This window comes from Pongo pygmaeus, chromosome 12 (assembly GCF_028885625.2).
Source record: "Pongo pygmaeus isolate AG05252 chromosome 12, NHGRI_mPonPyg2-v2.0_pri, whole genome shotgun sequence".
Classification (NCBI taxonomy): domain Eukaryota; kingdom Metazoa; phylum Chordata; class Mammalia; order Primates; family Hominidae; genus Pongo; species Pongo pygmaeus.
The window spans coordinates 41,788,443-41,844,215 of NC_072385.2; the positions used below are offsets into that span (position 1 = coordinate 41,788,443).

A 55,773-nucleotide genomic window follows, 5' to 3' on the forward strand; every position below is an offset into this window, starting at 1 on the left:
TGGGCAACACGATGGCTGATAAAGGTAGGAGGAAGCAATTCACTCTGTCCTGAATTGTGCATAACCTGGGATTTGTTTTCATTGTAATACTAAGGGAACAAGGGAAGGAGGGATGGAGGAAGGAAGGTCAGTCCAGGCTAGAAGGCCCTTCCAGCTCTGAAAGTCAACAAATGCCAAGTTGTCTGCTATAATTTTAGAGATGGTTAATTAATGATCTATATAGCTTATAAGAAAGACTTTAAGATCTGAGATTTTTCTTTGGTACTTTTAAAAAATAAACAGGCTTAGGATTTGTATTTCGTAGAGAGCAGTGAAGAACAGATACAATAAAGGACAGGCAAGCTTTATTCATAAAAACTTGAAGTCCCTTGGAAATGTTAGGGAAGTGTGTGTGTGTGTGTGTGTGGGTGTGGGTGTGTGTGTGTGTTTACACAGACACCAAACTTCAAATTTGGAAAATAGCTGTCTTGGCCCTTTTTTGGCTTAAACAGGTCAGTGTTTAAAAAGTGATTTCTAGAGAATGCTCATGTCTGAATTATTCTCACAAATGCTTGCATCCCAGAAGCAGCCCAATCAGCCTGCTACATAGGGACCTTATGGGGTTGTATATTTTGTTGAAATATTTATAACAACTAAGTCACATGGAAATATTCTTTGGGATTTATTTTTAACAAACATTTACATAAACAATGAAAAAAATCAAGGTTTAAAGTGAGCAGATTCATATTTACAGTGTGATTTTTAAGGACTGTCTATATCCAAATTTTATTTTCGTGAACGCTTACATTCTAAGAGCAGTACAATTAGCCTATTACGTAGGGCCCTAATCTTGTTAGTATAGTGTTGTTGAAATACTTTCTTCAGCTTTTGCCTTAACAAATCCAAAGATGGAAGATGATGACAATCTGGAATATTCAACATAACGTGAAAAAATTCATTCCACATATCCAAATGAGGAAGCCTGAAAAAGGCAAAGCATAAATAATGGCTAAAATGTAGCCTTCAATATGCAGGATAACCCCACCCCTGCATCTGACTTCCACAAGCTTGGACAGTTTAGTATAACAACTCTCACCTAAACACAATACAATGCAGCAAGTATGGAAACACTGTATCTATTATACATGAGAGAGATTAAAGACCCAATTAACTGTCTTATACATCTTGTTCCAAAAAATAAGATAAGTAATCTTTTAGCAATACTGCAAGTCAAAAAATTTTCTCTCTCTCCCTTTAAATAAACTATCTGCTTCTGGCTAGCTGTACATATAATACTGCCAGAATTGGATAATCTGGACAATTGCTTCTGTCAAGCCTAATTGCATATGCACCAGGACCAGGTAGACAGGCTGGACTGCCCAGGAGAGAGCTCAGAGTTCAGAGTTCCAACTACTATAATTGTTAAAATTAACCGCAGAAACTCCAGTACATGGAGATAAGGCATTGGAGAGAAAGTAGAACGCAAAGGAATTGTGCTCCAGAGAGGAAATGCCATCAGGCCTGCTGAGGGTTAACTTCCAGCTCTTCTTCACACTGGTGGTCAGAGATCAAACTATCTGGTCCTTCAATTTTGAGCCAAAGATGGAATAAAGTATTTACTAAACATGAGGGCTCATTATGCAGAATAAAGAATAGTTGTTATAAGCTTTCCTCCAGGGCCTGAACCTAACCTTACTTATGTACAGTATATGACATTTCATAAAATTATTGCCATTTCTCTTTTTTTTTGTGGGGGCTAGGGGAGATGAGGTTCACAGATGAGGTTCTTACTCTACATTTTCTCAAGAAGATATAAACATATGTAAAAGTCCATTAGGCTGTACACTTAAGATGAGTGTACTTTTCTGCATATGTTTATGCCTCAAAAAAGAAAGTATAAGTGATATAATGAATATGCAGGTACCAAATACTCAGCTTCAACAAAGCATTCCAACAGTTTGTTCACACATTGTGTTTTGAGAGCCATCCATGTTGACAGGAAGAGCTCTTGCCTAATCATGAATTTTCACTGTGATTTATAGATTAAAAAAAAAAAAATCTTTGAGAAGCTCAAGTAACACAGGGCTAGGACTGTCCTGTGAGAGAGAGCTACTCATATTACTTTATAATTTATGAAGCACTGTCACATATACTATTTCCTTCACTTCTTACAAATATCTGACAAAAATAGGATCAATATTTCCACAGACCAAAAAAAAGAAAAAACAAGTGAAAACCTGAGGGCCAGTGACATTAGGTGATTAGGGGTGGAAACATTTGCGTGTGTATAGGATGTCAACCATTTGGCCAGGAGCTTTCAGTGAGGACATCAGCTGCCCCAGTGAGGAGAGAGAAGTGGTAAAGCTATGCAGCTTGCTCCCTGTGCCCAGTGCCCAGGACTGTCCTGTCACCATACTGCCCAAGGCATAGGATTTCCATGCGGTGGCAGAGATCTTTTTTTTTTTTTTTTTTGTCAGATGGAACCCAACATTCTACTATAGTTATTCTCTTTTCACTACAGCACCAACGCTAATACCCACCTTCTAAAAAGACCTTCAGGCTTACACTCTCCTCCTTCATTTTTCACTTTCATGTAAGTGCCAAAGAGCATGCAATATACTGTTGCAGCAACCCCAAAGTAATCGATCTATGAAGATAGAGGTATATATTACTTAAATAGTAATTTACACATGACTGTATCAAGATGCCTAACTTAGGCAGCAAGTTAAATACTCACAGGATTTTACTTTTAAAACATTTTGGAAGGCATTTGTTCAATCGCCGCACTAACATGTCTTACTGAATATCTAGGCTTTGCCACAGGCTTCCACGGACAGCAGACTACCCTCCACCTCCTACAGTAGTCTCTTGAAAAACTCTGCCCTCCTGAGCTACCATGTCCCTCTCAAGTCCTTCATTCTGTCACACAGAAGACAAACACAACACTCTAAGCCCTCTTCCACATAGACAGCTTGGAAGTCCTCCCAGCTCACTCCCCTGGGACTCTGGTTGTAGTTCTCTAAATCGCCCCCATGGCCTCTTGTTGTGTGATATGTTCATAACTGAAAAGAACACTCCAGCCCCATCCACATCCACAGGATAGACGATGACCATCTCCTGAGGCCTCACTAGCAGTGACAACATACTAGAAACAAGACCCCTCCCCACCCCCACCAAATCTTTGCCCCTTTTACCATGGGCTCCTGGAAAGACATAGCTCTCACCAGGGAACTTAGCAGCTGGTTTTGTTAACCCAGGTTCAAAACTTTTCATTTATCCCAATTAGCATTCTCCTCCCTGGTCATCTAATATTATAGTTGGTTGAAAATTCAGCAATCTTCCATCAGAATAATAATGATCCATTTCTTGATCTGGCCAGTTGGGAATCTGGCTGTACCATCTATTACAGTCAAACCCACCATCCTGCCTGAGAGCATCCCAGGTATATCCAACATGTGCTCAACTGCCTGGAGTGGGCATGTGGGTCTCCCTGTTATCCCTGATTTAGGAAATCGGGCTGGCCTACCTTGATCTCAATAAACCAAGCTGTCTCTTTGCTGCATGACTTCCTTTCTGAAGGGTTCACTAATCATTAAATACTCTTCCCTATGATCAAACTCACAGAATATACCTGCTCCTCTTTCCTGATAACAGGATCTATAATGGACTAATAAGAAAGCAGAATATTTTTCAGGAATAGAATTCTATCCCTGCCATGTTGGCCTTAGGCTCATCTCTCCTTCAACTGCTCCTCAAAAGACCACCTCAAACTACCTAGATCCCCAAATTCATTTTGAAAATCTGATAAGCGCAACACAGAAAAATATTTCCAAGTCCCTCACTTTAGTTTTATACCTGGTAGTTCCATGGTTTGTTGCTGAGCATCTCAACACACTGAAAACCAGATGTTTCACACTTTGCTGTGAATACAGTTCCTTTTGGAAAAAGTTTCATATCTATACTCTGACCCAGGTCAATCAGTGCCAAGCCAGCAGATAAATCATCTTCATCATCCTGTTCCAAAAATCTATATTAAACACAAACAAGGCCAGGCTGCATGAGCACAAATGATGAAAGGCTGCTATGGAAATAGGAAGAGAAGAACCCTGTTAAAAGCATAACACTTGCCCGTTTCCAAGTATGAAATTGTCTGGCTTAATGTCTCCATGAATGATTTCACAGTCATGCACTTGCTCAATCATGTAAAGCATTCTCATAGCAAAAGAGATGACGAGACCTTGAGGCATCACTTTTTCAGGGGTATTTTTATAGAGGTTAATGGCATTCTAGGAACAATGGAAAGTGGAATCCTGAGTTAGTTGCACAAGATTAATAAAATTTCAAATTGAGAGCTTTGCCCCTGCCCACCACTCCACAAAAGCCCCAACCACAAAAGTACATGCAAGGTACAAGCCAAAAACGCATTTTAAATTCATGTGCTCATCATAAAAATGAATACTTACTAATAATGTTCCATAGCTGTAGAGCTCTCCTACTAATACACTGCCATTCTGGAATAAGTGGGCAGAATAGAACTTCATAAACATGTGCTGCATAGATGGCTTTAGTCTTTCCATCAACTGGGTCCCAATGTAGAATTCCCAGGGGTTGGCAGGCTTCTGGACCTGCAAATCAGGTATGTGAAATTCATATCCAGTCTCATATTCTGAAAAATGATAGCAATAAAGCAACCTCTATCCCAATAAAAGATGTGGTGTTGACAGTGATGACAAGCTATGAACTGTTGCTGCAATGTGGGGCTTGCTGCAAGACAATTTTAGTGGGAAAAAAATTCTAAATCCTCTGTAGTTTTTGTTTTTTTATTGCCAACTATAGACAAATAAAAACACCACTATCTTAAAGAAAAAAAATTTATTGGCAAACTCAAGTTCTAAAATTCATTTCTATATCATACAAAAGACAACTCAGGTCATTTACCTTTAAAACAAATTTCTGTTTATTTTTAGCATCATTCAGATCTCCCTGGGTAGCTTCGTACACCTGGGCAAAGGCTCCTTCTCCAAGAAGGTGATGGACATAGACCAGCTTAGAACCTTAGAAGATAATTGAAAATTTTAATTTATGTAAGCCTTTTATTTTAAATAGTTTTCAATTTACAAAGAAGTTACAAAGACATAGAGTTTTCTGTATACTTCGCATCCACTGTCTGCAATTGTTAACTCTTATATAACCATGGTATATTTATCACAAATAATCAATCAACCAAAGTAGTATGCTCCTATTAACTAAGCTCTACATCTTACTCACATTTCACTAGTTTTTGCATATGTTCTAGGATACTTTATGTTTAGTCATCATGTCCACTTAGCCTCTTCTGGGCTGTGACAGTTTCTCAAATGTTCCTTGTTTTTGATGACCTTGACAGTTCCAAAGAGTACTAGTCAGGTATGTTGTAGGATGGCCCTCAAATTGGGTTTGTTTGATACGTTTCTTGTGGTTACTTTGGAGTTATTGGATTTTGAGGGAAAGACCACAGAGGTGAAGTTGTAGTAGTTTTTTGTTTATTCTTTAGAGACAGGGTCTTGCTGTTGCCCAGTCTGGGTTGCTGTGGCAAGGTCAAGCTCACTCCAGCTGTGACCTCCTGGGCCCAAGTGATCCTCCCACCTCGGCTCCTGAGAAGCCAGGACCACAGGCGTGCACCACCATGCCCAGCTAATTCTTAAATTTTTTGTAGAGATGGGGTCTCAGCATGTTGCCCAGGCTTGTCTCAAATTCCTGGCTTCAAGTGATCCTCCTGCCTTGGCCTCCCAAAGTGTTGGGATTACAGGAGTGAGCTAACACACCTAGACTGTACTCGCAGATTTTTAAATTAAATTAAAAACAAGAATTCACATGTTCAAAATCAGATGTAAAGTAGTAGATTTCTTGTTCCTGGTCCAGCATATGAGGAGCTTGAAGTCATCACTCCACCCTTACAGTAAGCCAAATGGCTGAAAATCAACAACACTTCTGAGATCCATTAGAGAACTGAGGTCAAAGGACAATCTGCTTCCTCCAAAATTAGACAGACAAGTGGACACAGAGAATCGCAGCTTGCCAAAGTAGAAGCCCAGGAACAGAAACCACTGCTGGAACCAGTACTGGGGGAGTTATAATGTAAAGAACTGCACATCTCAGACCTTATTTAAAAAGTCCCTAGGGAAACCCAAAGACAACAGGGGAAATAAAAATAAGGACACAAAGGGCAATTATAGCCTCTTATGTAGTGACAGCAAACAGTAAACACAGCCTAACCCATAGGCAGATTAAGCATGAAAGCTCACACTAAAGGTCTATTTAATCCCATTTCCTTTTAGCTCATATATTAGGTCTGGCTCTTAACAAAAACTCACAAGGCATAGTAAAAGACAAAAATCACAGCCTGAAGAGCCAGAGTAAACATCAGAAACAGACACACATGTGGCAGAGATTTTAGAATTATCAGACTAGGATTTTGTTGTTTGTGTTTTTAGAGATAGGTTCTCACTCTGTCACCCAGGCTAGAGTGCAGTAGCATGAACATAGCTCACTACAGCCTCAAACTCCTGGGCTCAGGTGATCTTCCTGCCTCAGCCTCCCATGTAGCTAGGACTATAGGTGCACACCATCAAGCCTTGCTAATCTTTTAACTTTTTGCAGAGACAGAGTCTCACTATGTTGCCCAGGCTAGTCTTGAACTCCTGGCCTCAAGTGATCATCCTACCTCAGCCTCCCAAAGTGGTGGGATTACAGGAATGAGCTACCATGCCAGGCCCACACTAGAAATTTTTTTTTTTTTAATTCTAATCGACATGCTAAGGGTTCTAATGAAAAAAGTAGACAGTGTGCAAGAAGAAATGGGTAATACAGGCAGAGAGAAACAGAAGCAAAAAAGGTGCTAGAAATAAAAACCCACTGTAATAGAAATAAAGAATGCCTTTGATTGACTCACCAATAGACTATACATGGCAGGGAAAAGAATCAGTGAGCTTGAAGATAGGCCAATAAAAACTTCCAAAACTGAAATGCAAAAAAAAAAAAAAAAAAAAAAAGAAAGAAATAGATAGAATATTTAAGGAATGTGGGACAACTACAAAATGTATAACAGATGTAGAATGGGAATACCAGAAGGAAGAAGGGAGAAAGGAACAGACAAAAATATCTGAGGCCGGGCGCAGTGGCTCACGCCTGTAATCCCAGCACTTTGGGAGGCCATGATGGGCGGATCACTTGAGATCAGGAGTTCAAGGCCAACATGATGAAACCCCATCTCTACTAAAAATACAAAAAATTAGCCGGGTATGATGGCAGGCATCTGTGGTCCCAGCTACTCGGGAGGCTGAGGCAGTAGAATTGCTTAAACCACAGAGGTGGAGGTTGCAGTGCACTGAGATTGTGCCACTGCACTGTAGCCTGGGCAAAAAGAGCGAAACTCCGTCTCAAAAAAAAAAAAAAAAAAAAAAAATTGAAGTAATAATAGCACAGAATTTTCCAAAATTAATGACAGACACCAAACCACAGATCCAGGAAGCTTAGAGAGCACCAAGCAGGATAAATACTGAAAAATCAACATCTAGGCATATCATATTCAAACTGCAGAAAAAGACACAGAGAAAATATTGAAAGAAGCAAGACAAATAAAACCATCTTACCTATAGAGGAGCAAAGATAAGAATTACACAGGACTTCTCAGAAACCATGCAAGCAAGAAGAGAGTGGAGTGAAATATCTAAAGTACTTAGAAATTTGGAATCCACCAATCTAGAATTCTGTATCCAGTAAAATTATCCTTCAAATGTGAAGAATAAAAATTTTCTTACAGAAGCAAAAAAGATTAGTTGTGATGTATATTGCAAACACTAAGGTAACCACTTAAAAAAATTTTCAAAGAAGTATAATTAATACACTGAGAGAGGAGACAAAATGGAATTATGAAATAACTCAAAATCAGAGAAGAGAGTAGCAGACAAAGAAAGAACAAGGGCAAGGAATAGAAAACAAATATAGTGACAATCCAATTATATCAACAATCACTTTAAATATCAGTGGTTTAAATATACCAATCAAAACAAAGACATACTTTAAATACCAAGACAGATGAAAAGTAAAGGGATAAGGCCAGGCGTGGTGGCTCACATTTGTAATCTCAGCACTTTGGGAGGCCAAGGAAGGTGGATCACCTGAGGTCAGGAGTTTGAGACCAGCCTGACCAATATGGGGAAACCCTGTCTCTAAAAAAAATACAAAAATTAGCTGGGCGTGGTGGTGTGTGCCTGTAGTCCCAGCTACTCAGGAGGCTGAGACAGAAGAATCACTTGAACCCGGGAGACAGAGGTTGCAGTGAGCCAAGATCACAGTACTACGGCACTACACTCCAGCCTGGGTGATAGAGCGAGACTCCTTCTCAAAAAAAAAAAAAAAAAAAAAAAAAGTAAAGGGATAGAAAAAGATATACCATGCTAACACTAATAAAAGAAAATGTAATAATAGCTGTATTCATTTCTGACAGAGCAGACTTCAGAGCAAAACAATTATCAGCATAGAAAATGGCGTTGTGTGTGTGTGTGTATGTGTGTGTGTGTGTGTAAGACAAGGTCTTGCTATGTTCCCTGGCTAATCTGAACTCCTGTGCATAAGTGATCCTCTAGCCTCAGTCTCCCAAGTAGCTGGGACTTATAGGCACGTGTTGCCGTGCCTGGTTAATTTAAAAAAATATATATTTGTAGAGACAAGGCCTCACTGCATTGTCCAGACTTGTCTCAAACTCCTGGCCTCAGCTGATCCTATTGCCTTGGCCTCCCAAAGTGCTGGATTACAGGTGTGAGTAACTGTGCCTGGCCTGCATTATATAATGTTAAAGGGATTAATTCTCCAAGAAGACATAATGTGTATAAGCCTAACAAGAGAGTGTCAAAATGTGAGTCAAAAGTTACCAAAAACTAATAGAACTACAAGGAGAAAAAGATGAATTCACTATTATAGTTGGAGACTTCAACACCCTTCCATCAGAAATGGAAAAGATCAACTGGGTGTGGTGGCTCACACCTGTAATCCCAGCACTTTGGGAGGCCAAGACAGAAAGATTGATTGAGGTCAGAAGTTCGAGACCTGGGCAACATAGCGAGAACCCTATCTCTACCAAAAAAAAAAAAGCTGCATGTTGTGGTACATGATTGTTGTCCTAACTACTCAGGAAGCTGGGGCCAAAGGATTGCTTGAATCCAGGATTTTGAGGTTGCAGTGAGCCAAGATTGTGCCACTGCACCCCAGTCTGGATGACAGAGTGATACCCTATTTCAACAAAGAAAGAAAAGAAGGGGAGGGGAGGGGAGGGGCGGGACAGGGAGGGACGGGAAGGGGCAGATAAAGCAGGTAGGAAATCAGCAGTAAAAACATGGTTGAACTGAATGGTAGCATCAATCAATTGGATCTAATTGACATTTATGGAATACTTCATCGAATAACAGCAGAATATACATTCTTCTCAAGCTCACATGGAATATTCACCAAAATAGACAACATTCTGGGCCATAAAACATTTTACCAAATTTAAAAGAACAGAAATCATATACAGTATGAAAGGTAGTTGTAAAGTCCCCCAGATACTTGGAGATTAAACATACTTCTGAATACCACATTGGTCAAAGAAGTCTCAAGAGAAATTTTAAAATATTTTGAACCAAATGAAAATGGAAATACAATTTACCAAAATTTGTGGGTCACAGTAAAGGAAAATTTGTAGCACTAAATACATATATTAGAAAAGAAGATCTAAAAATCAATGAGATTCTACCTTAAGAAACTAGAAAAAAGAGCAAATTAAAACTAAAGTAAGCAGAATAAAAGAAATAAACATTACAGTAGAAATCAATAGTGGAATGCCGTATCCACAAATGAGAATTGAGATGAAATGAACAAATTCCTTGAAAGACGCAATCTACCAAAGCCCACAAAAGAGAAATAGATAATCTGAACAGTCCTATATCTGTTAAAGAAATGGAATCAGTAATTGATAACCTTCCAAAACGGGAAGCACTAGGCTCAGATGGGTTCACTAGTGAATTCTATCAAACATTTGAGGAACAAATTATATCCATTCTCAACAATCTTTCGCAGATGAAAGAAGCAGAGGGAATACTTCCTATCTCATTCTAAGGGGCTCTAAGGGGCCCTGACACCAAGACCAGATAAAGATATTACAAGAAAGGAATACTATAGACCAGTACCTCTCATGAACATGGATACAAACATCTTCAGCAAAATATTGGTAAATCTAATCCAACAATGTGTAAAAAGAATTATAAGTAAATCCAATCCAACAATGTATAAAAAGAATTATACACTATAACAACCAAGTGCAATTTATCCCAGGTATACAAGGCTAGTTCAACACTTAATTAATTTCAATTAATGAAATCCATCACATCAACAAAGAATCATATAATCATATCAATAAATGCAGAAAATATTGAACGGAGCACGATAAATAAAATCCAACACCCACTTATGATTAAAAAAAACCCTCAGCAAACTAGGAATAGAGAGATACTTTCTTAACTTGACAAAGAACATTTACAAAAAACCTACAGCTAAAATCATACTTATAGGTAATAAACTATGTAGATGCTTTCCCCCTAAGATCAGGAACAAGGCAATGATAAGAAACCAACCAACCAATTAGAAAATGGACAAAAGATCCGGATACACATCTCACTGAAGATATACTGATGGCAAATAAGCATATGAAAAAATATTCAACGCCATACGTTTTCAGGGAATTGAAACTTAAAACAAGATTGAGATATCACTGTTCACCTATCAGTAGCCAAACCCAAAACGCTGACAACCACCTAATGAGGGCAAGACTGGGGAACAGGAGCCCTCATTCACTGTTGGTGGGAATGCTAAATGGTACAGCTACTTTGGAAGTTTCTTACAAAAGTAACCATACTCTCATCATATAACCCTGCAATTACACTCCTTGGTATCTACCCAAATTATGAGTTGAAAACTTATGTCCACACAAAAACTTGCATACAGATGTTTACAGCAACTTCATTCATAATTGCCAAAACTTGGAAGTAACCAAGATCTCTTTCATTAGATGAGTGGAAAGGTTTAACTGTGTGGTACATTCATGCACTAAACATTATTCAGTGATAAAAAAAAAAAAAGCTATCGAATCATGAAATGACACAAGGGAACCTTAAATGCATATTGCTAAGTAAAAGATGCCAGTTGAAAAGGCTATATACTATATGACTCCAACTATATGACATTATGGAAAAGGCAAAACTACACAGACAGCAAAACAATCAGTGGTTGCCAGGGGTTGGGGGACAAGGAGGAAGGGATGAATAGGTGAGGCACAGGGGATTTTTAGGGTGAGGAAAGGATTCTGTATGATACTGTAATGACGGATACATGTCATTGTACTACATTCGTCAAACCCCGCAGAATATACAACCCAAAGAGTGAACCCTAATGTAAACTAGCACTTCAATTAATAATGCATCAACATTGGCTTAATTTTAACAAATGTACCACACTCATGCAAGATGTTAGTAACAGGAAAATCTGTGTGTGTATATATGGGGAGGTAGGAATATGTACTTTATGCTGAATTTTTCTGTAAGCTTAAAACTTCTCTTAAAAATAAAGTCTATTCATTAAAAAACTTAAAAGGGAATATTGTGAAGTCTTGCTCCCATTGTTTCCCACTCCCACCTACAGCTAACTGTTTTAATTGTGGCATATAATACATACGGCTCTGCCCTTTTCATTTAACAGTATGGTATGTTTTGCAGCTCATTCCCTATCAGTACAGAGTGAGCTTTCTTGTTCTGTTGCCAATGTTACTATAGTATTTTACTATAGAAGTATATAATAATATCTATAGGAAATCCTTAAAAGTGGATAGCTGGGTTTAAAAGTAAATGCATTTTTAATTTTAATAGATATTGGCAAATTACCCTCTATGAGTTATAGGAGTTATAGTCCCAACAGCAAGCACAATCCTACAATCATGGCTTAACAAAATGTTCAGTTTAGTATTACAGATACAACTCCCTATTGGAGGTTAGGGGGCAAATAGGAGAATCTCACACACACACACACACACACGTTACCATCAACTTCTCATAGAGAAACAAGAATTTAAAGTTATATTATCCAAATAATTCTTACCCAATTGAAATTCAGTCTTGGGCTTGATGGCTGGAAGTTTACATTGCCATTCAAAAATATTTGGATAGGAACTCACGGGTTTAGAAAGCCCAGATAAAAGTTTGAAGATCAGCTTATCATCCCATGGGTTCTCAACAATGAAGTCTTAAAGGAATGAGAAAAAAAAAAAAAAAAAAAAAGGAACATGAATTGGGTACTCAAGAACTTTACCAAATAAATTATAGACAAAGTGAGTAGAGATATTTACTAAATAAGCTTTCAAACCCTTATACTTTTAAGAGCATTAATTCAAAATAAAAAAGAACTATTTTTAAAAGTCAAAATTGGTAGGTCTGCACAGTTTATTATTTGCCATTTTAGATCTACAAATTTGGATCAATATTTAGTTGTGACAAAGGGAATCAACTCTAGGTGCGTTTGCTCCACTCAACTGGAATGGCTAGATTCTATCTTTAACACAATTAGGGATACATGTCTTAAGGGCAGATGTGGACATTAGTTACTTCTAATGTGCTCAGATAGACACATATTATTTAATTGCTTTTCCACTTATATCCACAAAACTTATACTACCTATGTGCAATTTGCGTATATGAGATATACCTCGGGTCCACAAAAGAGAAATAATTTCTAAAAGAAAAAGCTTTCTCTCCAACCTGGAATGTTACAAAAATTATATTAGTGGCAGTTATCAAATACTAATCCAACATGGTTAACACTCACTCAGCGCTAAGCACATGCAGAACACTGTTCTCAGTGCTTTATTAATTTACTTGGTTCTTACGATAAGCCTCTAAGGTAGGTACTAGCATCAGCTCAACTACAGAAAAGAGGGATACGGAAAATTGAAATGATCTTGGTCAAGATCACGTGACTACTTAGGTGAGGGAGCTAGGATTAGAACACAGTCAGTCCATCTCCAGGCTCTGTGCTCTTAACCACTATGCCAGACTGTTTATGTGTAACAAGGGGGTGGGGGGGGGGCATGTCTCTTTAACCTTGAGCCTCAGTTTACTTCTGTAAAATGTAAAATATAATAGTATTAGATTAAATGCCTGGCACGTAGTAGGCTGTCAAATTCTAATTCCCTCTTCCAACAGTAGTTATTTTGATACCCTCTAAAATTAAAATTGATTTGCCCTTCAAGTATGCTACTGTTACTCCATTGTGATGCATTATACAAGTTTTGTCTGAACTCACTGACATCTGTTCTACTCAGTGACATTCAAGTCTCATTGTGGGTTTCCTTCAAGGGACAGCTTTCCCCATGCTCCTGTCCTGATTCAAGGGCATAACAAAGAGTGAGTGTTCGTACTTGGAGCATCAACATTCCCAAGTGAACTCATCTGCATCCATTCTGCTTGGAGCCCAGCAATAGCATCTGGTGGATCTTCTGCAATGGCAGCATCAGTGTCTGTGAGTCTGCAAGCCTCAACGCCCAACTCTGCCTCACAGGTAAGTACCCCACCTGCAGCAGGCTGGCTCAGACGAAGTAAGGATGCTGAATACATGTGAGACGAGAAGGCCTGTTCTGGGCTTTTCTCTTGAATTGGACTGGACGTGTGAAAGGAATAAAGAAACCAAAACACCGCATGATTAGAAATCTGTTGGATTCAGTCACATGAAAGTCCCTTCTCATTCTAGAAATGACATTTCACAATAGCCTCACAGACTAAAAGTTGATTAAAGCATTTTTAGACAAACAAATCTATGAAAATATACAGCTAGTACAATATGAACAGAAATAATAAAATCAAGATATGGTTATATTAGATAAATAGGTGAGGTAATACATGGGATATTCTTTAGTAGGAAATGTCAGGAGTGGGTTTATTTCTCCAAGCTGCATCTATGCGACACTACTATCATCAAGACTGAATATTTAACTTTATTCCAAAAATGGCTGCTTTTATAACATTGAAACAAACAGAAAAATGTCAATCACAATACAACACTCCAGTACACTTCCATATATATAGTCATGTGCTGCATAACAACAACTCAGAGAACAGCATATGCAATGGTGGCCCCATAGGATCATAATGGAGCCGAAAACCTCCGGTCTCCTAATGATGTCTGATGATCCTGACCCTGGGTGTGTAGGCCTCAGCTAATGTGTATGTTTGTGTGGTCGTTTTTAACAAAAAAGTTAAAAAAGTAAAAAAAAAGTTTTTTTTTTAATGCTTATAGAATGATATAAAGAAAAAATATTTTTGTATAGTTGTACAATGAGTTTGTTTTTTAAGCTAAGTGTTATTACAAAAGTCAAAAAGATAAAACTTTTTAAGTTTATAAAGTAAAAAAGTCACAGTAAGCTAAGGCTAATTTATTACTGAAGAAAAATTTTTCTTATAAGTTTAGTGTAGCCTAACTATAGTGTTTCTAAAGTCTACAACAGTGCACAGTAATATCCTAGGCCCTCACGTTCACTCACCACTCACTCACTCACTGACTCACCCAGAGCAACTTCAGTCCTGCAAGCTCCATTCATGGGAAGTGCCCTATACAGAACACCATTTTTTATCTTTTACACTGTATTTTTACTATATCTTCTCTATGTTTACATACACAAATTCTTACACCACTCTGTTGCCATTGCCTATAGTATTCAATACAGTAACATGCTGTACATGTTTGTAGCCTATGAGCCACAGGTTATACCATATAGCCTAGGTGTGTAGTAAACTAATCAAACCATCTAAGTTCATGTAAGTACACTCTGATGTTCATGTAACAATGAAACTGCCTAAGGACACATTTCTCAGAAAGTATCCCAGTTGTTAAGCAACTGCATGACTGTATATGGATGTATATGTATACATATACATCCATACACACACACACACACAAACTATACAGTTGATCCTTATTATTCATGGATTTCATATTTGTGAATTCATCTGCATGCTAAAATTTATTTGTAAGCTTCAAATCAATACTCATAGTGATTTTTCAGTCATTTACGCATATGCAGAGTGATGAAAAATTGAGCCACCTAACATACACGTTCTGAGCTGAGGTTGAACAAGGTGACACTCAGCCTTCCTGTTCCAGCTCTCATACTGCAAACAAGTATCCTTTTCGAGCTGTACTTAGTGCCACAATTTTTGTGTCTTTGTGCTTTTTCTTGATTTTGGTATTGAAAATGGTCCCGAAGTATAGTGCTGAAGTGCTCTCTAATGTTCCTAAGCACTAGAAATCTGTGAAAATATGTGTATTAGATAAGCTTTATTTAGATGTAAGTCAGTGTTGCTGGACATGAATTCAATGTTAATGAATTGACAATATATAATAAATAAGGTGTTTTTTAACAAAATGTTGTTATTAGAGGCTTGCAGGATGCTGTCTATATTCTTCTTAAGAATATTCAGTATTCACTAATTCAGTGTTTGTGGTGACTCTATAGAATGATAGTGAATAATGAGAACTGACTGCACATATCTCCACATACACCCCCAATCAGTATCTACCTAAACATACTGAAGTATGTATTTTTATACAAATAAATTTATACATGCAATGTCATACACTGCTATTTTCACTTGTCACATTTTTCCTGTTGTAAACTTTTTTCAACTATACTTTCTTTGTAATAATTTTAGGTATAAAGAAATGTTGCAAAGATAATAGAGAATTCCTGTATACTCCTCACTCAATTTCTGCTAAGATTATCCTTTCCTATTACAATGGTACCTTTGTCAAAACTAATAAACCAACATTTGTTCCGTTACTATTAACTAAACTGTAGACATCATTAGATTTCACCACTCTTTTCACTAAGGAACTTCTGCTTCAGGATCTAGTCCTGGGTACCAGGTTGCATTTAGTTGCTATGTCTCTTTACTCTTCTTTCATCTGTGACAGTTTCTTAGTCTTTCCTAGTTTCCCAAGACCTTGACAGTTTTGAGGAGTACTGGCCAGGTATTCTGGAGAATGTCCTTCAATTTGGGTTTCTCTGATGTTTTCTCATCAAGCACTGGCCTAATATATCAAGTGCTTAGGTTCACTGTTGTATGTATATTCACGGACAGTACCTTCTGACTTAAAGCTACTAGTCCATAAAATCTTTATTGGCCTTTAAGGCTAAAATTAGATATTCTATTATAGCCTAAAAGGCAAAGCTAGAACGAAAATGGTAAACAATGTTAGAATGGAAATGAAGAGAATGGTAGAACCAAATAAACCCTCACAATACCTGAATTTTCCATCCCTTGAAGGCACCACCATGTTTTCTTCACAAGTCACCTGGGTACACTGTTTTGCTACCACATTTTCTGAAAGATTCAAAAATTAGAGACAAGATATGTTAGATGCACATGTGTGCACAACACACACCATTTGATGTGGTTACAAAGTCTAGGATTTCTTTTGACACTGACTTGCATTATGATTTCAAAATAGTGTTCCATTGTAAAATGTATAATAAGATTCAAAAAATGGGAGGAAAAAATCACTTTAAAAAAAATCCACTACTGGCCAGGCACAGTGGCTCATGCCTATATCCCAGTGCTTTGGGAGGCTGAGGTGGGAGGATCACTTGAGGCCAGTAGTTTGAGGTAAGGCTGAGCAACATAGTAAGACCCTATCCCTAAAATAACTTTTTAAATTTAACTAGATGTGGTGGTAGGAGCCTGTAGCCCTAGCTACTCAAGAGGCTGAGGTAGGAGGATCACTTGAGCCCAGGAGTTTGCGGCTGCACTGCACTCAGCCTGGACAACATAGCAAGACCATATCTCTTAAAAACAAACAAACAAATAAAATCTACTACTAATATATGTGAGCATTTCAACTCTACATCTAATCCCTACAATCCTGCAAGAAAAAAGGGGTCGAGAGAGTGGCAAGTCCATTGTGGGCAGGATGACCAGACCATGGGAAGTTACTGGTATGGATGGCAGGGCTACACCCAGCTTCAGGAGAACCTGAAGACAAGAACATGGAGAGTAAAAGGCTACAATGCTTCTGGAGGGCAGAGATTTTGGGTCTTTCACTTTAACATGTTGTAGTCAATTAGTTGATTAACTAAATTAGCATTTAATTTATTGAAACAATTTTGTGTTTAAATCAGAAAGCAACCTGGCAATATTTATTACTCTCTATAATTAAAAAAAAAATCTATAGATAGATAAACTAGGAAGAACAGAAATACAGAATAAACTTCTACCAAGTGATTATAATACTGCACACAGCCAAGTATATTGGATTACATTTTATCAGATATTCCTTCACTGAAGAGGTGTTACTACTTTTTAGCACTAGAACATTAGTTTTTGTTTATAGAGCCAAAGTGGCAAATACTCTTAAGAATAGCCAATATTGACTTTTTGAAAGATTCTTTAGACTCATTAAACTACCTTTTCTGGATGGAAAAGGCTTTAATCTTTTTTTTTTTTTTTTTTTTTTTTTTTAATTAAAGGCAAGCTTGTGATGGTGCTTGGAAATTGTCAAAGTTTCAACTGACCTCTCCTTTAAGATTCAGAAAAGAAATGTATTATATTGGATTAGCACTCTAAGAAATCCTTGGTCAAAAATGTTTAGGTCTATAGGCTCAGAACCCACATTAAAATATGCTTCCATCCAATGAAGTGAAATTCTTTGGCAGCTCTTCTATTATTGCTTTGGTAAACAATTGCTATATTTTAAAAGTGTGACCAATGATACAGTTAGTATACAATCAGCCCTCTGTATCCACAGGTTCCATATCCACAAGTTCTGCAGGGTCAACTATGGAACTTGAGCATCCACCTGGATTTTGGTATCTGCAGGGGTTCCTGGAACCAATCCTCTATGGATACCGAGAGGACTGTCTAGTTTGTAGGTTGGTATTTAATAGTTAACAATTATCTGTGCTCAATGACAACGTCATGTTAGGATTCAATTCAGATATATGATGAATTTTTAAATATATAGGGTGATAGATTTGAAACACGGTAGAAATAACGACTACTCGTGAGTTTTATCATTACTTTCTTAAAGTCAGATCACTAAAAGTAAGAAAAAGAAGACTTTCTGACTATCGTACTTGGCTACATGTCTAATAAAGTTGACATATATGTGTGTAGACACAGATCTAGGACTAAAATTGGCTATCTGTTACTCTTATTAAATTAGAATATAAATGTTCATTATTTTTAGCATTCAAATAATTTAATGTCTGTAGTGGCTGTTTCGTTTGCTATGAAACAAAATAAACACGCTCTATCTATACAAATGGGTTGGACCTTATTTCCTTTAAATGCTTCTATAGATTTTCTCCCATTCTACCTATAATCTAAGCTATTATATTTTAAAAATACATAGACTTTAGGAAGACAACATGCCAAAGGAAAAAAAAAAAACCTATGAATAAAAATACAATGAACAGATTTTAAGTTTCTTCTTTATGATTTTCAAAGTTCCCATGTGGAATTTTCATGAAGAAAACTATAAGAATCAAACTTCATGAAGAAAACTGAAAGAATCAAAGTTGGCAGAAGACAGACACTAAAACAGTGTAACACACACCTTTATCTTCTAAAATGTGCACTGACTCCGCTGGAAGCTTGTGGAATGGTGTAGATGCAAGTTGTGCAGCAGATGTGAAGTCTCCTGGGCTCTTAGGACTGGGTGCCAGGGTTTTGTTGCAGCGAATACCCCATACGGTTGAATCATCCAAAAACTCTTCAGCATGAGGCACTTCCTCCTATAACAGAAGATGAAATGAAAAAAAAGCAGCAATCTCCCTCTTTTGTCCATGAAACCTTATTCAATTAACACTTTAAAATGCAAAGAAATGAGGATTAAAGAAGAAACAGATGTCAACCCCTGGCTAATACAGCCCACAATATCATGGTTCAGTTCTTTTCCCCAGAACTGGAAAATCAGTGGAGTTACATTACAGCAAGAGCCACATTTTTGTTTTCAAATTTTATATATATTTTTTAATTTGAAAAAGTTGTGATTTACAGAAGAGTTGCAAAGATAGCACAGAATTTCCACATACCCTCCTCACCAAGCTTCCTCTAATGTCAACTTCTTCTAGAACTGTAGCACATTTGTAAAAACGAAATAGTACTATTAACTGTAGAGTATTTGGATTTCACCTTTTTTTCCCCACTAATGTGCCTCCTCTGTTCAGGGATCCAATCCAGGATCCCATGTCACCTTTAGTTGTCAAGTGTTCTTAGCCTCCTTGAGTCTGTCATTGTCTATTGGCCTTTCCTAGTCTTTCTTGTACTGACACTTTTGAACACTAGTCAGAAACTCTGTAGACTGTCCTTACACAGTTTGGGCTTATTTGATGTTTTCTCATGATTAGACTGGGAAAGGATATCAGAGGTGAAGTGTTCTTCTCATTACGTCATAATAGGGGATATCTGCTGTCAACACGACTTATTCCTGGTTAACCCAATCACTTGATTAGGCAGAATCTGCCATGTTTCCCTACTGTAATCTAATTTTCCCTTTCCCTTTGCTTTTTGTCTGAAGCAAGTCACCAAATCTAGCCACACTCAAAAGGAGATGAATTAAACTGGAGGAAAAAATTCAAAGAATTTGTGGATAAATGTGAAACCACCACAGTAATTAATATTAATAAATAATTTTGGTAGGACACTTGGAAAATATGCATATACCCTATTTCTTCTTGAATAATTATTAAATAATGTCCTAAAAGAAACATATTCTTCCTATGTTTCATATTTTTCAGCATAGTTTCACATACACAATATCCTCTGACTGGCATAATCATTTGGTAGAATAAAGCGGATGCGTTGTAGGACCCATTTCATAGATAAAACAGCTTTGCTTACCTTTGGTTTTGAAGGAAGTCTGCTGACAGAGCGTTCTCCAAAGGTCCTGGCTCCTGTGGGTTTATTTTTAGGCTGTGGTAATCTAAAGAAAGATTTGCTAAATTATAAATAGTAAAATATGCTAAGGAAAAAATGCTATCACTTGACCATTAGAAAAGTTCTCTACTTATCCTATTTAATGAGTTAATCTTTATATAGTTATTCCTTGCTTTTATAGCAGTTCTAGCAAAACTGAGTGTAATCAAATTAACATGACTTATAAAAGTAGACCTATCATTACTTAAGTGAGCGTGGGAAATACAGAAATTTCTGTCACATAACTTTTAGAAGCCAAAAATGAATTCCTGCAGTACTGTAGATCTGGAGAACTTTGGCAACACCCCTCTGGTCGTGTGGTCAAAAGGCTCATTTGACCATGTGATTGGCAGTTCACATTCTCTCCTCACCACCCCACCACCTCTGGTCCCAGAGAAAACTCTGCAGCATCCCATTAACTAGATGGTATTTTTTTACCCATAATTTTCTTTGTTTCCATCTTCAAACACATGAAAAGCAGATGACAAAGAAGAGATGATTTTATTGACTCCCCAAGCCCCAGATGACCTTACATTTTCTGCAACAGAATAAAAAATAGCATCTAATTATTGTACTAGGAGAAAACATCCTTTCTGTTAAACTTCAACTACAAATAAGAAAAAGGAATAACAGCTGACAGAAAAGAACTAATATCAGCTTTTCAAATACTAGGCAGTAAGTCACTATAGTGAGATGAAGTGACTTAACTATGGTAACAGGGTTTTGTACTCAAGTCCCAGGTCACGAGTCCCTGCCACATATCAGCAAGGTGTTAATCATTCTCCTAAATCACTACTATTGTCACCTGACTCACTCAATAAACGCTCTCAGGATTTTGTTTTCCATTTCCTTCAAGAAAGAATTAACCTCTTAGCTTTACATTTCAAGTCCTCCTGAATCTAATTGGCTTCTACTTATCTTTATCATGATCTCTGGCTTTTAGCATGAATCCCGACTCTAGACAAATGTGGGCTAGCTGCCAGCCTCCTCTAACACTCTGCCCCAGCCATTCCTCTACCAGTGAAGGCTCAAGTCACACCTTGAGTACTCAGCCCTTCTTATCCATGGGGGTTTTGTCCTTCTTTAGCACTATTCTTTTTTTTTTTTCCTTTAATCAAGCAAATCTATCACACACATTGAGTACCTTATCAAGAACTGTCTTATTTTTATTTCATGCATTCCCTGCCCTTATGTGACAAGCTAATCAAGGACAGGGTCACCTCTTAAATAATTCTTGATATTTTCTGTGATAACCACCTATAATGCTATGCACTTAGTAGCTTTTAAATAGTTATTACTTTGAAACTGGGCTTCAAATGCATCTTCATTTTGATCTAGAGATTGCCATTCATCTTTGTCATCAGAAATATCAGGAAGTGTAGGAGCCTGAAACATATTCATGATGAAACCTTAAAGAACAAAAAGAATAACTGTAAACAGGTACAAAAGAGCTTTCATTAACTTGTCATCAGGTGCTACACACTCAGATAAAATACTTTACCTAATGCTTCTTTTGTGTGCACGGTGGGTGATGGCTGCACTTTGGATGGCGTTGCCTGAACCATTCCCAGTGATGTGTTTGGAGTTGTGTGAAAAGAACTTGTGTTGGCAACCTTATGTGTTTCACACCCTAGCGAAGAAATGGAGACAAAATGTGGTATCAGTAGGGAAATCAGAATAACTTAAAAGACACACAATTTAAGTAAGTTACAATTAAAACAGTTTGTCATTGTTAAAAATTATCAATAAGAATTTCCAGTATTATAGTGCTTTCATATATTTCATTTTTATCTTTATAATAGTCCTATGAAGTAAATGAGGTGAAAATTATCCTTTTACAGAAAAGGAAATGAAGGCTCAAAGAGATTGAGTGGTTGGTCTGGATTATACCAGATTAGCAACTTTGTCATAAATTATACCCTTAGTGCCACTGTATCCCAAGTTCATAGTCACAATGTAAATCTTAAGATTGGCTTCCCATCTCATTCCACTGCAGTCAGGCATAGAATACAAGGCCCTGCACAGCCTGGGTCCTGTTTGATCAGGCCTCACCTTCCTCCTCTCCCTGCTTACCTCCCCACATTGGTCCCTTTGCTGTGCTTAGAATATATCAGAGATTTTCCTGCTTGAGGGCTTAGCACTTAATATTCCCTCTGCCTGAAAGGTTGCCCAAGCTAATGGCATGGTAGCTCCCTAACTTTAGCCCTCTACCCAAATATCACCTTCTCTGAAATTTCAACCCCACAACTCCAATAGTACATTTCTTTCCCCCTCTGTGTGGGTGGAGATTTTTTGTTCATGACTTCATCCCTAACTATGTATAACAGTGCCTGGCACCTACAGAGCAGGCTCAGTAAGTCTTGGTTCAGTTAATGAACCTCCAGCTATTTCAAACAGCCCTGCTCCTCACCAAACTGTCCAGAAAAAAAATGTCCCAGTCACACAGGCGGGAAGTGAAAGCCCAACCTTTGCATCTTATTATTTATAAGACTTATCTCCTATGCAAATGCCTCTAACAAAGTAGTACCAAATAACAGTGTAACACTCCTAGTTAAACTTTTGATAAACTTTCTTACCTAACATACTAAAGATGACTCTGTTTTTGATTAATTTCCTGAGAAATTTACTAGAAATGTATTCACAAATTACGTTTCCAAAGAATGTTAAACTAAGAAGATGTGACTAACAAGTGGATTTCTACATTTATTTGAAATGGTTCAGGGATAAATAACCTATACTCTAAGAACAGGAAATCTAACACTCAGGTTCATTAAGGCCTGAAGCCTTCATAAACCACAGCCACAAAATACACCTCTGAGTGATATAGAGGAATCTGGACAGAAACACATTTATTATAATTAAACATTACCTTCTTTGATCTCTGCTCCACTCTGTGGCTTGAATTCATGAGTACTCTTATTCACACATCTGCAAGAGAAAACTCTTGAGACACACTAGAGAATAAAATGCTTGATCTAGGCTGGGTGTGGTGGTGGCTCACGCCTGTAATCCCAGCACTTTGGGAGGCCAAGGCAGGAGGATTGCCTGAGGTCAGGAGTTAGAGACCAGCCTGGCCAATATGGTGAAACCCCTTCTCTACTAAAAATACAAAAAACATTAGCAGGGTGTGCTGGCAGGCACCTGTAATCCCAGCTACTTGGGAGGCTGAGGCAGGAGAATCACTTGAACCCAGGAGGCAGAGGTTGCAGTGAGCCAAGATCACACCATTGCACTCCAGCCTGGGCAACAAGAGCGAGACTCTGTCTCAAAACAAAAACAAACAAACAAACAAAATGCTTGATCTATTAGAATTTTTAACTAACTCTGAAGAAATAATAGCAGAAAGAAAAAAGCATCAGTCAATAATTACAAGCCTGTTAAAATACAGATGGAACTACTTAGGGTCTACAGTGTTAGTAAATAAAATGTTTTTTTTTCCTTTGAGTTCCATTTCAGGAAAAGAATTCTTACAGAAAAGACCAGGTACTAAACATTTGTGTGACACAGTGATTACAGGGATAAGAACCATCTCTATATGTGGTAGAGTCCTATGACTATTCAAATGATCCCATTCATTACAGAGGTTAAAGAGCTGAGCCCGGCTCCAGGCAGCTAACCAGAGTCAAGACATGGAGAAGCACTGGTGCGCCTCAGCTGTGCAGGATACCTTTGCTGTGATGAGCCAGCAGCCACAGTGCAATGTCCTCTAGCGTTTAAAAGTAATGGTTATCAAGAAAGAAAAAAATGATACACAAGCCATTTATATCACACTTTAAGTGCCCTTGGGGTAGTGGATCTAACATGTCTATTTAACATTGCTGGAGTTCCCTTAATAAACCCTGTTACGGTATAAAGTAAAACATGCAAAGCATTTTTAATTTTACAAATCCTTATAAAAACGAGCTAAAAGAGAGCCAAAATGACTGGAGGTAAAAATGTAAATTAAACGAGTAATATGACATTAACTATAATTTCTGTCTTCTGGAAAAATCTCTCAAAATTGGGGTAAAAACTTGCAGTGCAGAGGTACATTTTGAGAGACAGAATCATGTGTATTAATCCCAAACTGCTCTCTATGGGAAGACAGAAGGAATATGAGAACACATGTCAAGTAATTGTCTAGACAGTTATGATCCCTGCAGGTATTCAATCAAAGCCAGTGAGCAAAGGCAATTTTAGCCTAACAGCTGTATATTCTTCAGTTACAAAGTGACTGGTGACTTTCAGGGTACTGAAAATTTTTAATTCACAAAAGTATAAAATAAAATAAATACTCTAAAAGAAGCATGGAATAAGTAAGCCTAAAGGATTGGGAGCAATGTTTTGCCACTTGCTTTTTCAACAACATACCTATCTAAAAATAAAAGGCAGACGTCATTCATCTTTTACATACTGTTCCTGATAATGCAGGTCATGTAAAGAAGGTGACAGGTGCCACTCACATCACTGCATCTCTAGGACTACCTTCAGCTTACCCAGCATCTTTGCTGGCCACTGCAAACATGGAGTCTGTTACTGTCTGGGCTTTCAAAGGAACAGGAGGAGCAATGCTCTGGCTGGTGGCTGGGGACACCAAAGCTGCAGAAATAGCATTTGCCAAAGGAGGAACAACAGGAGGTGCCTCTCTTGGGTTCTTTTCCATGTTCACTGGTGTCTGCTGATAGGTGACTGGAAGACATGGAGCTCTCAGTTCCTGCTGGGAGCCTACACTTGGCCCCATACATGCTGGATTAACCTTTCATGTTGAACAAACAAACAACAAAAACAAAACCATGAAGTCCAGAATACTACTAATCAGGCATTACAACTTCTCAAAGCATGGCATCTGTCTTCAATAGATTCCTTTTTCCTTGAAGTTTCCCCATACTCCTTCTTCAAGCATTCTGAAATGTACAGTCAACAACAAAAAGACCACTCTACAAAATGGATGCTTTGTAGCTTCTGAACCACAGACACCATTAGCAGCTCATAATTTCTAACCACTGAAATAACAAGTCTTTATAGTTGTATCAGCATTTAAGTATTATCTTATTTCTCTTTACTTAATTTTGGGAAAAGGTCAACAAATCAGTGTTATCAAAAGCTCATTACGGTTTTCCTCCCATTAAAATACCCTTAGGTTGGTATATGAGATAGGGCTTGAAAAAGGGAAAAAAATAAATAAATAAAATACTTTTCATAGCCGTTTTCACTTTGAAGAATAGGAAACACAAATATAAATTGCAATAATAACTGCCACAAAAGCCTGTCTCACAACACGAAGCATAGTAAGCTCTAAGTTTAAAATCTTTGCTTTGCTACTCACATCAGTGTAAGATTATAATTGTATGCTTTAGTGTTACAAAGTTAGATGAGTTAATTTCTCACCATATAAAAGTATGCTTATAAATTGTTAAGAAAAACACCCGCCAGGCATGGGTGGCTCAAGCCTGTAATCAATCCCAGAACTTTGGGAGACCGAGGCTGGTGGTTTGCTTGAGCTCAAGAGTTTGAGACCAGGCTAGACAACATGGCAAAACCCTGTCTCTACAAAAAATACAAGAAATTAGCTGGACATGGAGGCATGTGCCTGTAGTCCCAGCTACTCAGGAAGCTGAGGTGGGGGGATCACTTGAGCCTGGGAGGAGGAGGCTGCAGTGAGCTGTGATTGCACCACTGCATTCTAGCCTAGATGACAGAGTGAGACCCTGCCTCAAAACACAAACAAACACACACCACCAAATGTCTAGGGCAAGAATAGTTATTTTACAGACTAATGAAAAAAAATATAAAAACCTCATCCTCATTTGTCAGCAAAAATGATAACCTACACCATTTTCTCACCTACCAAATTAGTAAAGATTAAAAATCATCATAATATTCAATTCTGAAGAAATATTCTGAACAATACCAGAGATTTTCTCAACCAGACACCAAAACACATAAGAAAGTTGGAGGCCGAGGTAGGTGGATCATGAGGTCAGGAGTTCAAGATCAGCCTGGCCAACATAGTGAAACCTCATCTTTATTAAAAATACAAAAAATTAGCTGGGCATGGTGGCGGGCACCTGTAATCCCGCTGCTCGGGAGGCTGAGGCAGGAGAATTACTTGAACCCGGGAAGCGGAGGTTGCAGTGAGTGGAGATCACACCACTGCACTCCAGCCTGGGCGATAGTGGGAGACTCCATCTCAAAAAAAAAGAAAGTTGTAGTAAATACACCTATGAAATGATCAAGAAGAGATCTACTGACTAAAGCAAAGGTATAGATATTTTAGAATTGGATCTTGTATATATGAAAATTTAGTACATGGTAAAGATATTTTAAATCAATGGGGGAAAGGCTGAGCAGATCAATAAATGATTTACAGACAACAGGCAATCCACTTGGAAAATATATCCTGATGCTATTCATACAGAGAAGTAAGTTTGAAAAAGGGAGGCTTCTAGTTAAAGACAGTGGCTTGATATACTACAAAAATCTCACCAACATGACAGTGAAGGAATTCTAACACTTAACATAGCTGTTGAAGGACGCTAGGAGCGGTGTGTCCCTAATTGCTAGACAAGTTCAGAAATCTACAATGCTAGCTACACCTCAGAATGGAAGTGAAGGTGGAGCTGAAGATAGGAACATTGTAAAAGTCTGTTTAAAAGCAGATGCTGGCCGGGCACTGTGGCTCAAGCCTGTAATCCCAGCACTTTGGGGGGCCGAGGTGGGCGGATCATGAGGTCAGGAGATCGAGACCATCCTGGCTAACACGGTGAAACCCTGTCTCTACTAAAAATACAAAAAAAATTAGCCGGGCATGGTGGCAGGCGCCTGTAGTCCCAGCTACTCGGGAAGCTGAGGCAGGAGAATGGCGTGAACCCGGGAGGCGGAGCTTGCACTGAGCCGAGACCGAGCCACTGCCCTCCAGCCTGGGCGACAGAGCGAGACTCCACCTCAAAAAAAAAAAAAAGAATTTAATAAGATGGCCATAAAAATTAAGGCAATCGCCAAGAAAATTAGGGGGGAAAAAGGACAAAGATAGAAAATGGTGAAATTTAAGAAAATTAAATGACCAGTCCAGAATAGCCTAACAGAGAGTGTGAGGAAAAAAAATAGCCACCTCTAAAAATATATATCAAGAAAATTCCCCAGAAATGCAAAACTAGAACATTTAAGCACTAAGTATAATGGATGAAAAGATAAATACCAGATACATCACTATGTCACAATACAGCAGGGAAAAATGATTCTACACCCCTCCAGAGAAAAACAAACATCACATCAAAGAACCAAGAATCAGAAGGACTCTGGGTTTTTCCACACCAATAGTGCAAGCCAAAAAACAATGAAGGGGAGTGTCTTTAAAAACTCTGAGGGAATGTGAGTTCCTTCCTAGAACATTGTGCCCAACCAAATTATCAACCAAATGTGAGGGTAAAATAAAGATGCTTTTAGACATGCAAGAGACCTCAAAAACTAACCCCTCAAACATGCTGCTGTTGCTTTTTTTTTTTTTTTTTTTAAATAAGCTACTGGAGAATGTGTGCTTTCGAAATGAGGACATTAAGGAGAGATAAAGACATGGGAACCAGGGATATACCACAGGAAAGGAGCCAGGGAGAACAATTTATTAACAATTTCTTGCAACTATCCAGGGAAAATATAAATTATACAAAAAAAGAAATCCAAATAAATCAGAAAAAAATGAAATGACTCAATAGAAAAATGGACAAAGCCATTCAGTCAATTTAAAGGAAAAAAGTTAAACAACCATGAAATGTATCCAAAAAATGTCCAAATCTACCTATAATTAAAGAAACTATATCAGGTGCTTGAAAAGATTTAGTATAGTTAATGTTAGCTAAATGTGTACAAGAAACAAGTCCTTTTACACACTATTAATGTGACTGCACAATCCTAAGTTCACAGAGGGCAGACTGACAGCATTTTAGGTACATACACTTGAAAGGCAGCATGATTTCTAACAGTTTCTACACACTCCCTTTTATAAGGTATGACAGAAGACTATGCTGCAAGTAGAATTAGTTAGATATTTATGCAATAGCAGTGAAAGATCTATCGGAGGTGTTAGGTAGAAAAAGCAGAAAATAAGTCTTATTTATGTAGAACGTTCTATTGTATCCATATTTATGTGTTTTCATACACAATAAGTCTGGAAAAATACAAACTATAGCAGTTAGCAATAAAGGAGAACATTCAGACCAGACGTGGTGGCTCACACCTGTAATTGCAACACTTTGGGAGGCTGAGGCAAGAGGATCGCTTGAGCCCAGGAGTTTGACACCAGGCTGGGCAACATGGCGAGACCCCATCTCTATAAAAAAAAATAAAAAATTAGGTGGGTGTGGTGGCACATGCCTGTGGTTGCAGCTACTAAGGAGGATACAATGAACAGTTATCATACCACTGCACTCTAGCATGGTCACAGAGCAAGACCCTGTCTAAAAATTTAAAAAAAAAAAAAAAAAGAAAAAGGAGAATGTGTGTGTGTGTGTTTGTGTATGCATACATACATACATATATACAAATGAATGCTCTCCTTCATATATACACACCTTTCATGTGATATTTTAAAAAACCATCTAGTCACATATTTTTATACTTTCCAAATATGTAAGAAAATAAAGTATTTTATCTTCATGGTATCCTATGTCATAGATAGACATAATATGAAAGATTAAGCAACCATTATACAGTTTAAATGAGTTTATTTCCAATCTCCTTCATTCACTACTAATTTTAAGAAAATATATGTGGCTCTAACACACTCATCACTTCTCTGCTCTTCCAAGATGAAATAATGGCAAACAAAAAATATATCTAAATGATAAATTATTGAGAGTACTATACTCCAATTTTCATTACACAATAGTCACTGTACAAAAACCAGAAAAAGGTCTATATATAAATACATGAATATATAGACATGTACACATACACACAAACATGTAAAATATACTACCATTCTGTTCTGTAACTTTCTACTCTCACTCTACATTGTGAACTTCTGTGTCAAATTATTTTAGACTTTCAGAAAGTTACTAGCTAAATTAACATCAGAATTAACTCTAAAACAGCACATAGAAAGGAACAAATCAAACTGCCATTCCTGCTGCTGGGCACAGGACGTGTCATGAAGAGCACAACGTACCTCAGACCTTTCCTGGGAAGCGGGCAGATCCTCATGGGATGTCTCCACCACCTGATGCAACTTCTTATGAAGTTCATCCATTTTCTGTTTTAATAGCTGTTCTTCAAAAGCATTTGCTTCTTTCCTTTTCATATAATGTCTGTCTTCATTTACTTTAGGAAAGACAAAAATGGTTTGCATGCAAAATTTAAATCCAGGTCATCATAGGAATACATGCAAAATGAGGAAAGGGTTATATTTTAGGGGGCCGATTTTTTTGTTAGTCTTTCTCATATTTGGTTTTAGAAGTGAAACTTGTATTACCTTTTAATTTTTACCTGCCCACAGCTTGGCTACTATATGTTCAGGGCATGTAAATTACTAAAAAAAAAAAAAAATCTACATGCTGATCAAAAATAATAATAATAATAGCACAGTATAATAGTAAAGTTTTTTTAGCCATGATATACATGATTGTTCTTGTAAACAATCATGATTGTGCAAATCATTTTAAAATAAATTTTTATTTGTTTTTAAAAGATAAAAATTTCTAGAGACTTTCTAAGTAGAAGTGAAGTGCACTAAATGATCAGGGCTTCAAGAATGCTGTGGTCAGTCCCATTTCCAACACCTGGTTAACAGAGCCATGCCACAGACAAGTCAAAGAGTCTGGCTTAAGACTTTTGGTCATGGCATGTGAAAGAAAAACACATCTATGCCCAGCACAAAATGAGTCCTCTGTGTTAACTGACTTGTCTTCTCTGTTGTCAACCGAGTATGAAAAGTAATGAACAAAAAAGAAAGGCCCAGAATGGCTACAGCCCAAATAACTTAGATAGTATAAAAGTCCCGAGAGGAATAAAGGTTCAAATAACTGACCTAGAGGTTTAGAATTACTATATACAGATAATACTGAAAAATTTTTAAATATTTATTTCACTACAGCTAAGATGACAGTGGTATGGATATCTAATTTAGTACTCTTTCAACTATGAGTTTGCTGCCAAGACATCAATTTAGTCCTTGGGCTAACTTGGCTGCTACACTAGTGGTTAAGCAATTTCCAATTCAGAAAAAAAAAGTGTAGCTCGCTGCCAGCGCAGTTTTCTCGGGGCAAACGCAAAATGGGTTAATAATGATTTCTGGGCTTCTGATAGGATGAGATGAAGACTTTTTTGCAGTCTTTCAACATAGTCAATTATTCTTTAAAAAAGTAATTACTCAGAGATGAGGATTTTTTTAGGTGACATAAGCATAACTAAAAATACAAGATTGCAAGTACCCCATTGCTCATGCTTTCTCCGTTGATTGTATTTCTGGGCTCTCAGTTCTTCAAAGGAAAATTCTGATTCCCCACGAATAAGCTTCTCCTTGCAATACATAACAACCTGCTCAACATCAACTTTGGATGCCAAAGATGAGTGCACAGAATATTCTGATTTAGAAATCATGATCACTCTTTGTTCCCTACAATGGGGGAAAATACATTATTTACAACAATGTACCGAAGAGCACTTAAAGGAAACTAATAATAGATTAATGCACTGATTATACTTGCATATTTGACTCTTTATCACAAGCTGAAGATATCACTCCAGAAAGCTCTGAACCCTAAAAAACAGAAAACAAACACGAGCATTTACTTATCTGAGAAGAAAGCTTCACCCAAATTACTTCACAAAACAATATGAAAATGCTTGAGGGGAAGAGGGGACCTTAATCCCAAGTAGATTTATGTGATTTTAAATTATGATTAATATCAAAAGATTGTTTGTGTCAACAACCTTACAATAACTACTGTAACTTAATTTAATCAAAGAAAGAGGTTTTTTTGGTTGTTGTTTTGTTTTTAATAAAGTCCTACTCAGCAGTAGAGAAGAACCATAGTTGATTTCCCTTCAATTCATAGTCTAGTAGCTAGAGTATAGTGTCTGAAGATTATGGGATTGACATTCCCAACTGCTGTGTTAAATTTTTTTTTTAATTAAAATTTTCCTCAGGTACTACTTTGCCCTCAAGAGTTCTCAAATTCATTCACTAAACAAATATTTGCCAGACACTTCCATGTAACACTCTTAGCTAGGTCTGGGAAATGTGACTGCAATCAAGACCCATCTCTACTGTCTAGAGCTTAGACAGGACAATAGGAGGTCAGGAGGCTGGCAAGCATGTGTAGGACATAAAATGTAAATTGGGACAAGCTGCACTACCTGTCAAAGTCAGGAATGCATATTCTACTTCTAAGAATGTGTTACATTAATAAAACCTGTACATACACCCTAAGCACAGAGGCATTTCCATTGGCTTTTGCTTCAAGGAGGTCCTTGATGAACTTTGAAAGAAAGTTGTACTGTGGAGGGTAACATGGGGAACATAGTTGGGAAACACGAGGCTGAGGGAAGAAGAGAGACTTGAGCATTTTCCCATGTTGATACACCATGGAGGCAGAAGAGATCTCCACAGGGCAAAAATCTCGATGAGGATAAGGACAAGCACAGACAGAAGGCCACCTTTTCTCACCAGGAAGGATGCAGTTACATTTATTGGTTGGTGGCAGAAAACTGACAGATGTCACTTGATAGCATCTGCTATTTGTTGAAATAGTATTTTTGAAGTTCCTGAGAGAGAGGTTAGAGGTAGCCAGGTCCCAAGTTGGAAGAGACTGAAAAGAAGTCTAAAATCACTATAGTTTGGCGCTAAAGAGTGAACCTGGAAACATAAGAGATACACAAAACATAAAGAGTGAATCAGACACTGGAAGCATGTCCCATTGCCTGGGAGTATGAGACCTCCCTGTTACTTGAGGTAACAGGCACCAATCTTTGAGGCTCTGAGTTTTGAAAGCCAGGCTCAGGAGCCCCCAGGTGGATGCATTCCCAGTAGGGATTTCCAGAGCCTATGCAGAGGCCAGCAGAACAGAGGAAAGGACATTGGTAAGGGAAAAGCTGGTGCGGAGAGTAAAGATAGGAGGCTGTGTGGTGAGGGCCTCTGGGTTAGACAACAAATTGTATTTGAGGTGAGCTGTGGGGAGAATAACAGGCCCAGGAAGTTGCCACAGGAGCAGGTGGCCGACATGGAGCTTAGAGCCACGAGAGAAACATCAAAGAAATGAGATGTCAAAGTGGATGTAGAAGGCAGCCAGGCTGGCCACTCAATACCATTCCCAGTTTCCACACAAGCTACAAACGTCATTATTACCTGATTCTTAGAAATGCAGGCCATGTTATTTCCTGGATTTGATTTTGATGTTATCATTTGATTTAAAACCTGAACATTATGCAGAGGTTCTGAGGTTCTAGCTATGAGGGAAAAGAGGATAAAATAAGGAGAAATTAAGGGTAAAACCATAATAAGTAAAATTATCACATAATAAATTCCCCTGATCCTTCCAGTAGGAATCATAACAAGTAAATCAACTCATTCACACTGTCTCAGAAATTGCAACTAAAACGTTTTTAAAATAAGTATTATACAATTTTCTGATCAATTCAAAATGCCAGGAAGTACCCAAAAGAAATGTAAAACCTAACTAACAGTTTTAAACAACCGGATAGGATAGGCAATGCTTATTGCTGAAATGTGATATTTAGTTCTAAGAAAAAGAAATGGCTGTATTTCTTTAAAAGCTGCATTAAACACATTTGATTCCCTTCAAAATAGATGGAGTCCAGATTAAGTATTTTGGTCAATTTTGAATTTAAAAAAAAATCCTAGAAATACAGTGAAATTATCAAGCTTTTTTTGCAGGTTTGAGCTTTTAAAATGCTAAGACAAAGCCTCTGCTCTTTGGGGCTATTTAGTGGGCATTATGATGATCAGAATGCTTTCTCTGTTACCTGAGAGTACAATTTGGTTTTCATTAAAAATTGGATGGGTTTTTTTTTTTTTTTTTTGTGGAGACAGAGTCTCACTCTGTCGCCCGGGCTGGAATGCAGTGGCATGATTTCAGCACACTGCAGCCTCTGCCTCCCGGGCTCAAGCAATTCTCCTGTCTCAGCCTCCTGAGTAGCCAGGACTACAGGTGCCCACCACCACACCTGGCTAATTTTTGTATTTTAGTAGAGATGGGGTTTCACCATGTTGGCCAGGCTGGTCTCGAACTCCTGACCTCAGGTGATGCACCCATCTTGGCCTCCCAAAGTGCTGGGATTACAGATGTGAGCGACCATGTCCAGCCGGGTTTGTTTTTTAAAGAAAGGAAAATACTAGTACAAATCCAAGACTAAATGGACAACAACAGGCATTTTAGAAAGCCTGATTTTACCTTGAGCTGGCAAATGGGTTTCAGTGAGGCGTGTCTGAAATAACCTAAATGACAGCAGAAAAGGCATCAATGTAGATTATAAACTTACAGTACATAGCTGTTAGAGTGAAAACTAAATACCACAGACAACTTATTACAAGCTAGTAAAGTCTGACGTCAAGAGAGAATGTACAGTTGCATTTTAGAGTTGCTTCAAAATTAAAAAATAAAATTCTGGAAATATTTTTATATCCAATACATTACCTGTATTACAAAAATTCCTCCTTTTGCCTAGTTTATGTTAGTATTTCTCAAATTAATATAAAAATGTACCCTCTTCTCCATGTGTCAAGTCTGCAAATGTTCTAACACAGGATGTCTGACTTCCTACTTTAGGTTCTTTATACATTTGGAACATAATGAATATATTTGGAAGAAAGAAGTGAAAGTACAAAAGTACTTAGATTACTGCTTCAAAAGGCAGATATATCATTGTTCATGCTCTGTGAGAAGTTCTCAAATATGTCATTTCATGGCATATTTCATTTTCAACTCTACCTGTCGAGTAATGTGCAATTCCCATGCCTGACATTTCTGAGCGATGCAAGCCAAAGTGCACACTATAAAGCAACCAAGTGGTAACCCTTGTTGGCTCTTAAGTCAGACAAACCAATGGTTAAGAAGCCATTTTACATGATGAGGAAAGACTGAAAATTATGTGATATTAAATAATTACTGTTAGTTTTCTTAGGTATGATTATGGAATAAGGCTCTGTAAGAAATAAGATTTTAGAGATGTTTACAATAGGGTTTGGGGAAAAAATATTTTGCTGTTATGGATCGGCTTTAAAATTCGTCAGCATTGAGAAACACGAAATGTTAATTATTAAAAGTTGGTGACAGATAAATGGAAGTTTATTATACTAATTTTTTCTTTTTTATGTGTGTTTGAAAAATCTCAATGATGTTTTAAAAAAGCATGAGTACTATAGAAAAATTGAAAAGATGAGTATATTAAAGGCTGGCAAGGGGTGCAGTAGATAATAGGTCTCAAATTCTACTAATGAGAGGGGAAGAGTAAACAATTGGTATAACCTTCAAGTAGGTAGTTTGGTTACATGCACCACAAGTGTAAAAACTCTTCATATACCCTTTGACTCAATAGTTTCAATTCTGAGAATTTATGAGAAGAAACTAAGTAAAAATAGGAAATATACCAAAAAATACTTTTATGATGAAGGAAAAAGACCTTGACAGAAAGCTGTATATGTACATAAAGCATGCATGCAATCCTGTAACAAGAAGAGAAAAAAGCGCCAAGGAAAATGCCAAAAGGTTTTCTTTCGTTTTCTGTATTTTCACAATTCCCTAAGTGAGATATGTTTAATCATAGAAAAAGTTTTAAAAATGTGAACAATGTTATTAAGAAATATATTCATCACAGGCCAGGCGCAGTGGCTCACACCTGTAATCCCAGCACTTTGGGAGGCCGAGTGAGGCAGGAAGATCACTTGAGGTCAGGGGTTCAAGACCAGTCTGGCCAACATGGCGAAACCTCATCTCTACTAAAAATACAAAAATTAGCTGGGCATGGTGGCACGTCCCTGTAGTCCCAGCTAGTCAAGAGGCTGAGGCAGGAGAATCTCTTGAGCCCAGAAGTGGGAGGTTGCAGTGAGCTCAGATTACACCATTGCACTCCAGCCTGGGCGACAGAGTGAGACTCCATCTTAAAAAAAAAAAGTATTTATCATGGTGCTGTTTATAAAAATCAAAATGTAAACAACTTCAATGTCCAATTGGAGAGTGGATTATGACACAACACTGTGACAGATTTCACAACTACTATAGAAGTAGTTTAAAAGCTCATAATTTCTTAAGTATTTCTTTGTATGTATAACTAGACATACAATATGATTTGCTGTTAAAATATATAAACACAAAGATACCCACACAGGCACAGGAAAAGATACTAGAAGGAAATGTGCCAGTTATTATTAACAGTAATATTTCTGAGCAGTTTTTTTCTTTACACTATCCTGTATTATCCACATTGCCCAAAACTAGAAGGATTTCCCTGTACAAATTGCTAATGATACAATTTTTAACAGCAAACATTACTTTTCAAAGTCAGAATCATTACAGGGAGTTTGACTTTGTAACTACCTGTATTGTTGTTGCAGGACGTCTCTGGGTTCAGCCTGGTTTTGAATTCCTCTCTGAAGGACAGCACTGGCATGCTGCAGCTCTCCTTGGGCTTCCAGATGCCCCGCCCAGGCAATGTACAGAGGGGATGACAGGGTTCCAATCCCATGGTTGTATAGAAACTCAAAAAATTGATGGAGGTCACTGTTGTACTCAGCCTACACGAACCCAAAACAAAAAGACATAAGAATAATGAAACTGCTAGTCTATGTCTGGTGAGGAGTTAGCCAGCTAAGCTGGGAGCCCCTAGGTAGCTTCAGATGGGAGCTGGTCATCAGCAAAACCAAGGCAGGTTTAGAGGGTTGTACTGTTCAGCCCCACTGCTGAACCTCCAGGGAGGGAAGAGGGACTGAAGTTTAAGCCAATCACCAATGGCCAATGATTTAATCAATCATGTCTGTGTAAGGCACCTCCATAAAAACCCAAAAGGATAGAGCTTAGACAAGCTTCTGGAGAGCTAAATACATGGAGGTTCCTGGAAGGTGTCACACCCGGAAAGGGCAAGGAAGCTCTACACACCTTCCCCAATACCTTGCCCTAAGCATCTCTTCATCTGGTGTTCATCGGTATTCTTAATAATATCCTTTATAATAAAACATTAACCGTAAGTGTTTCCTTGAGTTCTGTGAGCCACTCTAGCAAACTGATCGAACCCAGACCCAAGGAGAGGGTTGTGGGAACTCTGCTTTGTAGCCAGTCAGTCAGAAGCACAGGTAAAACAACCTGTGGCTTGCAACTGGCACTGGAAGTGAGAGGCAGTCTTGTGGAACAGAACCCTTAACCTGTGGAATCTGAAGGTATTTTCAGGTAGTGCTGGAATTGAATTGGAGACACAACTACAGAATTGATTGACTGGTTGCTGGTAGAGAGAAGTCCACACATACTTTTTTTTGGGGGGGCTGGGGGGAACAGAGTCCCACTCTGTCGCCCAGGCTGGAGTGCAGTGACATGATCTCGGCTCACGGCAACCTTCACCTCCCAGGCTCAAGCAATTCTCCTGCCACAGCCTCCCGAGTAGCTGGGATTACAGGTGCCTGCCACCATGCCCAGTTAATTTTTGTATTTTTAGTAGAGACAGGATTTCACCACATTGGCCAAGCTGGTCTCGAACTCCTGAACTCAAGTGATCCACCTGCCTTGGCCTCCCAAAGTGCTGGGATTACAGGCGTGAGCCACTGCGCCCGGCCCCTACATACTTTTTAATCACTAGTGGCACAGAAGTCTATTGAATCAGAGAATGAAGTTTTTCCTCTCTGTATCTTCAGAACTAGAAACAAGGAATTAAAAGCCTAAAATGATCTTACAATCTAAGTTTAAAAAGCAAAAGTACAACATGATTATAGATTTGATTATACATCTTAAGTATACTTACAAATTTTAAACAATAATTGATGAATCTTGGGTCATTGTGGTATTTCTTCTTATCTAAAAATTCCTTCATTAAATGTTCTAGTAAAGTTATCAAGTATTCTTTATTCTCAGGAAAATTCTCTTCTACCCACTGTATGTATCTAGAAAAATATGGATAATGTTAATTTCCCACAGGGCAGCAGATAGTTTGTTTAAGGGAAATAAAATAACTAAATGCTGACCTTTCCCATTCACCAAGAGGGTCATTGCCCTTGTAGCTATGCATGTGGGCTTCAAGCATCCTAGAAGAGAGAAAGGTATGCACATGGGATATTAGGGATAATTTCTACAAACAAAAGATATACTTCATTTTATATATACCATTTATATGCATTAAAATGAAAATCTTAAATATCAATCCAAATAGTATTTAAAATTTCAAGAAGCATTCGCTCAGACATAGTCAGAAAACGCAAAAGCAGCCAGTGTTTTTCCAGAAGTCCCAGCTCTATCCCCAAGAGTCTCCTTCTCCTCTCACAGAACCCCAATATCACTACCACCATGAGGGGCAGTGTCCAGAAGTTTGCTCCTCCTCCTAACAAGAGGATCCACGCATGGCACTGACTCAGACCCCTGCCCTTCCAGCAGGATCCAGGCATGGCACCGACCCAGACCCCTGCCCTTCCAGTGGGATCCAGGCATGGCAGTGACTTAGACTCCTGCCTTTGCTTCCCAGGAGCATGGCTGAGACATGGCTGGAACAAGAATCAAAGAGGGCTTGTAAATGGGTGTGAGGCAGCCCAGAGTACCACAAAGTAGAGTTCCCAGACACAGTTTGTTTTCATGGCTTCAAAGTAACAAAGTCCCTGAGGAAGAGCAGATGATAGCAGTGCTCAGAAATCAGCCACAGAGCTCCCAGAGAACTCTGCATCCCCCACTTCCATATACTCAACCACAACTGAAAAAAATCAGCCAGGCAAAGCAAAATTCCCCTTGGGAATTCAGATGCTAGAGGGGCTAAACAAAAAGAAACATGCAAAGTAATGTCAGGTTACATTAAGTACACAGAAGAACAAACAAAATAAAACAGGAGAAAGGGTGAGAATGTGATAAGAGTTACTATTTTTAGATAGGGTGGTCAAGGAAGTCCTGCCTCTCAGAGGCGGTGACATGTGATCAGTGCCAGACAGCCATGTAGCTCTCTGAGGGGGAAATGGTCAAGGCTGAGAGAACTTCAAGAACAGAAAGCAAGCCAGCGTGGTTTAAGTGTGATGAGCAGGAAAAGGTGGGGGTGACAAGACCTAATTTGCATTTTAACGTCCCTCTGTGTGAAGAAGGAGGTAGAGGTGAGAATAAAAGTGGGAAACCAGTCAGGAAGACTCCTAGGTTTTCTATCTGAGACACTATAAGATTTTTTTTTTTGAAAAAACGATGTAAAAAGCAATATGTATTTTTATTTTTATTTTTTTAGAGATGGAATCTTGCTCTGTTGCCCACGCTGGAGTGCAACAGTGCAATAATGGCTCACTGTAACCTCGAACTCTTGTGTTCAAGAGATCCTCCTGTCTCAGCCTCCTGAGTAGCTGAGGCTACAGGCACATACCACCATGTCTGGCTAATTTTTTATTCTTTGCTGAGATGAGGTATCACTATATTTCGCAGGCTGGTCTTGAACACCTGGCCTCAAGTGACTCTCTCACCTTGGTCTCCCAAAGTGTTAGAATTACAGGCATGAGCCACCGTGTCCTGCCTAAAAAGCAATATTTACTTCTAGCTATCACCTCGGTATATGAATGAAATCAATGTTTCTTATGACTCAAAATCCAGAAGCCACAAAAGAAAAGCTAAATAAAGACAACTATATATAAATAAAAACTTCTGCATGGCAAATGACCAAAACAAACAAAAAAATCACAAAATAGTCACAAGAGAAATGATAAACTGGAAAAACAATGAGCTTTTAGAAGCGGAGAAAAAAGTTATTAACCCATTATTTTTTTTTAATGAGCAAAGGGCATAATAAATTATTTCACAGAAAAACATACATGGCTCACAAACATGAAAAATGTTCAGTCTCTCATAACAGACAGAAATTCACTTCGCTGAGATACAATTTTTCACTCATCAGATCGGCAAAACTAAAAAACATGTGAAAAGATTGTGTAGGTGCAGCAGTGGAAAGCAGGCTCTCTGTCACATCTTGCTTGTAGGTGGGCATGTGCTCAATTCCTGCCAAGGGAATTATCTACCAAAACTGGACTGATTTGCTTTTGATCCAACAAACCACTTCTGCAGATCTAGAAGACACATACACATGTGAATCCGCAAAATGTTATGTACAAGATTTTTCACCGTGCCACTATTTGAAACAGATTGTCAACAACCTGTGTCTATAAATAGTTGACTGCTTAGATCAATTAGGGTACACGAAATATTACACAGTTGTAAAAAAAAGAATAAGAAAGAACTTTAGGTATTGGTAGAGATCTCCAGGGATATTGTTAGGCAAAAGAGCAGTGTATATACTGTTATATTTTATGTGTGGTAAAGGCAAAAAATGTATACAAACATGCAGACATTTAATATATTATAATAATGTAAATATTTATATTTCCAAAAAGAAACTAGAAAAACGGTTACATGTGACAGAGTAGGACAGCAGTCAGGTACAGGAGTTCTCGGTAAATACTGTTCTAAATCTTTTTTTAGTCATATAAACGTATTGCTTATTTTTAAAACTAAAAAAAAATTATAATTCTGAATTTTGAATGTCCCTCATGCCTTATAGCAGAGGGACAAATCCCTATTTCAGAACCTTTCTTCCAAAATATGTCTAGTAGGCTCGCCCAAGGTAAACATTTCATATTCTAACACCAACCACATTTCTCTAGTAAAATGACCTAAATACACGGTAATAGTAAAACATCCAGTTCATTAAAGCAAATTCATCTTTTGACTTACTAAGTCAAAATAGGACCAGGAATATCTGCTTTCCCTTTAAAAAAGGGGCGGGGGACGTCTGAAAGAAAATAATTTGCTGGCTAGGTTGAAGGCTACAGAAAAAGTCTTAGAGCAAATGGATTTTTGTTTTGACTGTATTTAACAATCTCGGTCTTCTGATCCCAAAGAACTGATAAAACGGACCAGTTTTACTTCCTGCACCTATGACTTAATTGTTTTAAATGCCTTTAAGTAACAGTCTGGGTAAATCATCTAAGTCATAAAACAAACGCGTGGGAACTTTAAAGAGTTAGTGATGAAGACTATACTTTCAGGGATCATTTCTATAGTTCGTTACTAGAGAAGTTTCTCTGAACGTGTAGAGCACCGAATCAATTCAAGATGGATTAAAGACTTAAATGTTAGACCTAAAACCATAAAAACCCTAGAAGAAAACCTAGGCAATACCATTCAGGACATAGGCATGGGCAAGGACTTCATGTCTAAAACACCAAAAGCAATGGCAACAAAAGCCAAAATTGACAAATGGGATCTAATTAAACTAAAGAGCTTCTGCACAGCAAAGGAAACTATCATCAGAGTGAACAGGCAACCTACAAAATGGGAGAAAATTTTCGCAACCTACTCATCTGACAAAGGGCTAATATCCAGAATCTACAATGAACTCCAACAAATTTACAAGAAAAAAACAAACAACCCCATCAAAAAGTGGGCGAAGGACATGAACAGACACTTCTCAAAAGAAGACATTTATGCAGCCAAAAGACACATGAAAAAATGCTCACCATCACTGGCCATCAGAGAAATGCAAATCAAAACCACAATGAGATACCATCTCACACCAGTTAGAATGGCGATCATTAAAAAGTCAGGAAACAACAGGTGCTGGAGAGGATGTGGAGAAATAGGAACACTTTTACACTGTTGGTGGGACTGTAAACTAGTTCAACCCTTGTGGAAGTCAGTGTGGCGATTCCTCAGGGATCTAGAACTAGAAATTCCATTTGACCCAGCCATCCCATTACTGGGTATATACCCAAAGGACTATAAATCATGCTGCTATAAAGACACATGCACACGTATGTTTATTGCGGCATTATTCACAATAGCAAAGACTTGGAACCAACCCAAATGTCCAACAATGATAGACTGGATTAAGAAAATGTGGCACATCTACACCATGGAATACTATGCAGCCATAAGAAATGATGAGTTCATGTCCTTTGTAGGGACATGGATGAAATTGGAAATCATCATTCTCAGTAAACTATCGCAAGAACAAAAAACCAAACACCGCATATTCTCACTCATAGGTGGGAATTGAACAATGAGAACACATGGACACAGGAAGGGGAACATCACACTTCAGGGACTGTTGTGGGTTGGGGGGAGGGGGGAGGGATAACATTGGGAGATATACCTAATGCTAGATGACGAGTTGGTGGGTGCGGTGCACCAGCATGGCACATGTATACATATGTAACTTACTGCACATTGGGCACATGTACCATAAAACCTAAAGTATAATAATAATAATAATAATAATAATTACAAAAAAAAAAAAAAGAAAACAGTATGGAGGCTCCTCAAAAAAAAATGAATTATCATATAATTCACTAATCCCACTACTGGGTATAACCCAAAAGAATTAAAATCAGTATGCCAAAGGAGAAAAAAAAAAAAAAAAAAAAAAAAAAAACTGTTCCTCTGGGATACATTTTAATGTAACTAATAGCAAATCACTTCAAGATGCTCTTCCCTGGGGTCCCTTGTCCTTGAGTCAGGAACCATGCTTTTCATTGATCTTATGTATAAATAAACCAATACTAAAACAAGAAAAAAAAAAAAAAAAAAAAAGAGTTAGTGATGTTAGCAGGTTGGCACACATCACTCAATAATGAGCAAAGCTATTTTTTCTTCAATTTTTTTTCTTAAAGTACACTGTATTCAAACTTTTAAAAAATAGCAGTGAGATTATGGATAGGAGAGCAACTTTAAATTCGTTCCCTACTGTAGTCGAATTGTTAAATACGTGACTTTGAAAACATCATAAAATCTAAACACAAGGTTCAGGATTTTTGTTAGGTTGAACTGTCAGGAGGGGATTCCTTACAAAGAATAAACGAGAGCTCTGAGGGCCTAACGAATTATCCAGATTGCTCCAAACGGCCACCGTGGCGCAGATGGGCGGACAAGCGCCGGGCCTCAGCGGAACCCAAGGTGCCGGAGCCCTCCCTCGCCGGCTCTCAAGCAGCCCACGGCCTTGCTGGGTGGGACACATTCCAAACCCAGGAAGGGGGCGAAGGGGGCAAAAGAAGGCAGGTCTGGGGCGGGCCGGGCCCGAACCCCAGGCGCCCCAGCCCCCTGGGCTTCCGCACCCCACCAGACGGACACTTACTGAAGGACATTTTCCGGGGTGTCCATGACCAGAGGACGCTGGCCGGCAGCGGCGAAACTTGAACCGCAAACGAGAAGCCGCCGCCGATTCGAATACCCCGCGCAGCCGCAGTCGGCTCGCCGAACGTTTCAGGGCGCCTGCCCATTGGTGGCGGCTGCAGAAGGGTGGCCAGTCACCGGGGCCGTTGCTCGGAGATCAAGTCCCGCCTCCCTCCCTTGAGCCAGTAGCTCCTCCCACTTCCCGTGGTTTTCGGTTGAACCGAAACCTGGCGGTTGCTGAGCGAGCGTGGGGTGTTTGGGATGCGGCGCGGCGAGGGGGAGCTGGCTTGGCTCGGGCGTAGGGAATTGGTTTTTTTGTTTTAGCTATCCAGGTTGTAACTGGTTTACATAATTACACGATTAAGCCATCATTGTAGGAAAGGCTTTGCAGGAGAAAAATGTCTTAACTGGAGGTCTTTGAGACAGAAAAACTCTGCCTCCCCTTGGGTCCTGAGAGTCGCGTTTCTTCTCCCCTTCGCTTAAATATGTAAACCGGAATCATTATGTCTGGTTCATGGAACGGAGGAAAAAAATCCGTGCGCAGGGTCGAGACTGTCGTGGCCTAAGCCGCAGCACCCGGGAGGCAGGTGGGGAGAAAAAACGGGACCTGCTGCCGGGGACCCCTCCCGCTTTCTGGCAGTTTTCTATTCAGCGTCCTCCGCTGTGAGAAAACATCCCAGATGCTGAAACCAACAGTCTTAGCCCAGAATCTCAAATGCCCCGGCAAAGAGGGAGTGACGACGGCCTGTGGAAAAACCTGAGGAGTTTTTGGCTTAGCGACTTCATGTAGAGGGGACGTGGAGGCGGGGAGGGCGTTCTAGGGTCGGCTACGCAGTTATACGAGGCACTGGAAAGTGATGGGTTAGTGTCCTTGGAGTAGACCCCTGGGCTTTATTGAACTGATCTGAAAGGCTGGGCCCTGAGCCACACAGGGGACCTGTCAAACAGCTTCAAGCGGAAGATGGGGCTCACGGGACTGGACTCTCTCTACAGCCAGCTGTAATTAACATAAAAGCAGAAGAGTCTGGGTAGATTATAGAATGCCAGCTTTCAACATCTTTTGGGGGACAGGGCACTCTGGGAGACCAAGTTCTTAGACACCATAAAATCAAAAATAGACACCTCTTTGTAGAGGAGTCCAGATGTCTAAAGAGGAAATATTTAATACGCTGATGTTTCTTTTGTTTTTTTGTTTTTTTTTGAAAAGTTAAAATACTAAGTTTATAAAGTGAAAAAGTTATAGTAAGCTAAGGTTGACTTATTGAAAAAAATGTGCTTATACTATGGAATGAGACCACCACTTCTCCTGTTGTCCCTCCCAGCTTCTTCCCCACCTCCCCTTTTCCCTAGTTTATAAGACAGGAGAAAAGTGAGAAAGCAAAAAGTTAGAAAGAAACAGAAGTAAGATAAATACCTAGACGACCTTGGCGCCACCACCCGGCCCTGGTGGTTAAAATAATAATAATAATATTAACCCCTGACCAAAACTACTTGTGTTATCTGTAAATTCCAGACATTGTATGAGAAAGCACTGTAAAACTTTTTGTTCTGTTAGCTGATGCATGTAGCCCCCAGTCACGTTCCCCACGCTTGCTCGATCTATCACACCCTTTCACATGGACCCCTTCAAGTTGTAAGCCCTTAAAAGTGCTAGGAATGTCTTTTTTGGGGAGCTCGGCTTTTAAGATTCGAGTCTGCCAACGCTCCCGGCCGAATAAACTTCTTCCTTCTTTAATCCACTGTCAGGAGTTTTGTCTGTGGCTCGTCCTGCTACAATATGTATATCAATGGTTTCTTTGTTGGTGTCTGACACAGACACAGAACCACTGATGCCCAAGCCAGTGCTCTCTACACACAGAAGCCTCCAACCTCATCTTGAGAAATGGGGCCATGAGGCCACCCCAGACACCAAGGGCTCCATGGAGGCTGGGGGGTCCGTGGGACTGGGCACATCCCAGCGGGTCTTGGATCCTGGCCTTTCCCTTTCTTGATGCCAGGACCTACTGAGTGCTCGCAGGTGTGCAATGCTGGGCTGCGGGTGCTGCTTGTGTGGCAAGAAGCCTCGGGGTGCCTCCCTCCTTCTCACACCTTTCCCAGGAGGCATGAAACAGGGGGATTCATGATCAACCCTGGTGGCTGCTCATGTTGAGCTGGTGAAGCTCCCTCCCTGTTGTCTTCTGGAGACATGGAGGGCAGGGCTGGATCCCCTCAAATGAGCTTAAGTGGTACTGCAGACAAGAACGCGCTGCATGGCCCTCGGAATCCTGCATGTGGTAGCCTGACCGGCACCTCAGCCCCTCCCTCACTAAAGCAGCCTATGGAGGGCTCAGCCCAGTGGGCTCAGGGGCTGCTATGGAGAGGGTGTCTGTTCCCTGGAGGATGTTCTCAGGGCTCCTTCACTTGCCTTTAGGGATTTCCACCATGAATACAAAGGCCACAACAGATCAGGTCAGGCTCTTCAGCATCCTCATCCTCCTTGAGCTCACTAGGTTTTATTTCTTCTGCCTCTTCAGGGATTTTCTCTACTTTTCCTGCAGGTGCTAGGAGAGGACTTGTTGGTATACGCTGACGGTCGTCTGCACACTTGGACTCTTCCATATCTGCTCCAGAAGCTGGAGTGTCTCCGCCACTTGCAGAGTCTTTGTCATTATGGGTTTCAGAAAAGTTGTTGTCCTCAGAGCTTCCATTCTCCTGGTCTGCCCAGGTAGCCTTCAAATGCTGGGGAGCATCCTCAGCTGAGCCTTTGTTGCTGTCTTCCAGGGGCTCCTCTGTCGCTGATGTTTCTTAAGAGTGAGTTGGGAAAGAGTTAGCCTGGTCTTCTCTGCCCCCTGGTCTTTACTCCACGTCTCAAAAGTGTTTCAAGAGCCACTTGACAATACAGAATAAAGAGCTGTTCATGCTAGAAAGAGGTTGGGTGGATGTTTCTGCTTCCTTGGCCTCTTGAGTTAAATACCTAAGAAAACAAGGCTGGGCACAGTGGCTCACGCCTGTAATTCCAGCACTTTGGGAGGCCGAGGCGGACAGATCACCTGAGGCTAGGAGTTGGAGGCCAGCCTGGCCAACATAGTGAAACCTCGTCTCTACTAAAAATACAAAAATTAGCCAGGTCCTGTCTCTACTAAAAAATACAAAAATTAGCCGGGTGTGGTGGTGCGCGCCTATAATCCCAGCTACTCTGGAGGCTGAGGCAGGACAATCGCTTGAACCCAGGGAGGCGGAGGTTACAGTGAGCTGAGATCGCGCCATTGCACTCCAGCGACAGAGAGGGAGTCACTCCCAAAAAAAGAAAAAAGACATGCGCGGTGGCTCACGCCTGTAATCCCAGCACTTTGGGAGGCCGAGGCGGGTGGATCAAGAGGTCAGGGGTTTGAGGCCAGCCTGACCAACATAGTGAAACCCCGTCTCTACTAAAAATACAAAAAATAGCCGGGCGTGGCGGCACGCGCCTATAATCCCAGCTACTGAGGAGGCTGAGGCAGGAGAATCACTTGAACCCGAGAGGCAGAGGTTGCAGTGCGCTGATCGCAACACTTCACTCCAGCCTGAGCGACAGAGCGAGATTCTGTCTCAAAAAAAGAAAGAAAGAAGGAGAAAGAAAGAAAGAGAGAAAGAAAGAGAAAAGAGAAAAACAAAACACCAAAAACCTAAACAAAAATTTAGCTTGTGGAAATCCCGATGCTCACTGAGTCCAGAAATTTCTTCCAGTGTGTTGATGGCTTTGAATCTACCTGAGTCTCCAATTTGTGGGGTTTATTACTCAAAGGGTAATAAACTCTGAGGTCTTTAGATAAGTGCTAGATTCTGCTAACCATCACAGGAACTAGGACACTTTTGGTTCCATCAACTCAAGTTTTCATCTGCTTCTGATAGGGGCTCGATCAGTAATCAACAGGAAATGTTGATGGAGAAGCCATCATGAGCTAGGTGCAAATTATAACCTTGTCTAACTCAAACAGAGCCTGTCCTGAAGGACTTAGTGATTTTAGTCTTGGAAATGAGGACACAGAAATAAAGAATTGTTTAAAGGTGGTATATATGTATATTAAGAGCCAAATGAGTTCAGACTGTATCTGCTAGGCCAGCAGTCCCCAGCCTGTTTGACACCAGGGACAGGTTTCATGGAAGACAATTTTTCATGGTGGGGTGGGGGGTGGGGGCAAGGGGTTGGGGTGAGCAGTGGGTGGGATGGTTTCAGGATGAAAATGTTCCATCTCAGATCATCAGGCATTAGATTCTCATAAGGAGCTCGCACCCTGGATCCCTCGCATGCGGCAGTTCACAATAGGGTTTGCACTCCTGTGAGAATCTAATGCCCCGCTTATCTGACAGAAAGTTGAGCTCAGACGGTCACCCGCCAGTTACCTTCTGCTGTGCAGCCCAGTTCCTAACAGGCCATGAACAGGTACTAGCCCATGGCCTGGGATTGGGGACCCCTGTGCCAGGGGTATTCAGAGGAGGAAGAGGTCATGCGGACCTGTTGGTCAGACAAAGCTTCATAGGGAAGGTGGGGCTTGAATTGGGCCTTGAAGGGAGAGGGGATGGATATGGGTTTGGCAGAGCCTTGGGGAGGTCATTCCGTGTGTAAATCAAGATTTTAGAAGGAAATCACTCTTGAGGATTCATGAGCATTAGAGGTTCTTTTTTGAAAGACTGGTTTGCTATTTTGATGCTAACTCTTGAATGCTAGACTAAGAAGTTTGTACTTCATCACTTTAGTAATGGTCTTTTTGAAGCAAATAAGCATGTGATCATAAGGACCTCATGATAGTTACACTTAGTTCTACCCTGTTTTCTAAAAGCCATAGAGACTGTCTACCCTCCTTCACTTCTGTTACTAGGGGTTCCTCTCCCACCACGCTTGTTTATGGGTGAGGTGTTATAGATACTCTTCTACACTGCCCTTAAAAAAGGCACACTAACCCCTTGTCAAACTCCAATGCCAATCACCGCAGGTATATCCAGGAGTAATAGAAATAAAATACTAGCATCGTCAGCAGTAATTAGAAACCGACATTTTCCTAGGAATAATGTCCTGGCTTACTCAATGGCTTTCCTTTATTCTCACTTATGGCAGTCCCTCTCTGCCATTATTCTTAGAGGAAGAATTAAAGTGATCTGCCTACACAATGTGTTCATCTGAATGTCCCTATTAGGTTAATTAACATAAAAATCTACAGAGTCTAAATCCTGAACCTGGTAGTGTTCAGGATTTACTGGAGACAGGGAGAGGGATGGGCAGAAAAGGCAGAGAAAAGTAATTTGCAGACTTCAAACTGGTGTTGCAGGCAGAGAGAAGGGAAGATGAAGGAGGGAATCAGATCACATGGAAGGACAATTCTCAGAACACAATGATGTCCTTAATATATGGGAAAAAGAAAAGAATCCAAGATAATTTGAGAGCCTAGGAGAATTAATAGAAACAGGCCATTGGTGCTGGGAAGGCTGCTACTTTGGCTTTAGTATGTTGAGTTGGGAGGGTTACCAGGCCTTTTTTTTTCTACACAATAGGCCCTGTAAAAGAACAGACAACTATGCTTCACAGGCTTTAGAAGCTTATTGAAAGAAGTTTCAGGTTCCACTTCCTAAGCCGAGAATGATTTTTTTTTTTCCTAAGAGCTTCACATTATCTCTACATGCCAGGGATAAATGAAGAACCTCTGAATATTTTGATACTTTGATAAAGAAAATCTGTAAACCTCAAAGAAATACACACTGGCAATTTATATATATCAATATAAGCAGAAAATACCAAAGGGCTGGCAAATGTGTTGCTCATTTTTAAAAAATTCACCAATTGGAAGCTCGTGCCACTGATAGCACTCCGATTTCTCTGTTCTCACCCTTGTCTTCTTTAATCTTCTTCCTCTGCCATTTTGTCTCAGGCCTGAGTTGAGAGTGCAGCAGTTGTCATAGAATATCTGAAAGTCTATTAAATGATAATTCTTGCTTCAGTAATTTGTGCCTCCCGCTTACTTTTGCTTTAGTGTTTCTGTTGCCTTATCTCCTCAAACCCACCCCAGAGTGTGAGAGGAGAGGTGTGCTTTGGTCTGGCTCAGAGCGGCATGTCCAGCTATGTCTAAATATACGCCTTTCTTGCATCTGATGCAGAAATGTGCAGCTGTTAAGTCTGTCTTCCTTTCCAACTCCAATTCCCCTTATAATTTTAATACTAAATGTCCATCTGTCTAAAAATGACTCTGATAAATTTCTCTATTATAAAGGCCAATAGATAAAGTATCTTCATTTGTATATGGGCTTTCAATGTCTTGTGATTCCAACATCATAATTCCAAACTTAATGGAGAAGGAAAATCAGGCCACACCAGTGTATCCAAGATCCAACCGTGATTTTCCTAAGAAGCAGTAAATGGGGCAAATGACCTAAACTCTCAATCTGGATATCAGCTTCCTGATCTGTGAAATGAATGAAGAAACCTGTCCCTTTGTCTTCGTAATGGTCCTTTGTCTTCCACCATCCAGTAACCTCATAAGATTTTCCACTTAATTCCTAACATATCTTGGATTGCCACATAATATCAAAGTTAGTGCTGTGTTTCACAAAGGAAAATGATTTTCTCTAGGTTCTGCAGATTTGATCTAAGCAAATAATCACAGATACTTGTATCTCTTCTTTTCCCTGAGAAATTTAGAGACATTCAAAGTAGTAGTACTAGATGTGTGGCTAGCACATAGTGCCCTGAAACATTATATAAGGTTGGCGATTTACAATTAGAATAGTTTCAGAAAACAAAGGAGTGATTTAGGAGACTATAGAATATTAAGAATAAAGTCGACATGCAGAAAAGGAGATGTATAGCTCCATCTTAGACATTTTTCATCTGTGTGTGTGTTGTGATTTTGGAGGATACCTATGAAACCAAAGCCCTGAGTCTACCCTGTATCACTGCAGACTGGGAGGAAAGATGGAGGGGAGATAGGGGAATGGGAATCCAACTCCCTCAAGAAACCTCCCCTGTCATCTTTGATAGATTGTGCAGTTCAGCACATCATCCTGGTATTTATATGAAGGGCTCAAGTGATCCCTAAATGTTAATTCCATTTTAGGTGTGGTAGTTGTATTAGTCCATTCTCGTACTGCTACAAAGAAATACGTGAGACTGGGCAATTTATAAAGAAGAGGTTTAATTGGCTCATGGTTCTGCAGGCCGTATAGGAAGCAGAGTGGCTTCTGCTTCTGGGGGGCCCTCAGGAAACTTACAATCATGGTGGAAACTGAAGAGACAGCAGGCATGTCTTAATGGCTGGAGCAGGAGGAAGAGAATGACAAGAGGGGTGGTGCTACACACTTTCAAACAACCAGATCTCATAAGAACTGTATCATGAGAACAGCACCAAGGGGATGGTGCTAAACCATTCATGAAGGATCCATCCCCACAATCCCATCACCTCCCACCAGGTCCCACCTCCAACACTGGGGATTACAATTTGACATGAGATCTGGGTGGGAACACAGATGCAAATCATATCAGTAATAGAGACCAGAGGCCATATTTCTTTCCCTTTCCTATTGGAGGCAATTTGATTGTTCAGAAGCTAAGCCTTGAATCCTGAGCACTGATATATGGCTGCTTGTATTTCCTCCAAACTGGCCCACCTTAACTTTGTGCACTTCTTCAGACTTCCTCCCTCTTGTCAGCTACAGAGTTCCTTAGCTTCTGTTCTTGAACTTTGGATTTTTTCATCGCTGTGTAAGTTGTGCTGACTTGGATTCTGGGGTAGACTGTCCTAATACTTAGGAAACTGGATGCAGCAAACTTTAGTCTTGGAACTGAAAGCACACATGGAACATGTCACTTTCTTCTTTAAGGGCATTATTCTAAATTTGTAGTCTCAATCCCCTCCAATTAGGCTCCTAAATCCTAGTTTAGTGGGATGATCTCTATGGGCAATGCCAGAGACTAACAGCTTTCCCAAGCCTTCCTCTGCCTTCAGGCATTGAGGACAAAGGTTGTTTTCCTTTCTTCTTCACAGCTGCTGTCACCTTTTCGATCTCTTATGACTTACTCACAAAATAGGATGGATGAGAATAGTCTCTTCAGATCCCACCATTTTTCCTTTGGATTCCTGAAAAACAGAGGCTTTTATCTTGAAAGTTTGCCAAAATGGATATATTTAAAATGTTTTGTAGAGTTCAGGAGATGTTGCTTAATCTATATTTTGTGCTTTTTCCTTTATATGTTTTCCGAAGTCTTTTCTATCTCTTCTGCTAACTGATGATGAATCTTACTTTATCATTTGTTTCCTCCATGAAAGAATTGCTCTGTGCTCACTTTTAGCAGAGAGATGGCCTGTCAGGATGGACAACTGTTAGATTGCATAACCGGCCTCAGAACCAAAACACCCTTAGACCACAAATATATTTTTTTCTTATTTGGGAATTTATTTTACACATGCTTACAACAGTTAAATCACATTTAGTTCTAAGCATAACAAATCACCTTTATTGGGAAAGAAGGGAGGAGTTCTGGCTTCTCTGGAAAAATCACCATTCAAATCATATGTCAGGTGGCCAGGCACAGTGGTTCATGCGTGTAATCCCAGCACTTTGGGAGGCCAAGGCGGGCAGGACACAAGGTCAGGAGTTTGATATCAGCCTGGCCAACACAGTGAAACCCCGTCTCTACTAAAAATACAAAAATTAGCTGGGTGTGGTGGTGGGCGCCTGTAATCCCAGCTACTCAGGAAGCCGAAGGCAGGAGAATCGCTTCAATCCGGGAGGCAGAAGTTGCAGTTAGCTGAGATCGCGCCACTGCACTCCAGCCTGGGTGACAGATTGAGACTCCATCTCAAAAAAAAAAAAAAAAAAAAAAAAAAATCAAATCATATGTCAGCGAAGTGTTGAGCTCTGAGGAAAAGAGAGCCACCTGCCACTAGGCCCTGGCCAGATTTATCTTAAAGGTGGTGGTTTGGGCATGTAGGCAGTGACAGCTGACCACATCGCTCTTGAGAGGTGACTGGCCAATCCCTTTCTTGATTCTGACAGAATGTGTTCTGTTTCCACTCCACCTGGATGTACTGCAATTCAATTCTGACACTAACTGCCCATAGTTAGCATCGGACTCTGCAGGTTTAAGAGCATAGTCCCCAATAAGACTACTCTTACTTCAGACGCTAGCTGCAAGTTCAGGGGTTCTCAGGCCACCTGCACTTCTGACCAACTGGCCACTAAATTGGGAGTTTCCATGACCCCCTCAGGTTCACTAATTCACTAGAATGGCTCACAGAGCTCAAGAAAGCCCTAAGCTTATTATTATAATTTTATTATAAAGAATACACCTAAGATGAGGTCTGGGAGGGTCCTAGACATGGAACTGTCATACCCCGCTCCCTGGGAAATTTGGTATGTCACTCTGCTGTCACATCAATGTGTTTGCCAACCACAAAGTTCCACTGAGCTTTGGTGTTCAGAGGTTTTATTGAGGTCTCATTACATAAGCATGATTGAATAAATACTTAGCTACTTGATCAAAATCAATCTTCAGCATATTGGAAGTCTGGAGAACAAGCTGATCTCATAGGGCTCAAAGCCTCAATCAACACTATTTTCAGGTGCTTGGTCTTTCTGCTGACCAGCTTCCATCCTGAAGCTGTCTAGGGGCCCCAGCTTCCATCCTGAAGCTGTCCATGGTAATACAGGATTTACTAAGAAATAATTTTTAGGTAGGTAGAAAGGGTGAGGGTTCTCAGTGGAAATTTCTTTTAATAAAAGCAACTCCCAAAACATTTCTTTCCTAATAGAAAAGCAGCTTGGAAAGCCAGGCCGGCAAGTATTGATATGCAAATGCAAGCGATTAGAAACTAGGTCCATCCAATTGGCAATTCCTCCCCTCTTCTCTTTGTCACCAGGTGTGCCAGGTGTTGAAATGCCTAACCTTGTTTTTACTTTAACTCGTTACTTCGAATTTTGTCCTGCTTGTCTGTTTAATCACCTAGCCTTGCTTCTCATGTAAATAAGACTCTCTCTAGCTAGGAAGGCCGGACAAACTCCAACTGACCCCTTAATTTACAAGACACTAAGGGCTCCTCACCCAACCCCCTTTCGTAAGGAGTTGGCCTGGGTAAACAGATCCTCAGCATTTCAAAGGAGCCCAATTAACTGATAAGGTACTAACACCAACAATGTTATGAAGTTCCCAGGATTTTTCTCCAAGAGATAACAACATAAAACCTTGAGTTTGTGTCCGGCATAGACCCTATATTTAATTATAATGAAAGATTTAGAAGCTTGCACCTGGTACCGTTGCTCTTCTTGTAACCATTTGTCTTTTAAGTTGTTTATCACTCTGTAACCATTTTGCTTCTTTTGATTCTTGCATGTTTTTACTTCTGTAAAATTATTATATTTGAGTCTTCCTCCCCTTCCTAAACCTAGGTATAAAAGTCAGTCGAGCCCCTTCCTCATGGCCGAGAGAATTTTGAGCATTAGCTGTCTCTTTGGCCGCCGGCTTAATAAAGGACTCTTAATTCGTCTCAAAGTGTGGCGTTTTCTTAACTTGCTAGTGGGTACAACAGTGTCATGGCCACCTACAGATAACACCACCTGTGCAGGACATCACGGCGACCTGCATTTGCATATTAAAAGGCTAGGGTAGGAGGACCAGGTTTTTCGCGGGCTACATAAATGATACACCCGGTCAAACCAATCCCCTGGGCCCTATGCAAATAAGACACCACATCCTCCAGCCTCCCAATACAACTGATGACTTTTCTGCCACACAGGGGTTTTTCTCTCTGTTAGGAGCCCCTCTCCCTCTGTCTCTCTATGGGGGAGTTTTTTCCTTCTTTCTTGCCTATTAAACTTCCCGCTCCTTAAAACCACCCCACTTGTATCCATGTCGTTTATCTAATCAGCGGGAGACAAAGGATCATGGTGTTTCTCCAGTCATCAGATGGGGGCACCTCATTAGCATAACAAAGGCACTCCTATCACTCAGGAAATTCCAAGGGTTTTTGAAGCTCTGAACCAGGAACTCAGGAAAATGACCAGCGGATTTTTTTTTTTATTATACCACAGAGGTGATCTGCATGTTTGAACACAAGCTTACAATTCCATGAGCTTTAACAGCATCTCTACTTTTATAAAATCATACTCTCAGGACAGCAACCTTGTCCTCTTACCAAGCTGGAAAGTAATCGTCATTCTTGCTCAGCTTGTATTGGCTTCTGGCCCTTCAAAGAGCTGGACACTTACTAATCTGGAGAAAAGAGAGGTGAGCAAATCTCAGACCTGGTTACTTAAAAACATCCAATCTCAGGGATAGTCCTGAGGGAAGTTTATTTTATTATTATTTTTTGAGACAAAGTCTTGCTCTGTGGCCCAGGCTGGAGTGCAGTAGCTTGATCATGGCTCATTGCAGCCTCGACCTCTGAGGCTCAAGTGATCCTCCTACCTCAGCTTCCCAAGTAGCTTGGACCACAAGCATGTACCACCATACCCCACTAATTTTTAAATTATTTGTAGAGATGGGGTCTCCCTATGTTGGCCAGGCTGGTCTTGAACTCCTGGGCTTGAGCAATCCTCTCACCTTGGCTTCTCAAAGTGCTGGAATTATAGGCATGAGCCACCACACCCGGCCCCTCACAGATGTTTATATAGCTGGGCACTAATATACTTCTTGTGTGTGTATCAAAGTCTAAATAGCATTCTTTAGCTTGTCTTTTTGGAAGCAAAGTCATAACGAGGAAAACTGAAGTGAGACTGTAAGTTACCTGTAGACTAGTTTATCAGATACTTAGTTTGGGCATTCATATGGTTAATTATCATATCTACCACACAGATGTGCTTCATGTTTAACTGCTGTCAATCCAGGGAATGACAAAAGCTTCTAGCCACAGGTAACTAGAGGCAACGTTGTAATAGCCTTGGTTCATTTCAATCCCTGTCTTTTGTGTCTTCCTGTCTATAATTTCCCTGCCAGAGAGTTGTCTTATCCAGAAGTAATGTTAGCAGACGTACATGACGTACATTACTTTAAAATGGTTGCTCAGCCTCAGTCAGCATTTACGTAAGTTGCATTTCTATTAGACAGGACTTTCTGCCTTGCCTTCTGCTGTTGTAATTACTGCTGCTGCTAGTATTCAGAAATTTTCATCTTTCTTTCATTCGTTAATCTTTGCAGTTCCCTTCCTTTTGCATATTAGTGCATGACATTACGCTTCTGAATATGAGATTGTCTTTGCATTTGTTGCTCTTTGCAATTCATGTGCCGCATTAGTCTGCACAGGGCTGTTTCCCTGGGATACTTGGTTCACTGGGCAGTGTTTCTCTATTTCTGCTTCTCTTTTGGATAGGCCTTTGGGCTTCTGGTTTTCTGACTTCTCGGGCTTCTGTTTTTGGACCTGTTGCCCATTTTGACTTCTCGATGGATAATGAATTCGAACCATTAACTTCCCTTGTGGTCAAGTTTATCTTTCTGATCATCTCTGACCTTTGGACCTCAGTGTCCACTTGGACTTTGCAACCAGCATTGTGGGAGGGACTTTTTATTTGGTTCACATATTTGGGGGTCAAATGAAATAAGAGGTAGGAAGATCAACTCTCCAAGAAACAGTGGAGACTGTTTTCTCTATTTACATTAAATATTTTCTATAGTAGTCACTTAAAAGCTTCAAAGCAGACTTGCGTTCTAGCTGCTTCTGCCATTGTCAGCATTTTCTCATACTATGATGTGGAACATAGTATATATTCCACATCATTGAATATATACTATGTTTATTGAACATATGCTATGCCTGCCTAGACCCAGTTGGCTTGGTAAGGATTTTGATGACATTGAAAATTTGAAATCAATTCAAATCCCACAGAAATCTATTTTCCTTCCTTTATTCCCACATGATAGTCTCCTTCATTTTTCTAAAATTCAAGGTACGTCTTCATCAGTATCTCTCATCCTGGACATTAATTAATATGTCATGATATAGTAATTGATTGGTACATACTTGGAAGAACACTGGTAACATTTCAGGGAAGCTAATAAATCTATCCAGATATTTTGAGTTGCAGTCAACAAAAAACTCAACTCAAGCTAGTTTAAACAATAAAGTGAATTTAATGGTTCATTTAACTGAAAAGTCCAGCGGTAGGTGGGTTTCAGGTACAGTTTGATTGAGACTCTGGCTCCCTTTGTCTGCAGTTCCCTCAACTCTGCTATCTCTATTCACTTTGCCCTTATGCCGATTTTCTTCATGGTAGCAAACCGGTTACAGCAGTTCTTGGTCTCATCTGTTTTCTCCACAGTCTCAAATGCACTGTGTCACTCTAAACTGGTTAAGTTTCTTGCCTTCCTCTAAAGGCTTCTCAGAATCACATGGGTATATAACCTAAGGAAATCAGGGGCTTTGGGAAGTAAGACGGGGAGTATGTCCTGGGGAGGCAACCAATAAGGTAACCGTGCAGTGAGTTCTTAGCATAGTTCTCTGTCACTTTGAAAA

The 55,773-nt window shown here is 39.6% G+C and overlaps 1 protein-coding gene and 1 pseudogene across 1 annotated transcript; one reads left to right on the top strand and one right to left on the bottom strand.

Moving 5' to 3' along the window:
- Window positions 1–637: 637 nt before the first annotated feature.
- Window positions 638–42,409, bottom strand: BUB1 (BUB1 mitotic checkpoint serine/threonine kinase). Its single transcript, XM_054475659.2, has 25 exons — window positions 42,285–42,409; window positions 37,168–37,227; window positions 36,948–37,086; window positions 35,537–35,733; window positions 33,395–33,438; window positions 32,329–32,429; window positions 30,689–30,741; window positions 30,413–30,597; window positions 29,152–29,303; window positions 24,485–24,744; window positions 22,879–22,937; window positions 21,511–21,639; window positions 21,308–21,418; window positions 20,448–20,547; window positions 19,935–20,016; window positions 18,649–18,826; window positions 16,340–16,418; window positions 13,460–13,698; window positions 12,145–12,288; window positions 4,918–5,033; window positions 4,443–4,604; window positions 4,108–4,265; window positions 3,835–4,006; window positions 2,520–2,626; window positions 638–961 (listed from the first exon to the last, which is right to left on the bottom strand). Exons 1-25 carry the CDS (start codon window positions 42,308–42,310, stop codon window positions 766–768), a joined length of 3,249 nt encoding a protein of 1,082 aa, XP_054331634.1. The 5' UTR covers window positions 42,311–42,409; the 3' UTR covers window positions 638–765.
- LOC129031032 (small nucleolar RNA U3) lies at window positions 40,185–40,272 on the top strand (annotated as a pseudogene).
- Window positions 42,410–55,773: the final 13,364 nt, after the last annotated feature.

Coding starts and splice junctions, on each gene's coding strand:
- BUB1 (XM_054475659.2), bottom strand. CDS start 42,310: ATGGACACCCCGGAAAATGTCCTTCA. Junction 30,598..30,688: donor TGTGATAAAGAGTCAAATAT/GCAAGTATAATC, acceptor CCCCCATTGTAG/GGAACAAAGAGTGATCATGA. Junction 20,017..20,447: donor GGAAACAAAGAAAATTATGG/GTAAAAAAATAC, acceptor ATCTTTCTTTAG/ATTACCACAGCCTAAAAATA.